At 38.0% G+C, this 72,089-nt stretch overlaps 1 protein-coding gene across 1 annotated transcript; it reads right to left on the bottom strand.

The window, feature by feature from the left end:
- Positions 1–13,094: 13,094 nt before the first annotated feature.
- LOC120309052 (transmembrane protease serine 9-like) lies at positions 13,095–59,882 on the bottom strand. The gene is made up of 13 exons (XM_039345849.1): positions 59,824–59,882; positions 59,484–59,572; positions 56,179–56,346; positions 53,161–53,181; positions 51,544–51,706; positions 49,712–49,986; positions 43,913–44,082; positions 38,331–38,579; positions 29,369–29,489; positions 22,269–22,428; positions 17,167–17,438; positions 16,131–16,300; positions 13,095–14,062 (listed from the first exon to the last, which is right to left on the bottom strand). The coding sequence occupies exons 3-13, from the start codon at positions 56,234–56,236 to the stop codon at positions 13,541–13,543; spliced, it is 2,181 nt and encodes a 726-aa protein (XP_039201783.1). The 5' UTR covers positions 56,237–56,346; positions 59,484–59,572; positions 59,824–59,882; the 3' UTR covers positions 13,095–13,540.
- Between the last annotated feature and the right edge of the window lie 12,207 nt (positions 59,883–72,089).

Raw genomic sequence — 72,089 nt, forward strand, 5'->3', positions numbered from 1 at the left:
TCAAAATGTCCTTTGCTGTAGTTTATAATTATGAAAACAATATCATCTTTCTCCAGAGTTATAAGACTGCTTTATCAACCCCTGCACTCCTGGTTTCCATGTGCAGTTTTGGTGCTTTGGTTCACTATGAGAAATGTGGAGCAACATGGTTGTGTACACACATAAGGGGAGACAGAGGCAGCCCATAACAGAGACATGAAAGGCTAAAGATAAAGTTAATAGCAATAGCAATAGGACCTAGACTTATATACTATTTAATGCTTTAGAGCCTTCTTTAAGTGAGTCAGCCTATTGCCCCCAACAACTTGGGTCCTCATTTTACTGACCTCAGAAGAATGGAAGGCTGGGTCAACCTTGAGCCATTGAGAATCGAATTGCCAAACTGCTGGCAATGAATAATTAGAAAAAAACTTAGTCCAAAATACTTTACTGTAGCTATTTGGATGCATTGGAAATAATTTTAAAACATTTCTTTAATAAATTAAAGAGACAAAAATGTTTGTATTCATTCAATATTATTAAGAATGTATTATAAGATAAAAATTGAATTGAACGAATACTTTATTTGTCCAAGTGTGATTAGACCTGCAAGGAATTTGTACAGAGAAAAACATATAGAAAAATAAAACATATAGAGAAACGTGGGTATGGAAATTCTCAACAATTACATAAATTGCAAAATGAAGAATTTTGAAAAAAAAAAGAATATAAAGCAACTTTATTAGAGCAGAAAAGTACTTTCACTTTTTAGTATTTTCAAGTTTGCTAGTTGTTTTTTCTTTCATGAGTTGATCTTTTACTAGCAAGCATAGTCTAGGAAAGTGTTTGCACATGTTTGTTTCTCTAGATTTGTGATTTTTTCCCCTCAAAATCATTCTGATTACCAGTCCTAATCCTATTTGTCAATCTTGATGTAAAAATAGGTAATTTTCTAGCAAGTAATCATCCCTTTCCACACTGAAGAGATGATAGATGATTGATGGGTAAGACTTAGATCCTCTTATCTTTAATCATCTTGCGCCTTAGATTTAGGATTTGTCAGCTGGCAATAATATTCATTTTGAGACCATTCAGCTTTCCACAAAGGGTAAGGTTTAATAACTCTCATCTATCAATATCTCTCTGTATTTTATTTATATTATATGTTACTAAATGAGTTATATCCTTTGGCATAAGATCTTTAATTGATCTGGTACATATATGGAATTGATATTTCTAAAATGGATGGGTAACTAAATTGCCTTTATTTTTGGTTAATGAACTCATTTATTATTCTTTTTTATTTTTTTATTTAAAAGATTAAAATATAAAATCTGAAGGAAAAAAAGTAACAAAGACAAAACAAAATTAGACAGGAACATTAAAAAATGTGAATTAAAAGGGCAAAAAAACCCTTTGGGTTGAACACTGACAAATATATTGCAACAATAATAGCTTCCTCCTTGCAATACAGATCCAAAATCTATAAAGTTCTGCATCTCTTTGCAACTCAATTTGACCTGTCATACATTATTTATATATTAAGAAAAATAGTTAACGGGTTAATCAACCACAAAGATAACATTCCAGGTCCTCTGTTAACAATATGCTATGTAATTTACTTGTGAGAAGCTTACAAAGCTTTTTATTGACCCCTGGATCACCCAATCATTAGCTCTGAACATTTAATGCAGAGAGAGGGAGGACAATACAATTTAATAGGTGCATTTCTTCAGCAACCAGTTCTTTGAAAAAATTAGCTATCTTCACTGTTGTATAGTTCCAATGAAGGTTAAAGAGAATCTTTATTAATCATAAAATAATTTCATAGAGCATGATCAAGAAAGAAAATCAGAAAGGAATTACACAGAAATGCATTTCTACAGAAATATAATTTCTTTTTACCACAAAATAATAATAATAATAATAATAATAATAATAATAATAATAATAATAATCCCCCAGTGAGGCACTACCTTGACGTGATTGTGGGGCTTGTGTACTCTGAGGAAGATGAGAGCTATGCCAGAGGTTCAACCATACTGGACAGGTCTCATCAGAGGAGTCAGACAAAGAGTGTCTCTCCCATAAAAAATATGGTGAGACGTAAATTTCAGAATGCCATACCGGCTCGGACGTCGCCCGGGTTAACAAGGTCCGCGCTAGATATTGGAGTTCCTGGATATCTGGTGAAAAATGGGTTACAGGACTCAGGACTGTTGGCTGAGCAACCAGGGCCAGCAGCTGCAGAACTACTGGAAGAAAAGATGTTTATCAGTCGTAGATACACAGTGATTGAAAACAAAGAAATAATGATCTGTTACTACAGATCAAGTCCAACAAGAAGAGGATATCTAAAACGATTGCACCAGTTCTGGAAAGAACAACATCCAGAATCAGAAATAACAGAACAGAGACTAGCAGATCAACGCCGATTTATAACACGAAATAAAGTATTCACAGAAACAGAATTGGACGAACTGCAAAGGTTTACCCAGGGCAAAGAAATCAAAGCCTTACCAGAAGTAATTCAGAATGTAGAGGCAAACCAGGGGGAGTTGGCAGTGAAGAATCCAGCAGAGATATACAACTGTTCTCACTTGGAAACCAGGAACCTCTTCCTCAGGAAGAACAAAACCCTCTAACTAAAGAAATAAAAGAATTGAAACAAAGAATAACTGAGCATCTAGAACAGCACAAAAACAACAGAATAAGGCTGCCTGCATTGAAGCTTGTTCCAAAGAAACAGCTAGCACAAGCATTAAAAGATGCAAATACTGCAATATCAAGTATAAGCACCAATTCACTGCAAGAAACAAACCAACTAATGTACAGCACAGCTGCAGTTATAACAGAATACCTGGGATGCAAAATCAACAAAAAAAGAAAAACAAACAAACAGTGCACCAGAAAAATGGAAGGTTAGACTAGAAAATAAGATCAGCAAGTTAAGATCACATGCAAGCAAGCTAGAACAGATGAAAGAAAAGAAGCTGAAGAACAAGAAGACCAAAGAATACCTAATCAAGAAATACCACTTAGAAACAAGGAAGATCAAGGAAGCACTGGAAATAATAAAGCAACAAATAACAGCTATAGCCAGGAAAATCAGTAGATATGAAGCTCGAATTGCAAACTATAGGCAGAACCTCCAATTTCAATCCAATCAGAAACGTTTCTACCAATCCATCAATGGAGAAACTGCAAGGAATCAGTCAGTACCTGACAAGGAAGAAACAGTGCAACCCAAAGAAATACAACAAGGATGCGGCTTGGTTAAAAGAGGTGGATGCAAATAAAACAGAAGTTGAAATGAAAGAACTAGTAATAACAACAAAAATGGTAGAAAAAAGAGCAAAGAAAATCAAAAATTGGTCAGCACCAGGTGAAGATGAACTGCATGGGTTTTGGTTGAAACATCTAACTGTTATACACCCACTCATTGCCAAACAGTTCAACAATATACTACAAGGAGGAGAAATTGAAAAGTGGCTAACAACTGGGAAAACCTACCTAATAATGAAAAATCCAGCAAAAGGGGCAACACCAGGTAACTACAGGCCAATTACCTGCTTACCAACAACTTTCAAATTACTAACTGGTGTAGTAGCTGATGCAGTGCAACAGCATCTAGTTGAAAACAATCTCTTTCCACCTGAGCAGAAAGGAAACCGCCCCAATAGCAGAGGAACAAAAGATCAACTCCTAATAGACAAAATGATCTTGGAAAACTGCAAGAGAAGGAAGACCAACCTGAATGTGGCATGGATTGACTACAAAAAGGCATTTGACTCTCTGCCACATGACTGGATAATCAAGTGCCTAGAAATAACAGGAGTCAGTAGAAACATCAGAAAATTTGTGCAAAGATCGATGGCACAATGGAAGACACAGTTGCAGATCAATGGTGAGAGATTGGGAGAGGTTAATATCAAGAGAGGAATATTTCAAGGAGATTCATTGCCATCATTACTATTTGTTATTGCACTGTTTCCTTTCTCAACAATACTGAATAACTGAGGACATGGCTATCCAACATCAAAAACATCTACCAGACTATCCCATCTCCTTTACATGGATGATCTGAAGCTGTATGGAAAAACATCATCTGAAATAGAATCACTGCTCAACACTGTCCGTATAAATAGCCAAGATATTGTTATGGAGTTTGGCTTTGACAAATGTGCCATACTTACTATCAAACAAGGAAAAGTAATGAAAACTGAAGGAATCAAGGTGCCCCACGAAAATAACATTAAGAGCCTGGATGAGGAAGAGTACTACAAATACTTGGGTATCCTTCAAGCTGACAACATCAAGCACACTGAAGTCAAGAAAAAGATTAGAGGTGAATACATCAAGAGAGTGAAGAAGATCTTAAAGTCCAAACTCAATGGAGGAAATACCATAAAGGCAATCAACACCTGGGCAATTACAGTGATTAGGTACACAGCTGGAATAGTGGACTGGACTCAAGCAGAACTAAAAGCAATGGATAGGAAGACCAGAAAAATAATGACAATGAATCATGCCCTTCATCCACGCAGTGACATTGATAGACTTTACCTACCAAGGCAAATAGGTGGGCGTGGAATGCTACAAGTACATCAGATGGTTGAAGAAGAAAAAATGGCTTTGGAAGAATATCTGAAGAACAATGATGAAGATGCACTGAAATTAGTATATCAGGAAGGCTTACTAACTACTGGAGAGACCAAACTGGCCTCCAAGAAAGACCAAATGAAGAGCAGAATAGAGGCATGGGAAGACAAAGCACTACATGGCCAATACGTGAAAAAAATAGCTGGGAAAGCAGATAATAATAAAACCTGGCAATGGCTAAGAGCAGGAAAATTGAAGAAAGAGACCGAGGGACTAATTCTGGCTGCACAAGACCAAGCCTTAAGGACAAATGCATACAAAGTCAAAATTGAGAAGACAGCAACAGACAGTAAGTGCCGCCTATGCAAAGAAGCTGAAGAAACAGTGGACCACTTGGTAAGCTGTTGCAAGAAGATTGCATAGACTGACTACAAGCAGCGGCATGACAAAGTAGCAACAATGGTGCATTGGAAGATCTGCAAAAAATATCATTTGCCTGTAAGCAAAAACTGGTGGGATCATAAAATAGAGAAAGTCATAGAAAATGATAAAATTAAACTGCTCTGGGACTTCAGAATTCAAACAGACAAGCACCTGCAACATAACACCCCAGACTTAACAATTGTCGATAAGAAAGACAAAAAAGTCTGGATAGTGGACGTGGCAGTGCCTGGAGATAGCAGAATAGAAGAGAAAGAACTGGAGAAGATAACAAAATACAAAGACCTACAAATAGAAATAGAAAGACTGTGGCAAAAGCAAGCAAGGTAGTACCAATAGTAATAGGCTCCTTGGGTGCAATCCCAAAACAACTGGAGCACCACTTGAACACCATTGGCATTGACAAATTCGCTATTAGTCAATTGCAAAAGGCGGCCTTATTAGGAACTGCTTCCATCCTGCGACGATATCTGTAATACCATCAAACATCCACATCTGCCTATCCCAGGTCCTGGGTAAGGACTCGATAGGTAGACAAAATGCCAAATCCAGTCTGAACATCTGGCTGACTGTGCGATGATCGATAATAATAATAATAATAATAATAATAATAATAATAATAATAATAATAATAATAATGCATTGTTTCCTCTGTCAACAATACTGAATAACTCAGGACATGGCTATCAAACATCAAAAACATCTACCAGACTATCCCCCCTCCTTTACATGGATGATCTGAAGCTATATGGAAAAACATCCTCTGAAATAGAATCTCTGCTCAACACTGTCCATATATATAGCCAAGATATTGTAATGGAGTTTGGCTTTGACAGATGTGCCACACTTACTATCAAACAAGGAAAAATAGTGAAAACTTAAGGAATCAAGATGCCCCACGAAAATAACATTAAGAGTCTGGATGAGAAAGAGTACTACAAATACTTGGGTATCCTTCAAGCTGACAACATCAAGCACACTGAAGACAAGAAAAAGATTAGAAGTGAATACATCAAGAGAGTGAAGAAGATCTTAAAGTCCAAACTCAATGGAGGAAATACCATAAAGGCAATCAACACCTGGGCAATCCCAGTCATTAGGTACACAGCTGGAATAGTGGATGGACTCAAGCAGAACTAAAAGCAATGGATAGGAAGACCAGAAAAATAATGACAATGAATCATGCCCTTCATCCACGCAGTGACATTGATAGACTTTATCTACCAAGGCAAATAGGTGGGCGTGGAATGCTACAAGTACATCAGATGGTTGAAGAAGAAAAAATGGCTTTGGAAGAATATCTGAAGAACAATGATGAAGATGCACTGAAATTAGTATATCAGGAAGGCTTACTAACTACTGGAGAGACCAAACTGGCCTCCAAGAAAGACCAAATGAAGAGCAGAATAGAGGCATGGGAAGACAAAGCACTACATGGCCAATACGTGAAAAAAATAGCTGGGAAAGCAGATAATAATAAAACCTGGCAATGGCTAAGAGCAGGAAAATTGAAGAAACAGACCGAGGGACTAATTCTGGCTGCACAAGACCAAGCCTTAAGGACAAATGCATACAAAGTCAAAATTGAGAAGACAGCAACAGACAGTAAGTGCCGCCTATGAAAAGAAGCTGAAGAAACAGTAGACCACTTGGTAAGCTGTTGCCAGAAGATTGCATAGACTGACTACAAGCAGCGGCATGACAAAGTAGCAACAATGGTGCATTGGAGGATCTGCAAAAAATATCATTTGCCTGCAAGCAAAAACTGGTGGGATCATAAAATAGAGAAAGTCATAGAAAATGATAAAATTAAACTGCTCTGGGACTTCAGAATTCAAACAGACAAGCACCTGCAACATAACACCCCAGACTTAACAATTGTCGATAAGAAAGACAAAAAAGTCTGGATAGTGGACGTGGCAGTGCCTGGAGACAGCAGACTAGACAAGAAAGAACTGGAGAAGATAACAAAATACAAAGACCTACAAATAGAAATAGAAAGACTGTGGCAAAAGCAAGCAAGGGTAGTACCAATAGTCATAGGCTCCTTAGGTGCAATCCCAAAACAACTGGCGCACCACTTGAACACCATTGGCATTGACAAATTCGCTATTAGTCAATTGTAAAAGGCGGCCTTATTAGGAACTGCTTCCATCCTGCGACGATATCTGTAATACCATCAAACATCCACATCTGCCTATCCCAGGTCATGGGTAAGGACTCGATAGGTAGACAAAATGCCAAATCCAGTCTGAACATCTGGCTGACTGTGCGATGATCGATAATAATAATAATAATAATAATAATAATAATAATAATAATAATGATAATAATAATAATGTTGGAAGGGACTTTGGAGGTCATCTAGTCCAACCCCCCGCTCAGCAGGAAACCCTATACCATTTCAGAGAAATGGCTGTCCAGTCTCTTCTTAAAAACTTCCAGTGTTGGAGCATTCACAGCTGGAGGCAGGTTGTTCCACTGATTAATTGTTCTAACTGTCAGAAAAATTCTCCTTAGTTCTAGGTTGCTTCTCTCTTTAGTTAGTTTCCATTCATTGCTTCTTGTCCTGCCTGCAGGTGTATTAGAGAATAGCTTGACTCCCACTTCTTTGTGGCAGCCCCTGAAATATTGGAACACTGCTATCATGTCCAGCCTCATCCTTCTCTTCGTTAAACTAGACACCCAATTCCAGCAACCGTTCCTTATATGTTTTAGCCTCCAGTCCCCTAATCATCTTTGTTGCTCTTTGTACTCTTTCTAGAGTCTCAACATCTTTGTTTACATCGTAGTGACCAAAACTGGATGCAGTATTCCAAGTATGGCCTTACCAAGGCATTGTAAAATGGTATTAATACTTCACGTGATCTTGATTCTATCCCTCTTTTAATGCAGCCCAGCACTATGTTGGCCTTTTGGCAGCTGCAGCACACTGTTGGCTCATATTTAAATGATTGTCCACTAGGACTCCAAGATCCCTCTCATAGTTACTACTATTGAGCAAGGTAGCCCCTATACTATACCTGTACATTTGGTTTTTCTTGCCTAAATGTAGAACCTTACTTTCTTTATCACTGAATTTCATTTTATTAGATAGCCCCCAATGTTCAAATCTTTCCAGATCCTCCTATATCCTAAGCCTGTCTTCTGGAGTGTTGGCTGTTCCTGCCAGCTTGGTGTCATCTGCAAATTTGATGATTTCTCCATCTATCCCCTCCTCCAAATAGTTGATGAAGATGTTGAAGAACACTGGGCCCAGAACAGTGTCCTGGGGCACTCCACTACACACCTCGCTCCATGTAGATGTGGTTCCGTTGAGGACCACACGTTGAGTACGGCCAGTCAGCCAGCTACAGATCTGGTGATCCAGCTACGGATCCATCTGGTAGTGATGCTGTCTAAACCACATTTTTCTTTCTTATCAAGTAGTAGGTTGTGATCTACTTTATCAAATGCCTTACTGAAGTCCAAGTAAATTATATCCACAGCATTCCTTTGATCCACTAATTTTGTCATTTGGTCAAAGAATGCAATAAGATTGCATGATCTATTTTTGACAAACCCATCTTGGCTTTTAGTAATGACTTTGTTTGCCTCTAGATGTTCACTGATCTGTTGTTTGATTATCTTTTCCAGAATCTTCCCAGGTATTGAGGTCAGGCTGATAGGTCTGTAATTTCCTGGGTCTATTTTTTTTCCTTTTTTGAAGATGGGAACTACGTCAGTTCTTTTCCAGTCCTCTGGTAGCCCCCCAGTGCTCCAGGATCTTTGAAAAATATAATTCAATGGTTCTGAGATCACATCTGCCAGTTCCTTGAGAACCCTGGGGTGTAATCCATCTGGTCCTGGTGATTTGAACTTGTCTCGGCTGGACAAGTGCTCACTTACCATTTTCTTGCCTATCTTAACTTGTGTTTCTATTCTGTTTTTTATGGCACTATTTTTGGTAGGTTGGTCTGTTTTTTCCCTTTGTGTAAAGACAGATGCAAAAAATGAGTTAAATAGTTCTGCTTTCTCCCTGCTGCTTGTCACCTTCTTGCCATTTTCACCCACTAATGGACCAATCATTTTCTTCACTTTTTTCTTGTTGTTTTACATGTTGAAAGAAGTTTTTTTTTTCTCCCTGTTGCTTGTCACCTTCTTGCCACTTTCACCCACTAATGGACCAATCATTTTCTTCACTTTTTTCTTGTTGTTTTACATGTTGAAATAAGTTTTTTTTTGTTATTTTTGATTTTGGTCGCAAGCCTTAGTTCATTTTGAGCCTTAGCTTTCCTCACTTCATCTTTGCATGCTCGGGCTATTTGTTGATATTCTGACTTAGTTATGTGCCCTTTTTCCACTTTCTATACTTGTCCTTTTTATCTTCCAATTTATCAGAGAGTTCTTTGTGCAGCCATGCTGGTTTCTTTTGAGAACTGTTATTTTTCCTCTTTGTTGGTATTGTGCTGGACTGGGCTTTTATTATCTCACTTTTCAAAATTTTCCAAGCTTCTTGAGTTGTTTTCCCCTTGAGGATTCTCATCCATGGAATCCTTCCCAAGCCCTCTCTAGTTTATTGAAATTAGTTCTAGTTTGATTGTGTTCTATTGCTTGTGCTTCCATAATGTTGAATTCCAATATTGATCACTTTTCCCCAAGGTTCCTGTGGCTTCAATACCTTCTATCATTTCATCTCTGTTAGTGAGAATTAGATCCAAAATGTCCAATCCCCTAGTTCCCTTCTCTACTTTTGGGGAGACAAAATTGTCTGCTAGGTTTGCAAGGAATCTGTTTGATCTTCCACTTGATGCAGTTTGTCTCCCAGTTGATGTCAGGATAGTTAAAGTCCCCCATTACTATTGTGATATGCTTCCTACATACCTTAGTTAGCTGACTAGCAAAAAGTTCATCTATTTCCTCTGTTTGGTTGGGTGGCCTGTAGTATACATCTATGGTAATGTCATTTTCTCCCTTTTATATTTACCCAAATGCATTCAAGACAGTTTTCATCATTGTTGTGCTCTATTTCTGTAGAGATGTAGTTATTTCTTACATATAGAGCAACTCCGCCTCTTCTTTTATTTGGTTTGTTTCTTTTAAATAATTTAAATCCCTCTAGTTGTGTTCCATTTGTGGGTTTCATCCCACCATGTTTCCGTAATGGCAACAATATCATATCTACCCTCATTAACCTGAATTTCTAGTTCACCCTGTTTGCTGTTCATACTCTGTGCATTGGTGTATAGACATTTGAGTCCTTTATGACTGACCCTGTGTTTACTTTCTACGTAACCTGAGTGGTGCCTGAGTTCCCCTATTGTCTTACTACCTATTTGGTTAGTGCATTTTGTGTGACACTTGCTATTAGAAGCTTGATTTTGCTTGACAGCAAGGTTGATATTCTTGTCCACACACACATCTATGTTACATGCACTGATAGCCCTATAGTTTTTAGATTGCTGGTTACAGGGATGTTCTGTAACAATTAACTCACTGCTCCATTGTTTAGTTTAAATATTCCTCCAGAAAATCTGTGAATTTATAGTCGAGTAACTCAGTCCCTTTCTTTGATGGATGCAAACCATTTCTTCTGTACATTTTTTCATTGGACCAGCTACAGACATCGTGACTAATATATCCAAACCCTTCCCCTTTACACTACTCCTTTAGCCATATATTGAATTGTGTTATACGGTGGCCTTTTCCAATTTGCTCCTTATATACTGGTAAAACTTCTGAAAAAGTAAGCCTACAGCCTGTTCTGCTAAGTTCCTGCCTCAAGCTCTGGAAATTGTTCTGCACAGAGAGTACATCTTTTTGAGACAGATCGTTAGTGCCAAGATGTACAATAGCCTCCACATCACAGTCCTTGCTGGCATTCTTGATTATTTTAGAAATATGCTTCTTGTCCCTACTGGCAGTAGCACCTGGAAGACATCTGACCTCTTTTGAAACCTCTTTGTCCTTTCCTAAATTTTCATCCCTTATAATTGAATCACCTACCTCTTTTTGGATGTCTTTTTGTTCTTGCATGACTGATATGTAATACCTGATTCACGCTTCTCCCTGTCAAAAACAAATTCTTCATCTCAGACCACGATCCCCTGCTTATTTGAGTTATTATCACAAATACCTTTACCTGTCTCCTTAATGTCCCTTTTAAGGTCAGCAAGGACACTGTATCTGTTGTGCAGGGACACAGCAAAAGCTTTGTGTTTATGGTTCATAGCTCTCACCCTGCCAGATCCCATGGTTGTACACACTGCCCTTCTCCTGCAGGATCTTTGTGGTGGAGGGGGCTGATAGCGCAGAGGCTCAGTAGAGTAGTGGGACTGAACTGGACACCTTCTTTCTGCCTGAAGAGCACAGATTACAGACCCTAGATAAATAATCTGTTCTTGTAGACTAGTGATTTGTTTACAGATAGGACAGTTACCAAGTTTAAAAAGGGCATTGTGAAAGACAGCTGCAAAGCAAGTGTTGCACTGAACCAAGCCAGACATTCTTAGATATAGGGAATCTCAGACACACTTGCCCTGAATGTACCGCTGTTTTTTATTTTTACTTATATAATTCTAGGCAGCCAAATACAATGGAGATCCAATCAGGGCCCCAGTTACCTTTGTATTTCAGCCTGTCAGGAGTTAAAGTTTGTAAAAGTTTATCAAACACAGGAGCAGATTAGGTTAATGGGACAACAATCTAGAGATATCTCTCCAATACTTTTTCACAAAATGATATTTCTCTTTATATCACAAAGGGGGATATAAAGAAATTGGGGCACTCTTTTTGGAGGCAATAGATAAGGCTTTTTCACTCCCGAAAGAATGAATGCTATCAGGAGTTCAGTCAGGCTGAGCTTTTTGTCTTTGATAGCATCCTTGATTTTGTTAATCAAGACCTGTTCAACTGAATATTTCTGTTATTAGTACACATTCTGGTCACAACCTAAACCTAAACCTCTAAACAGAATAGATCCTTGGCTCCATTTGTTGAGAAAGGTATAGTTTTATTAAAGGTCAAGTGCACTGCAGTATTGCATGGCCAGAACTGAGAATTGCATGCCAAAATCCCTAAGTTCTACTTACCGCTCCCTGCCCCCAAAGTCTCTTGCTGCTCATCCCACTGTAACCAATCAAGTCTATGCAAGATGTTTTCATAATGGTCATTCCAAGCTCTGCTTGGTATATGGTTCCCTCCTTCTTCCAGCTGACCTTGGGGCAGCATCTTGAGAAGGTACAGTCTCTACCTTTGATTCCCCAAACATCCCCCTCCTCATCCCCCCTCCTCACTGTTCATGGCAGTCTGTTACTGCATAACAGTTAAGCACAGCAAGCATAAGATGACAGCTGACAGTATGCTCACTCCAAATGTGTACATTCTACATGTAAAAGACAACATAATTTCTATGTATCTGAAACACCACCAAATAAAATAAATTAAATTCACAATTCTTTAATTTTTACCATTTCATGTTACACTACTACAGATATGAAGGCTTGAAATAATTAAGAAATCTTCCTTCAACCTCCATTTTTCCCTCCCAAGCCTATAACCCCATCCATAAATTTTGGAAAGCATAAAAACAGTCCAATTAGATATTTCCTTTTAAAATAATAAATAATACAAGGTGCTCATATATTATTATCTCTTATTCTCCTGCAGACCCATGATTTCAATTAACTTATAACATCAAAAGGGAATCAGTGGGACTAAATTTCCTTTATACAGAATTCATCACAGTTTCCCAGTAAAAGAAAAAGGAGGCACACCTGTTTTAACTGTGGAAGTACAGATGAATCTGTCTCTTATTTGCCTGTGGGCCTGCCTGATGCTGAATTTCTATCAAGAGACTAGTGTTGTTTACAAGGTCACAAAAGACAGAAGGAATGCAAAGTACCAAGAGAACATTTTAAAAACATTTTAAAAAATTCACCAAAAGAAGTATAATTATTTTCTGATTAAATTGCACTTTTATATTTAATAAATGTCAAACATGATGCTTATGAGAGTAAACCAAGTCAAACATACCATATGGTAGGCTCTTACAATAACAAAGTGAATTTAAATCAATAAAGAGTCCTATAAGGTGAACACCAAAAATGAACTTTATTGTTATCTCAAATATTTCCACTTTTCCCTCCAAAGGGAAAAAGAATGATTTTGTGTAGTATAAAAATTTTCAGAACATTGACATTTGTGCAAACTAATATGCCTTGTTATATATGAGTATTATGACCTTCAAATATTAATTTTAATAGTCATGGAAAAATATACTAATATTCAGAGTAGGACAAAATCTCAGCATTTTCATTACATGGCAGTAATGGCTCTACTGGCACAAATCATTAGTAACACATTTTGAAATAAGCTAAATCAATCAGATGGATTAGGAATGCCCTTAAGCAGAGCCCACCATTCTCTTTCAGTTAACTTAGTATTTCTCTGGCTGAATTCTGGGAGTTGAAGTTCATACCTTGTAAAGTTTCTAAGGTTGGGAAACTCTGTTAATTGATAAGCTGAATGTAAAAAGATATCAAAAAACAGCCAGTACAATGGACAATAAAAGGACTACTAGCCTGGGTATTATTAGGTTGGATGCATTTTGAATGAGTGTGTTTTGAGCGGGTGTTATTAGTTTGGATACATTTTGAGAAGACACTACTAGAGTGGATACATTTTGAATGGGTACCAGTGGAGTGGATACATTTTGAATGGGCACCAGTGGAGTGGATACATTTTGAATGGGTACCAGTGGAGTGGATACATTTTGAATGGGTACCAGTGGAGTGGATACATTTTGAATGGGTACCAGTGGAGTGGATACATTTTGAATGGGTACCAGTGGAGTGGATACATTTTGAATGGGTACATTGCCAGAGTTGGGTTTGTTGTTCATGTTCTCCTCCATTACATCTTTGATCCAGTCAGAATAATAAGGCACTGAAGTATAGACGCCAGGGTATCTTTTACTAGCACATCCAATTCCCCAGCTCACAATCCCAGCTTGAGTCCACCTTCCTTGGAGTTGGCAAACCAAAGGGCCTCCTGAGTCACCCTGGGGAAGAAACATATAAACAGAGGGGGGGGGGGAGGAATCATTGGTATGTATGTCAATGAATTGAAGTGAGGTCTAACTCAGTTCATTCACATCCTCAGCCACTTATTTCTCAGATGAGTCACATTCTCCCTAATTTTAGCCATTACAATTAATTCTTATTTAGTGATTGCTTCACTTAGCGACCATTTGCATTTGCAAGGGTGAGGAAAAAGTAACTTTGGGACTAATGCCCACATTTACAAATCTTGCAGCTTTTCTCTCTCAGTCACATGTTTGCCTTTACAATTAGTTAAATCCCTTTGCCCTGTGCAAATGTGCAAGGACAATTGAGATCACATCATTTTCATTTACAAGTAGTCCTTGACCTATGGCCACAACGGAGCCTAAAATTTATGTTGTTAAGTGAAAATTTTGTTAAGTGAGTTTGCTCCATTTTACAATTTTTCTCGCCCCATTTCTTAAGTGAATCACTGCAGTTGTTAAATTAGTAATATGGTTAAGTGAATATTGTTTCTGTATTGATTTTGCTTGTCAGAGGGCTGCAAAAGGGGATCACATGACTCCAGGACACTGCAGCCGTCATAAATGTGAGTCAGTTGTCAAGCATCCAAATGTAAATCACGTGAACATGGAGATGTTGCAACGATCATAAATGTGAAAAATGGTCATGTCACTTTTTTCAGTGCCATTGTAACTTTGAATGGTCACTAAATGAACTGTTGTAAATTGATGACTACCTGTGGTGACTGCTTTGCTTAACAACTGAATTGTTGGTTCCAATTGCAGTTGCTAAGCAAGGACTACCTGTATCTGCAATATTGGGAAAAATCCTTTACATTTGTTTTATTTAAAGCTATTGTTATTTTGACTGCTGAAGACTCTTGTCAATTTTTACTAACAGTACATGGACATAGACAGCCAGCTTGGTCTAGTGCAGTAGTGGCGAACCTATGTCACGGGTGCCAGAGGCGGCACTTGGAGCCCTCTCTGTGGGCATGCACGCCATTGCCCCAATCCTAGGCCTTCAGCCGGGTTTTATAAAACCTTTTTGCTTTAGGCCTCTGCTGCTGTGTACAAAAAAAAAAAAAAAAAGGTTCAATCATTCAGTCAATTTCAACTTCTCATGGGAAAAAAAAGATCTTGCAAAGTTGGAATTGATTGATTGAACTTTTTAGTCCCACCCAGTCTGCTGTTACCACTGCAGCCATGCCCACCCAATGGGCCACACCCACTCGGCACCCGATGATGCATAAGCGTATTTTGGGTTGCAGTTTGGGCACTCAGTCTTTAAAAGGTTCACCATCACTAGTCTAGTGGGTTAAAGAAATAGGCCAGAAACCAGGAATCTATGAATTCTACTTCCACCTTAGTCATGAAAAACAGGCTGGGTGACCCTGGGCCACTCACTGTCTCTCAGCCCAACCCATTTCATATAATTGTGGGGAAAATAGGAGGAAGAAAGAGGATTCAGTTTGTTTGCTACCTTGAGTTATTTACAAAAAAATAAAGACAGGATATAAATTAAACCAATAAATAGAATTCCATATATTGAATTATATAAGGAATGGACTATCAAAATAATTAATAAATTGCATTATAGTCTGCTAAAGTTGCAGTGTTTTATCATTGGTTTTATTTTTACTTTCTTTTTCTTTCCCCCCAAAAGGAAAAAAAATATAATTGAATGAGTAAATGCTTTGTAACAATCTTAGACTGGAATATAAGTAAACATACATAGCTATAATACTGATAAAACAGTAGCAATGTCAGAAATAAAATAAAAAGGAACCAATTCACTAAAAAGAGAAACTAACAACAATGGTCAGTGAACCTTCTCAAAGATCTTAGTTAGAAAGGGGCAGGCATCATATAGAAAGAATGATCTCTCAGTAGTGTCTATTATTCATAGTGTTAATGACTGTAACCTCTAATCATCATAAAAAGTATAACTGTTTATGCCATGATCGTGTGTTTTCCATACATCCTCATGTTACAGAAGAAAAGAGGTAATTGAATTTAACCCCATGAATGTAAAAATTTCAGAAACCTATATGGAACATCATACCTGGCAGGAATCCTTTCCATCATTTGGATAACCTGCGCAAATCATATCATCCTTGATAGCATCCTCGCCAAGGCCCATAACTGGAAAGTTGTTGTAGATCCCATTGCAGTCATTCTGGTTTATGAGAGACACTTTCACTTCCTGGAGGGTTAGTGGAGGTGGCAAAGGTACTGTGGGAGAGAGGAGGGGGTTACAAAAAAGCATTTTGGAATCATCCTAATTGGACATGTGTCATTTTAGTAATGGATGTACTATATAAATAGATACAGCAGGAAATGTGTATCTGTACAAAATTGTTCCTTAGACAAGACGGGACTAATTTTGCTCAGCAGATTATGGTAAAGACATTTGCATTGCATTTTTTTGAGAACCCAAGCATGTAACGATTGGGTTGCCATTGTTCTACGCCATCATGATCTTTGTTAATTTCTGGTTTAATGCTATGGGTAAACCTACTCAATACAGTTTATAGATCATGAACTGTGACTTACTATTATAGTTATTGTATCTTTCCCAGGACTGCATCTGGGAAGAGACAAAACATCATAACATAAAATAATACCAAGTACAAATTACTTGTACAACAAGTTGGGATGCAAATATGCAAGGGTGGCATTTGAGTTATGATGTCACTATACACATTGACATGAATGTCTGTCATCGTACCACAAAAATGTGGTGATAAGTACCATTTTTTTACATATCTGAAAAACAACAAATGTGCATGAAGTATCTAATATGCTTAACATTTCTATTTTAGCAACTCTTTCTAATCCTGGGCTATATAAGCAAAATATTTTGTTTGAGGGACATCTTGGGACATCTATGACCTACCAATTCACACTCAGGAGATTCACAGAGAAAAATGATGATTTAAAGAGGTTAAACCCTGACCAAAATGAAAAAGAATTAGAAAGAAAGAAAAAGTATACTTCTGTTCCCTATTGTTATAGAGTTTATTTCTTATATTTTTAAATAATTTATTCCAAGCTAGTATTATGCTAATCAGACTGCAGATTCCTTTTATGTGCCTCACCTCCATATTTAATTTTTCCCCATCCAGTGATCCAGCAATCTGCTTCCACAGAGAAATTTTCAGATGTCGGCAAACAGATGGGCATAATGGAGCTGGTGAATTTAACTGGTGTTTTCAGTTGAATTAAAGCAATATCTCCAAGGGAGGCAGCCTTCCCATTGAAGTCTGGGTGGAGGACAATTTTTTCCACCATCGCAAATACTGCATCATGTGAGAGATTGAAGAGCTGATGGGTGCCCAGCAGTGCCATATATATAAAACCAGGTGGACTACTATAAACACAAAAGCAAGACTAATACTTATATTTCTGTAATGGTTCCTTGACTAAGCTTAAGTTGGCTTGGTCTATATATAGCATGATACATCATAAATCATGGATTGAAAATGACTATTTCTGGGTTCTTACATCATGATAAATCTAAGCAAACTATAGTTTAATATTAAATTCAAATTTCAACTTTGTGGAGGAAGGTCATAATGGTGTACTTGTTAAGTTGAAGATATATAATGTTGACATGTAAAAACAAATATCAGCTACTTTTATTTGAGTCTGGATTCATGATTTTAAAATACCTTAGACCAAACAAAGATTTGGCTACTTCAGAACTTATGGTAGTCTTTCCCCTCCTCTTCTATTCTGTGCTCTCCAAAATTCCTTGCTTATCTCAGAGGAGATTCCTGATATAACATGGATGGCCAAGAAAGCAAAGAAATGGATCATCAACTCAGAGTTCTCACTCAAGGCACAAATGCCCAGGCATAAATAATCATACTTTAGACACAGTTTGTTTTATGTGAGATGGTTATTTTTTATTTATTGTTTGTTTACTACTGTATGCCCAGGACCCATATTGTTTGAGCTGAGTATTCCTATAAATCATTAGGACCAGAGAAGATCCTCCCAAAATGGCTACCACAAAAGGGCTCCCTTCTTCATAAGAGAATAACAGAGTTGGAAGGGAATTTGGAGGTCTTCTAGTCCAACCTCCTGCTTAAGCAGGAGATCTCATACCATTTCAGACAAATGATTGTCCAATTTCTTCATAAAAACCTCCAGTGTCAGAGCACCCACAAATTCTGGAGACAAGTCATTCCACTGATTTATTGTTCTCACTGTCAGGAAATTTCTCCTTAGTTCTCTCCTTGATTAGTTTCCATCCATTGCTTCTCATCCTGCCCTCAGGTGCTTTGGAGAATAGGTTGATCCCCACTTCTCTGTGGCAGACTAACAAATATTGGAACACTGCTATCATGTCACCCTTGGTCCTTCTTTTCATTAAATTAAACATACCCAATTCCTGCAACCGTTCCTCATATGTTTTAGCCTTCAGTCCCCTAAATTGCTCTGATTCTGAGACAGGGCAGTCACAAAGCAATACAGATTGGGAAGGACACTCCTTATTGCTCCACTAATTAATGCCACTACTGCAATGTTTTAACATTTCAAGTGACTTTTGGTTGATTGCTTTTTTCCTGGACAGATAGAAACACTGGCCAAGAAATGCTTATCAAACTGGCAGTACCTACATAGCTTTCCTTTTTTAATTTTAGGTTGTGAGATCACCAGAAGCCTGCAGAGCAGCTCTTTGATTTGACAGTTTTTGTATGAATCATTCCCACTGGATTGGTGCTTTTTATCCTGTTGCAATGCATATAATGATTATCCAGAAAGTCCTCTGCTATATAAGGGATTAAGGCAGCATCAGAAGCCAATCACAAGCAAGAAAAAAAATGAAGGGCACATTAATTTAAAGGATGTCAAAGGCTGTGACACAACCTGCATGGCAATGTTACAAGGCAGATTACATTGCCATTGCAACTTGCATGTAATATTCTAACATAAGTACAAAAGAGATGGAATTTACATTATCGTTATCATATGTTTCAGCATTGATTTATTCATTTAGAAAATGTACATGGCCATCACTCTTAAATGATGCTAGGTGGCTAATAACAATCCATAAATATACATGAGAAAAACCTCAAAAGACAAATACAGAAGAAACTTTAAAAAACCCCATAATACATTAATCAAGGCACTATGGCAGTGATGGTGAACCTTTTAATGACCAAGTGCCCCAAAACTGCTCCACCCCGGCCCACCCCTGCTCCACCCCCACCCCACCCACTCCACCCCTGCTCTGCCTATCCCTCATCCACTCACAGGGCCACCCACTGCCTCCACGGCCCACTGCAGATTGCCCAGGCAGCCCTGCAATGCCATGGAGGCCACACCCTCTGCCTGTGCCCCGGAGCATCATCTGTACATGACAGGGCATGAGGGCAGTCTTGTCCCTGCTGCCTGGCTGCCATGTCCTTGGCTGCACTGCTCCACACAGGCCACACCTGGGGATGACTCTCCTCCAGGGGGCTGCTGGTGAGGAGGGGACTGTGGGGGAAGGTGGGGCTGGGGCAATGATGTGTGTGCCCACAGAGAAGGCTCCAAGTGCTGCCTCTGGCACACATGCCATAGGTTCGCCATCAATGCACTATGGCAACTCCAAACACCACTGCACCTATATTGGGCTTAACTAACAACTGGGGGAAGAGCCAGTCTTCAGTTTGACTTCCTTCTTACTCCTCCCAAGGACACCTTGCTAAAGAATCAAATGAATTTGAAACCCCAAAACAATATTTCCTGGTACTGGAGTCTCTCTCCTAACTCTCATTTTTTTTCTTGAGAACATGTACCCAGGTGTTATTTATCAGTTCTCTGTCCTACAGCAGTTGTAATCAGTTCTCAAGTCCTTTCCTGAAAGGGCTTAATGAATCTGTGAAAAATGCCCAATTTTGTGGCAGAAAGAAAGCGAAAGAAAATGAATATTTAAAATGTTAGGGCCACTGTCCTCTATCCGTCACATCTGGGTGGTTATTAGACAGCAGCAAAGATGTAGTTTGGGATTTTGGCAGTCTTCTGGATGTTTGCAGCCTAGATCTGGTAGCCATAAAAGGGTGATTTTTCTTTGCAGAAAATTATGTGGTCTAAACAGAATGGGTGGATAGTGATGGTGGGAAAGCTCTTTGGCTTCTTATTCCTTTTTGAAGCCATCTGTGACTTATACAAAAGCTTGCCCTCCAAATTAAGGAACTGTTCACAAAAGTCACACTGCACTCAAATGGAGAAGCCAGCTAATCAAGGGCCAGCTCCTTACTTTTTGCCAAGGGTCAATCATAGTCATCCTATCTAAATCTCATGTGAAAGCCCAGGGTTGCATCTAAAAACTTAGTTGCAGCCCCTACAAACCTCAAAAAAAGTTAACAAACTTTAAATGTGAGATGGGTTATCTTAACACTATCAAATTTAACTGAACTGAACTGAAGAAGCCTCTTGGATGAGAAGTGAAACATGTTCAAGGAAAAACCCAAAGAAGGTCTACTTGTCTTTTGAAAAGGCACCTTTGGGACAACCATGACTTGGATGACTGAGAATCTCCATAGAAATTTATCAAATTTAAACTAAGTTTGAATATATTTTTTTTACTCGTTATCATACTATCTCTTTTGAATCTGGTCTGATCTTTGCATGCCATAGCAAATAATAACATTTGGCTGACTTTGTTTGAGCTTGATGATTAAGCCGGCTAAAGCCTGGTTAATACTTGAATGAGAAACATCAGAGAGCCCCAAGGTTATTATTTATTTATTTATAAAATTTATTGGCCATCCATTTTACCACAGGGTAGCTCTGGGTGGCTTGCAATCATAAAAGATACAAATTGTATACACTAAAAACATAAATAAGTTAATCCAAAATCAAATACTATGGTATGCGAACTTATTAACTGAGCTGTCAAAAAATATCATGCCTCAAGGTTGTATATTGCTAGGATGGCTTATAGGTTATGTAATCTTTTACCCCTAGTAATTCTTTAAAGGGTTTTTTTACCACCTTTGGGAGTAGAAGACCTCACAATCCTCACTTTTTGCAGTCATGCCTTAGGTGTAAAAGCCAACTGGGTGACTGGCAGTCACTCTCTCTTAGCTCAACTCACCTAGATACATTCATTCCCTTGAGCTATGTACTGTATAAATATAATAAAAGTGATGTATAAATAAATAAATGCTTGTATTTGACTTTAAGACTTTACATTATCAGCAACAAAATCATCAAGCATTCCTTCTAGTCTTATAAAAATATTATATATGGGTGGTCCTCATTGTCTATGGAGATTCTCAATCATCCAGGTGATGGTTATCCCAAAGGTGCTTTTTCAAAAGGCAACAGGACTTTGTTTCCCCCCCTAAAGATGTTTCGCTTCTCATCTAAGACACTTCTGAAGAAAGAAACATCTTCAAGAAAAAACAAAGTCCAGTTGTCTTTTGAAAAAGCATTTTTGGGGTAGTCTTGAACTTGCAACCATTCCTTTAGCACTGTAAAAATAAGTTATGGCTGGTCTTGACACAATTACCAGTTCCTAAGTTGGGTGTTTGCACCCAGCAAATATTTCCAATAGTTGCAGCTGCTGAAACTGCAGCTCACTGGTGGGCAGTTTTAGTTCAATTTAGCAATTTAACTGAAGCTTTTTTTGAAGAATCCTAGCAACATATTGTGGGAAGTCATCCCCCCCCCCAGAAGGAAATATTAAAAGGGCAGAATATTATATTTCTTCAAAGAGGCAGAAAAGCATGCCCAGTTTTTCTTAATAGCCCCAAGTCTCCCTACCCCAAGCAGAAACCAGCTCTGTAGAAATGCAGATGTGATAATCCATTCAGGAAGGTTGGGGCCCCCCAGCTAGAAGTTTAGGAAGACAAAGACCATTAAAATCTACATACCCCACCCAAACTCTAAGATATGACATAATAGGATTAACCCACAGATGCCAAAGGGGCACACTCAAACTCAGGTCAAAGTACTTGACACAGGACATACAAAGCCTTGAACAGGAACAGGAATCAATCTCAAGAGCCCCAGAGGGTATAAAAACCCATTCCCTACATGTTCTCTGCCTCCTTTTTCTTCCAGAGCCATCTTTTTGTCTGGCTCTCCTCCTCAATAAACTACAACCTTCTCTCTAAAGCAGTCTCCATGTTGTTTATTCCCGGCTTCCACTGGACCCTGATGAAGACTTTTCCTTCAACAACATACAGTATCTGATACATACTTATAGAAGCAATGAGCTGCTGATAGTATCCATTGTTCATTTATAATTGAGGCTCCACAAATGGGTTGCAGATTCCGGAGAATGCTCACTTGCCAGGGCCATTTCCCTGGGGTGGCATCCTGGCCTCCAACAATTCGTGCGTTTCTAGGCTGTCCACATTCTGTACAGGGAAGAGAAGAAACATGAGGCTTCTTAGTGACCCCTTGCAATGTTCAGCAAAATGGATCTCATAATCTTGAGTCACATAACTCATGAAACATCCATCATCTGAACCAGATTGATGTAATATAAAAGTTTTGTTTAGATAATATGCCTTGTTAAAGTAATTAAACAAACATGTTATTGCTTATTGTAAAATCTTGGTTAACACAAGCACCATAAATGATTTCCCACACCAAACAGATTGATAAGCATTTGATCCTAGTTTAGCAGTGCATCAGAAATCAACATTTAAAATTGTTGTTAATATACTGTATGTGCACAAACGTCTGACACTTTAAATAGTCATCCCTCCTGCATTTAGGACGGGATGGAAAACCTCAAACCCATGAGCTTATTTAGGACTCTAGTGAGCTTGTTCTTCTGAACTTTCTTTCCATCTTACCAGTCTTTCTGTCTGACAAGTTTCTCAGTTAATATATCTGCCAACATTATTTTTTCAGCTTCCTCAACTTTCCCCAAAGAAAAATGATATATAGTAATCAGGATCCCTAGAGCTTCCCTGCAGGTATTCCAGTTAAAATAATAATAATAATAATAATAATAATAATAATAATAATAATAATAATAATGATGATGATGATGATGATGATGATGATGATGATAATGATGTTGGAAGGGACTTTGGAGGTCATCTAGTCCAACCCCCTGCTCAGCAGGAAACCCTATACCATTTCAGACAAATGGCTGTCCAGTCTCTTCTTAAAAACTTCCAGTGTTGGAGCATTCACAGCTGGAGGCAGGTTGTTCCACTGATTAATTGTTCTAACTATCAGAAAAATTCTCTTTAGTTCTAAGTTGCTTGTCTCTTTGGTTGGTTTCCATTCATTGCTTCTTGTCCTGCCTGCAGGTGTATTAGAGAATAGCTTGACTCCCTCTTCTTTGTGGCAGCCCCTGAGATATTGGAACACTGCTATCATGTCCAGCCTCATCCTTCTCTTCGTTAAACTAGACATACCCAATTCCAGCAACCATTCCTTATATGTTTTAGCCTCCAGTCCCCTAATCATCTTTGTTGCTCTTTGTACTCTTTCTAGAGTCTCAACATCTTTTTTTACGTCGTTGTGACCAAAACTGGATGCAGTATTCCAGGTATGGCCTTACCAAGGCATTGTAAAGTGGTATTAATACTTCACGTGATCTTGATTCTATCCCTCTTTTAATGAGCCCAGCACTATGTTGGCCTTTTGGCAGCTGCAGCACACTGCTGGCTCATATTTAATGATTGTCCACTAGGACTCCAAGGTCCATCTCATAGTTGCTACTATTGAGCAAGGTACCACCTATACTATATCTGTGCATTTGGTTTTTCTTGCCTAAATGTAGAACCTTATTTTTTTCATCACTGAATTTCATTTTATTAGATAGTGCCCAGTGTTCAAGTCTTTCCAGATCCTTCTGTATCTTAAGCCTGTCTTCTGGAGTGTTGGCTATTCCTGCCAGCTTGGTGTCATCTGCAAATTTGATGAGTTCCCCATCTATCCCTTCGTCCAAATTGTTGATGAAGATGTTGAAGAGCACTGGGCCCAGAACAGAGCCCTGGGGCACCCCACTATACACTTCCCTCCATTTAGATGCGGTTCCATTGATGACTACATGCTGAGTACGGCTGGTCAGCCAGCTACAAATCCATCTGGTGGTGATGCTGTCTAACCCACATTTTTCTATTTTATCAAGTAGTAGGTTGTGGTCTACTTTATAAAATGCCTTACTGAAGTCCAAGTAAATTATATCCACAGCATTCCTCTGGTCCACTAATTTTGTCATCTGGTCAAAGAATGCAATAAGATTTGTCTGGCATGATCTGTTTTTGACAAATCCATGTTGGCTTTTGGTAATGACTTTGTTTGCCTCTAGGTATTTGCTGATTCATTGCTTGATTGTCTTTTCCAAGATCTTCCCAGGTATTGAGGTCAGGCTGATTGGTCTGTAATTTCCTGGATCCATTTTTTTTCTGGTTTTGAATATGGGAACTACATCACCTCTTTTTCAGTCCTCTGGTAGTTGCCCAGTGCTCCAGGATCTTTGAAATATATAGTTCAGTGGTTCTGAGATCACATCTGCCAGTTCCTTCAGAACCTTGGGGTGTAGTCCATCGGGTCCTGGTGATTTGAACTCAGCTAGAACGGACAGGTGCTCACTTACCATTTTCTTGCCTATCTTAACTTGTGTTTCTAATCTGTTTTTCACAGTACTGTTTTTTGATAGGTTGGACTGTTTTTTCCCTTTGTGTAAATATGGAATGAAAAAACGAGTTGAGTAGTTCTACTTTCTCTCTGTTTCTTCTTGCCACTTTCTCCCACTAATGGACCAATCATTTCCTTAACTTTTTTCTTGTTTTTTTACATGTTGAAAGAAGCTTTTTCTGTTATTTTTGACTTTTGTTGCAAGCCTTAGTTCATTTATTTACTATATTGTTTTTACTCAGCTGATTTATGCCTTCCCCAAAGGAGAAAAATGGGGCAATTGAGATAATTTAGAACATTTTGACAGGCAGTGCAACTGGAATGAGTCAATCAAAGTGAGTCAATCAAACTTTTATTAAGTGAAATACAAACTATTAGTAATTTTAAAAGCTAAAACTGTAAAATACACAAGGTTAAATACATAAAAATATAAAAGTTAGTATATGGCTAACTAATCTATCACTTTAACTAAGAAGTAAAATGCTCATTAAGGCAGGCTTGAGGCTTCCTTGGGAATATTGTTTATTAGATAGGTTTAGAGCAGGGGGGTGAAACTGCTGGCCCACAGGCTGGATGTGTCATGCTGAAACTGCACCCACCCCATTGCTGGCAATGAAAAAAGTCACGCTACGTCACGACACGTCATGTGATGTTGCAAGTTTGATACCCCTGCTCTAGAGACATCATCTCAAGTGAAGATTGGACAGTGCTTTTGGAATAATTGGGCTGATTGCATGTTACACTTAGTTTGACATGGAAATAGATCTTACGTCTATATAAATTAATATTTGAACTTGATTCCCAATAGCTATTATTTTCTGGCTTTTGGACAACTTTGTCCTTCTCTTGTGAGATCTTAGAAGATTTTTGCATTCTCATGTAGGATCTTAAGAGATTTTCTATAAAATTCCTGATTGTCTATATTGTGAAATTCCATGCATGATCACTGAAGATCTCAAGAGGTGTTGCGGTCTCATCAACTTTTGTTAATTTTGATATCTTAAATTATAGGGTGACTGTGCACACTATATTTAGTGAATTTCTGTTTTTTGGGCTGGTAGGACATGCTATGAGGGGAGAGATAGGGCAATGCACTCCAGGATCATATTTTGGTTTTAGTTGGGACTAGGCAATTTGTGATCCATTGAGTCATTATTTCAGTGATATTTCTTTCCCAGATTCCTTAATGCCTTCAACAATAGCACAGCTACTAATATACTGAAAAGGTTCTTGAAAATTCAGGGCGATACTCAGAGATGTAGCTGCCTTGAAAGTAGCCTATGTTAAACTGTATAAGCCAGTCAAAGTTCAGGAAACAAGAAATGTTTGATTACATTTTTATTACGTCATAAAAAGTTTAATAATAATTTTTATGTCATTCAAATGTTTTACAGAATTTGCCAAATTTCAATTCTGCAGAAATCATGGGTCTCAGATTTTGGACATGGTTCAAAAACTGTTGCCCTACCATGTACTGTTTTGCCTAGTGAAAAGTTTCACACAGACAAACAGGAGCATTTTTTCATTGTATAGATCAGTGTTTCCCAAACTTGACAATTTTAAGGCATGTGGACTTCAACTCTGGCTGTGGAATTCTGGGAGTTGAAGTCCACATGCCTTAAAATTGTCAAGTTTGGGAAACACTGGTATAGATAGCCACAATTTTTCAGCTTGTACAAGGAAGTTTTTGAGCTACAAGCTATTGTAGCAAGGTGTCTGATGCAAATATATACCATAAGCCTGCCACAACTAGGACTAATAGTTCAACTGCCATCACATCTTTGGAATCTGAATGGGACAGGGAGAAAACCCTTCCTTCTCTCTCTCTCCCAAACTGGGAGTTTAGGTAAATGGCTGCAATTTCCCTTTTATCGAGGGCATGGATGTCAAACCTGCTGCGTCATGTGATGTGTTGCAACGTATCACAACTTTTTTTTGCATTGCCGAGCTGGGGTGGGTGCAGCCTCCATATGATGCAACCGGCCCATGGGCCGGCAGTTTGACACCGCTGATCTAGGGTAACCACACCCATGTGGCTCTGGAATGCTTTTAGTTTGTATAAATCAACACTGGTATAAGAAAATAGAATTTTCTCTTCATTTCAGTAAAGAGAAGAATGTGGATGCTACAGAATAGGATAACTGAAAAAAAATCAGAGGAGACCTGTGAAGCTGGCAGGAGAAAAATGCCTTACTGAAGTCCAAGTAAATTATATCCACAGCATTCCTCTGGTCCACTAATTTGTCAAGCTGGCAGGAGATTTCAAATGGAGACTTCATGATGCTGTTGCTTAATGACAGCATGGGATTGACAATGATGGCCATTAAGAAGTGCCAGAACTGTTATCACAAAGCAATGCAGTCATATGATATTGCATTTTATGACCTCATTAGTTATGATGGAAATTCTAATCCCAACTGAAGTAATTAAGAGAGGACTACTTGTATTTTATTTAATACAATCCTTTTTGCAATAAAATTGCCCTGGCACTAACCTATCATCCTTAGATCTCCGAATCTTTTGGGATCTATCTAGTGGCGGGTTACTAGTGCCAATACAGAGCATTCCTAGATTGTGCTAGCTGCCTCTTGTGGGTTGGGTTTCACACTCTGGAAAAACCAACTGGCTTCACCAAAGTTGGTCCAGAGCAAAGGAGCAATACACTAGTGACTATCCTCTGAACTGGTTTGACTTGTCAGCGTTAGAATGGTTGTTTCAGGAAGGACAACATTTTCCTGAGCAAAACAGGAAGATGAATAGTGTCAGTAAGAAGCTAATGGTGGGGATCTCTGCCTTCCTTTCTATCATTTCATGAACTTCAGGAGGTTCTGTCTACCACCAATTCCACCCAGCAGACTGGATGGAAAGTTACAACATTCTTCATTCCTCCCTACCTGATACCTTTTAGATAAAGGCTGGGTTGTTAATCCCTTTCTCTTTTCCTTCTTTCTCCTTCTCCTTTTCTTCCTTCCCCTGCCTGATCGTACAAATTATGATTGTACAAATGCTGGATTTTCAGGCCGCTTTTTTGTTCTCCCTCCTTTTATTGAACTCCCAACTCCACAAAAGTGGACCTGCCAGTATCCCCCACATGGTTTACCCAAAGCATATATTATCTCAGATTATTGGTAGGATTTATGCAGAGCATATATTAAACTTGTTCTTACCCCAAAAGATCACAGCGTGCATGCTATCCTATCCCTATCCTCCAAAGGGTGTCCAGGATATTCCTCCAATACTGCTCAAATACTATTTCCCATTGAATACCAGTTCTACAGTGATTGCTGCTTCTCCTTTAGTGCTATTACCTTCATTGAGAGCTTTGCATTTTTTCCTTTTTGTTGCTCTTCTGTCCATGCTGATTATTAGTTGAAAAACGATTTCTTCTTTAAATGCTTCCCCCCCAGTTGTGACAATGCATAAATTTAGAGATCATGGTCTCCCAGTTTCTAGACTGGTGCCTTAACCACTACTGGCTCTTTTCATTTTATAATCCATTAATAATATACAGCCATTCTCTTTGACATGTCCGGTAAGTGATCATCATTTTTGATATCTATGTTTGCAGTGAGAAATAGAATTTCTAATGATACTTTTGGCAAAAGATCGCTTGCAGAATCCTTTCTGAATGGCCCCTGTCCAACAGTCTATTTCTACTGCATTCCCAAAATCTACTAAGGAACTTATCCAATTAAAAAAAAGAGGTTAGTTTAATAAGACTTATTTTTGACAAACTCCTGCCGGTATCCAGTAATCACTGGATTGGAAATAAAATATTTTGTGAACTGGTTCAGGTATTAATGTCAGTCTGATGTTAGGTGCTTCATGGACCCTGTTCTCCCCACAATTTTGAACATAGGGACAATATTTGCCTTTCTCTTGATTTCCAGGATAATATTAAAGAAGATAATAATCTTCTTTAATACCTATTTATAATACTTTGCAGTTATCTGGCCTGAGAGATTTTAAACTCAGTCAAACTGAAAACATAGGGGTTGGCGTTCTCCAAAGCACCTGAAAGCAAGTGCACCTGCTTATGGATGGAAATTAATCAAGGAGAGAAGCAACCTAGAACTAAGGAGAAATTTCCTGACTGTTAGAACAATTAATCATTTGAATGACTTGCCTGTGGAAGTTGTGGATGCTCCTAAAAACACTGGAGGTTTTTAAGAAGAGATTGGACAATCATTTGTCTGAAATAGTCTAAGGTTTCCTGTCTGAGCAGGGGGTTGGACTAGAAGACCTCCATGATCCCTTCCAACCCTAATATTCTGTTATATATTGCTTGCCTGTGTGTCTACATATCTCAACCTCATGTTTTCTTCTTTATGATATTGGCCTGATGGAATGCACAATCTCTTTTCAGAGAAGGCAAAAGCAAGCAGTGGAGAACATGCAATCCAAAAAGATGAGAGCCCCCCCAACAATCTAGAAACTTACAAGATGAAGGGAATATTTAATTAACAAGCTTGAAGGCTGCAGACCAACAGCATTCCTAAAGTGCCAGATTAAAATAATAAGAGATTTCTTTGCTCACCTTAGTTTGTAACACCATTTGTAAAGATCTCAATGATAGGCCCATTCAGCTTGTGGAACTGATTTCCAGCTTTCATGGGAGCTACCAAGAAGACATACCAGAAGAATTTGGAAGAAGAGAGGTTAAACATTGTACACCCAGCCCTCCCCATCATTCACCTTGTGCTGCAGACAAGTACAGTAGACCGAGTCCCAGCAAGATGGAGGGAAAGCCCATGGTTGCCATTCTTTGCAACTTTTCTTTCAATATGTTGCTTGAGTAGTTGTGCTCCAGGCAGTTTCAGATCAAGCTGCTTCACTCCAGTCTTGGTATCTGTGCCACAAACTTTAATACCAAAGGTGAAAGGGAGGGGCATAGGACATTTTCTCCTTCCTGAATTGGAAAATGCAACCAAGAAGTTCTCATTCCCGGAAGTCTCTCGGCTTTAGAAATTCCCAAACCAACACATTTGCCCACCCTCCTTTGTGATCTCCCCTATCTCCTCCCAACTGCCCCAATCCTAGTATTACCAGCAGTCATTCTGGCAGAGTTCCCTTTTCTTCTGCTTTTTCCAGATTTTGGTATCTTGGTAGTTTCCTGTTGCTAAGAGTTTTTGAGGATGCTAAATGAGAACTCTATGTTGTTGTTAATTGCGAAGTCATGTCCGACCCATCACAACCCCATGGACAACATTCCTCCAGGTCTTCCTGTCCTCTACCATCTTCTGGAGTCCATTTAGGTTCACGCCTACTGCTTCAGTGACTCCATCCAGCCACCTCATTCTCTGTCATCCCCTTCTTCTATTGCCCTCAATCTTTCCCAGCATCAGGCCCTTCTCCAGTGAGTCCTTCCTTCTCATTAGGTGGCCAAAGTATTTGAGTTTCAACTTCAGGATCTGGCCTTCTAAAGAGCAGTTGGGATTGATCTCTTCTAGGACTGACCGGTTTGAATGCCTTGCAGTCCAAGGGATTCGTGGGAGTCTTCAAAGGCCTCAATTCTTTGGCGCTCAGCCTTTCTTATGGTCCAACTTTCACATCCATGAGAACTCTGTATCTTAAGATTAATTCAGTATTTCTTCTTTAGAAGTTGGCCAGCTGCCAGTAAAATACCACACCTGAATGAAAGTGTAAAATGATTATTTTTCTGGGGAAAATCCATTTGATGGCTCTGCTTAGATGTTTTACCATGTAAAAATAGCACTTCCATAAAAGATGGGTAAATATCAATCACAGCCACTATTAATATTTTATTGTGAGCAACCAACAGTTTATGTTACATGTTGGTCTATATATCCTCCTTTTTCATTGTTTGCAGTGTCTTTTGTATGACTCAACTTTGGTGGTGGTGGGGTGTGTACTTCACTTGAAACTAATGCATCTCTCTGGTCACCAGGTTCAATGAATGATGTTGGTGGTAGCTCAAGGATTTAGCTCTCAGATCTGTTGTCTCCACTCTGTTGTCTTTTCCTTTCTATTTGGCACTGATGATGATGATGATGTACCATTAAGTCAGTGATCACAAAGATAGATTCTCTCTATTAGTTGCTTCCTTGGTCTTGTCAAATACACATGGCTTCCAGTTCTGCTGGAATTTCAGTTATTAAACTATCATAAACCTGTGAAATCATATTGATCTGACTAACAAATGGCCCAGGAAGAGTTCATGGCTCTGAGAACATGACTTTATGCAGATATTGCTTTGTGAGTTGAAGGAGATGTTTCCCAATCTTCATTTAGAAAAGTCACCCTTAGACTGAATCGGATGATTTTGGATATATAAGATGTTGTGATAAACTTTCTAAGATGTTGTGTTTAAAAAATTTGGGAGAGCTTGTTTCGCATGGGGTGGGAACTAATGTCATAATGTATTAATCAGTATTCAACTAGGGTCCATAATATGTATACATGCGTTGCTCTTTTTTTTGATCCACCTTTTTAATGTTTTGATTGTTTTGTGTTTTTGTTCTTTTTGGGATTTTTTTGGGAGTTTTGTATTTTATATTTTAACTTTGTCTTGAATAAAATTAAAATACATGTTAAAAAAGTCATCCTTTTTAAAATATAATTTTTATTCCCAAACTCTTAGAGTACTCAGAATCAAGGAAGACTTATTGCAGGTACACTGTTTTTCTTCAAACTGGGGTCCTTTTCTTTATGAGACAGGCCTATTAACTTCTCTCCCTCCAGGTACATAACACCAATAACTTTATAATAGAGAGAAAATGTTCCCTCTAACAGTGTTTCTGAGGTGATGACTTGACCTGATTTTAAGAGCACAATTAGGGGGAGCAGAAATCAGTTGCAAGTGTTCAGTTGCAAGTAACCTGTTAATTTCTGGTTGAAAATACCAAATTAGAGATAGAGATTTATTTAGCACTCCTCTATTCCTGCACTGTCTTGCAGGTTTGAGTAAAACAATGAAATGTGAGGTCAAAATAAGTTCAAATATCCAAACGACAATAATGAGAATCTGAGTGGACAATCTGGTTAAACACTCTGGTCGAAGGAGAAATGTTTCATAGATCAATGAGTTAAAAGAACTTTTGGGGCTACATGGATATAATTATTTCTCACAAAAAAGGTGAATATACTTGTCCCAGGATAATGTTGTAGGATCCAATCTGGGTTGATCACCAGGATCAGAGCTTTATTCTTCTGAGTTCCCAGACTTGTACTGGAGCCCATCTTTAGGGATCTTCTCTCTAGCAGAGTTTGTGCTGTTCTGTTTGTGATATTTATAGTGCCTGTTTTAAGTAGCTTTTTAGATGTTGATTGGGGTGTGTTAATGGCTGGTTTTCAAATCATGCTTCATCAAAAATAAGGATTTCTGAGGAAAACTGCAGTGCACTGCACCGTATTCTAAGAACCTACAAGAGAAGACATGAAGAGGAATAAAGTCAATGTTTTAGAATGACCAGTTCAAGGGCAAACCTCAGTGCTATAGAAATGTGACAGGACTTGAATCAACTAGTTCATGCTAGAAAATCCTTGAATGTTAGTGAGTTGAAGCAGGTTGTCATGGAGGAATAGACAACATTTCTTAAGGGATGAGAGAGACTGGTCACCAGCTTCACTGGGTTTGACTGCAGATAATGTAATCACTTGGAGGTAATTATTATTTTTTTCATATGGGTATATGAAAAAAGCTTGGGCGAGCTTCTTATTGGAGGTGATTGACTAATTAAAATTTAATGCTTTAATGTTTTTATGCTGTAAGCCTCCCAAAATTGTTGGATATGAGATGGACAGCAAATAAATTTCATAAATAAAAAAATAAATATATCACATACTGGATGAAACAAGCATTAAACCTGGATGGTATAGCTAGTCCTCATTTAACAACCACAATTGGGACCAGCAACATGGTGATTAAGCAAAATGGTTGCTAAGCCAAGAGACACATAACTGTGACTGTGCTTAGGATTTTACTTCAGCTTTCCTTTGATTTGCAGAATCAGAATTATGTGGCCTCAAATTTTTGGGTGAGCACAAACAGCAGAGACATTTTCTAGAATGTAACTCATATGGAAGTCGGCTAAAAAATCAAATCTTGTAGCCTTTTCCCCATCTCACTCCCTTTGGAATGCTCATGCAAATCTTGGGATAACTAGTAAGAAGTGAATTGATTTTTTAAATTTACATTCATTGGTGAGGAATGGGTTATAATAGAGTAAGCAGGTATACAATTAGGAATACACATAGAAAGGAATGTGCTAGCACCAGCTGTTTGTCTAGTGCATCTGCTACAAGCTGCTTAGAAAGCAAGCAAAAATTGATTGTCAGCTGGCTAATTAAGATTGAATTACTGAGCTTGTTAACATGCAGTTAGCACTTTTTAGGGAGCTGCTATGCTGTGGAGCAAAGCAACTCAGGAAGACATTTTTTGTTCAAGACTATTTTTCCTCTGTGAGGGATAGAAAAAGAAAAGAAGTGGGTTGGACAACATGTATTAACTGTATGTAATGGTGAACATGTGACAGAGAGAGATGCTGAAAAGGTCATAAATGTAGACATCGATCACAAGTTACTTTTTCATCACTGTTGTAACTGCAAACAATCACTGTCCAAGGCAGTAATTAAATTAGGAATACCTGTAGTTGTTTGCTCATGCTTTTTTATGTATTATTGGTACAAATAATAGTCTGTTATAACATTCAGCAACAAAATCAGTAAAACTAAAAATCAACATCCCCCCCCCCCCGAACTATGTTATGAACATTATGGGACAGAAGTACATTGTTGCTTATCCTTCTTTATCTAGCCTGGGTCCCTCCCCCATATGATGGTTGATGTAACTAAGGAATATGAGTCCTTGAATTATGAGAAAAAAGCAGCAAAGGTGAAGCCTGTAATTTCTGGTTACCAGCCCAGCAGGGTGAAGAGGGAAGACACTCAAACCTCTGATTTACACCCACTGATTTATCATATAATTGTATTGATAGGCACCCAAGATAAAAAGAACAGCAGGAGTAAAGATTTAATTAATACAAATAAGCCTAATGCCTAGTTCTATGTCCTTTTCATGGCATCCAGGCACAGGTTAAAATTTTCCTCACAATCTCTGGCTTGGCTTGGGATGGAAATATATAATCAAGTATCATCATGTACTGATGATAGCTCCAGACCTTTGGATATCTGTCCCAGTGTTTTCCTAATACATATTAAATGGGAGAGATGACCAAATCTTGTGGAACACCACAGTGGAGCAACCAATTGTTCTCATTCATTGTTCTCATAATTGGTTTAGCTTCAGCTTTTGGCCATTGTTACCAAGCAGGAAGCAGACTATTTGCTCATATTAAACCAGTTTTCTTAGAAATTCCTGCTACTTCATTATATAACCTGCACAAGAAAGTGCAACATTTGTTCATTCAATAGGAAATGTAAGCAATGTATATACTGAAGAACATTAACTTTCATTTCCTAATAGCTGACTGGAACAAAGACATAGAATCATAGGGCTGGAAGGGGGCCCTGGAAATCTTCTGGTCCAATCCCCTGCCTTGTCTGAGGAAGGAGACCTTGTCTGAGATGATATAAGATCTCCTGCCTTGGGAAGGAGGTTGGATTAGAAAACCTCCAAGTTCCCATCCATTCCTTTGATTCCATTTCTATGTTTATGAATAAAAGCTTTTTTAAACTTTTATTTGAAAAAAAAATTAAAATACAAAACACCAAGAATAAAAAAAACAAAGATAAACATAAAGCAAACAAGGCATTGAAAAAAGTGCATTGAAAAAAGTGCATCCAATTGGTTTAGCTTCAGCTTTTGGCCATTGTTACCAAGCAGGAACACATATTAACCTCCATCAGCAGACTACAAGAATCATAGGGCTGTAAGGGGGCCCTGGAATGGGTATGTCTAGTCTCGTGAAAAAAAGAACTAGGGGAGACATGATAGCAATGCTCCAATATTTGAGGGGATGTCAGAAAGAAGAGGGGAGTCAATTTATTTTCTAAAACACCAGAAGGCAAGAAACAATGATGGAAAATAATCAAGGAGAAAAGCAACCTAGAACTAAGGAGAAATTTCCTAATGGTGAGAACAATTAACCATTGGAATGGCTTGCCTTCAGAAGTTGTGGGTGCTCCATGATTGGAGGTTTTTACGAAGAGACTGGACAGCCGTTCATCTGAAATGGTATAGGGTCTCCTGCTCAAGCAGGGAGTAGGACTAGAATACCTCCAAGGTCCCTTCCAACTTTATTATTATTATTATTATGGATCATCGCACAGTCAGCCAGATGTTCAGACTAGATTTGGCATTTTGTCTACCTATCGAGTCCTTACTCAGGACCTGGGCAGATGTGGATGTTTGATGGTATTACAGATATCGTCACAGGATGGAAGCAGTTCCTAGTAAGGCCGCCTTTTGCAATTGACTAATAGCGAATTTGTCAATGCCAATGGTGTTCAAGTGGTGCACCAGTTGTTTTGGGATTGCACCCAAGGAGCCTATTACTATTGGTACTACCCTTGCTTGCTTTTGCCACAGTCTTTCTATTTCTATTTGTAGGTCTTTGTATTTTGTTATCTTCTCCAGTTCTTTCTCTTCTATTCTGCTATCTCCAGGCACTGCCACATCCACTATCCAGACTTTTTTGTCTTTCTTATCGACAATTGTTAAGTCTGGGGTGTTATGTTGCAAATGCTTGTCTGTTTGAATTCTGAAGTCCCAGAGCAGTTTAATTTTATCATTTTCTATGACTTTCTCTATTTTATGATCCCACCAGTTTTTGCTTACAGGCAAATGATATTTTTTGCAAATCTTCCAATGCACCATTTCAGTGCATCTTCATCATTGTTCTTCAGATATTCTTCCAAAGCCATTTTTTCTTCTTCAACCATCTGATGTACTTGTAGCATTCCATGCCCACCTATTTGGCTTGGTAGATAAAGTCTGTCAATGTCACTGCATGGATGAAGGGCATGATTCATTGTCATTATTTTTCTGGTCTTCCTATCCATTGCTTTTAGTTCTGCTTGAGTCCAGTCCACTATTCCAGCTGTGTATCTAATGGCTGGAATTGCCCAGGTGTTGATTGCCTTTATGGTATTTCCTCCATTGAGTTTGGACTTTAAGATCTTCTTCACTCTCTTGATGTATTCACCTCTAATCTTTTTCTTGACTACAGTGTGCTTGATGTTGTCAGCTTGAAGGATACCCAAGTATTTGTAGTAATCTTCCTCATCCAGACTCTTAATGTTATTTTCGTGGGGCATCTTGATTCCTTAAGTTTTCACTACTTTTCCTTGTTTGATAGTAAGTGTGGCACATTTGTCCAAGCCAAACTCCATAACAATATCTTGGCTATATATACGGACAGTGTTGAGCAGCGATTCTATTTCAGATGATGTTTTCCCATATAGCGTCAGATCATCCATGTAAAGGAGATGGGATAGTCTGGTAGATGTTTTTGATGTTTGATAGCCATGTCCTGAGTTATTCAGTATTGTTGAGAAAGGAAACAGTGCAATAACGAATAGTAATGGTGACAATGAATCTCCTTGAAATATTTCTCTCTTGATATTAACCTCTCCCAGTCTCTCACCATTGATCTGCAACTGTGTCTTTCATTGTGCCATCGATCTTTGCACAATTTTCTGATGTTTCTACTGATTCCTGTTATTTCTAGGCACTTGATTATCCAGTCATGTGGCAGAGAGTCAAATGCCTTTTTGTAGTCAATCCATGCCACATTCAGGTTGGTCTTCCTTCTCTTGCAGTTTTCCAAGATCATTTTGTCTATTAGTAGTTGATCTTTTGTTCCTCTGCTATTGGGGCGGTTTCCTTTCTGCTCAGGTGGAAAGAGATTGTTTTCAACTAGATGCTGTTGTACTGCATCAGCTACCACACCAGTTAGTAATTTGAAAGTTATTGGTAAGCAGGTAATTGGCCTATAGTTGCCTGGTGGATTTTTGGCCTATAGTTGCCTTTTGCTGGATTTTTCATTATTAGGTAGGTTTTCCCAGTTGTTAGCCACTTTTCAATTTCTCCTCCTTGTAGTATATTGTTGAACTGCTTGGCAATGAGTGGGTGTATAACAGTTAGATGTTTCAACCAAAACCCATGCAGTTCATCTTCACCTGGTGCTGACCAATTTTTGATTTTCCTTGCTCTTTTTTCTATCATTTTTGTTGTTATTACTAGTTCTTTCATTTCAACTTCTGTTTTATTTGCATTCATCTCTTTTAACCAAGTCGCATCCTTGTTGTTGTTGTTGATGATGATTATTATTTCCTGATCTAAGAGAGCTTTTGGCTTGATCCAGCAACCATTCTGATAAGATAAATTCACAGATGTCTGCAGCCTAAGCCATAATTTAGGTTCTTGAAAACTATTTGGAAAATAGAACTGTTTTAACTGCTTTCCTTTTCATGGGCAATCTCTTCTTTATAACTTCTTTATAATGCAGAATTTACATTTTGCATCTAAATACCAAGGAACAATGAATAATTTCCCCAAATAAAGTATTTATTCAAGAGATACTAAAACCCCTGAATAACAATGCCAATTAGACTTCCAATAAAAATAAGTGCATGCTCAAACCTAAAAAGTCCTGAGTATGTTTGGGCATCTTTTAACAATTTTAGATATTTATTCAATACCATGTGTGATTGCACAGTCATAGAAAAAAAATGTGAACGTTAGACCATAAAATTATAAATAGCAGTGAAAATATAGTGCTCTGTTTTTGCAAAAACCAAACAAATAGCAATGGATGTAAGAAAGAACAGAATAATTATTTCAGTTGCCACATCCAATATATTGATGGGAATTAAACAGCTGCTCATTATAAAGTACCCTACATGCTGAATTTATTAATTGGTCTGGTCACAGACCTTTTAATCATTTGAATTAAATCTCTCAAAGGGTTTATAAATAGTAAACATTGCTTTTATTGTTATGATACATCAGAGTGAAATTTTACAAAGATAGATTTATTCTGTACCACCAGCAGCATAAAATAACATATAAGGAAAAATTTCCAGTAGTAATACAATAACAAACAAAATCACCTATTAAAATAAGTTAAAGGAAAGAAAGGGATGGAAATTAAGTACTATAATTAAAGAAAATTATAGATTACAAATTTTACAGTAAGTTGATTCCGGTTAAATCCAGTGGCTTCTGACAGCAGTAGCTCTAGCACAATCATTCCTTTCCGAAAACTTCACTTAGTAAAAGAACAGTTGGAGATTTTAATTTTTAGTTGAGTGATAGAATAATTCTGCACTTTGGTCTCTTCAACAGGGCCAGGAAGCATCCTTCTGGAGACTTCATAAATCTTCTTCCAACCAGGAAGTCAGTGCCAAGTTGGATGGTACAGTTGGACAAAGGTTCTCACTCTAGCAGCCAATCAGATATTGAGATGATGTCCAAAATCAGGACACGAAGTAGGAATGCCTTCTTCTTTTATGAATTTTTATTGACAGTGGTGCCTCCTGTAGATCAGTGATGTCAAACAAGGTTCAAATTGGAACCCGAGCATATAAGTGGCCATCAAAGTTTTTGGAAAGGTCTCAAACTACCTCTGAATTTGGTAGTATGCAATTCCTATCAGCAGTATTTTGTGTAAAAAGAACTCATACCAGGGACATTGATAGGCTGAAGGAGGGATGTCTAAGTGTCTCAAAAGACAGTCAATCCCATGGATATCAGAAAAAGCATGACAAGGGTGTTATGCCCTATACTATTACTTCCATTTGAGCACTCTGAAAATTTTATGTGGGGTAAGTGCAACTGGATCCAATCAGAATAGTGTGCTACTGAAGTGTAGACACCAGGCACATTGGCTACGCCACAGCCTAATCCCCAGCTCACAATCCCAGTCAAGAGCCAATTTTCACTTCCATTACACTTGCAAACCATAGGTCCTCCAGAATCACCCTAGAAAGAGAAAGATGTATGTTATCAGATGTTTATAGGAAGGCTGCTTCATTCAGATTTGAGAAATTGAAATGCAAATTTCCTTGCAGCAAAGTATTCCTTTAACTAAACATCTCAACTTTAGCCTGAGAATCGTCAGTAATTGCTTGTTCATCAAATACAGTTTTGGGGTTAATGCAATATATTGATTGATAACACAGTAAAATGGGACTGGATTTGCATCATACACTAAGTCCCCCTCTCCTCAAAAGCTAATCATATTTAACATTAACAAATAACAGGATGTTAACTGTCCTGCAAAACATAAGCACATCCATGCAAGATAACAATATTTCCTTTGCTGCCTCAAAAAACCAATCAATGGTATCGCTGTGCCATTGTGGGGGAAACTACTATTGATACTCATTACTTTACTACTGACTACTTGTAATTGTTTCTAATCACATCCTCTTGCACAAAAAATGATCAAATATCATCTGAAGAACCATAAAGGTGACCCAATATTTTAATTAAAAAATGTAAATGAGATTTGATGCATTGTTGGAGAAAGAAAAATACTGCTTCTAAGATGGTAAATACAGCTGCATCTATGTTGATCATTTTTTAAAACTATGTATGTTCTACATTCTATGTTTACTATTGTCTTCTAAATGAACCCTATTCTTTCCTTAACTGGATGACAGCTAGGGTTGGCCAACAGTTTGAACTCAGTCTCCCAAAAGCAGCTTTGGGGCATTCAGGAGTATGAATTTAGTCCCTATTCACAACATCTTAAAGCAGTCACATCTTTTCCCAGAATCACCTGGCTATTCTAGGTCCTCTGAAACTCCTATTCAAAATGAAATCCAAAGTGTTACACAGTTGTATTGAAAGCCATATAAATTTATTACTATTCCTCCTCTTCAGAACTAGTCAAAGGAAGCCCTCTGAAGTGTCTTGGATTTTAAATCTGGTTAGGGATTCATATTCATAGGAATTCCTGTCAAAAATATTTGGACAACAGCAATTTGAGCCAGTAATGCATTTTAAAGATTTGATCTCTTAATACATAGCTGAGCAAGTTTGATCTTATGCAGGGCAGTGCGATATGTTATGTTGTCCTATGTTCTTTATAATTACTGGAGATGGCAGATCTGAAAATGTTTGGCTAATTTTTAGATAAGATAACCCTTATTGTCATCTTGTTGTTGTGTTGAGGTTCTGTTGAAGCTTTAATAAAGTAACAACTGTTATTACTCCTGCCTTTACTCAATGCCTTACCAATGCACAGAACAGAACATTGGCGACGAGAATGGGATCATGCTGCAGAGAAAAGTAGGCTGACTCACCACAGAAGGCCGAAGGGCTGGGAAGTTCGGCGTTCCGACTTGTGCGACTCTGCCTGCCAGTACGAAAATGCTGGAAGAGAGATCGGCAAGATTCGTTCTGGAACCCGTTCTCAAGCCAGAGCAGCATGAAGCGTTGATGAGGCCACCAAGGAGGAGTGATGGCTAAGATTGGGCGTCTGTCCAAATTCGATACAGCGCACCCTGAATGTTGGAGTTCATATGTTGCCCGAGTAGAAAACTACTTTCGGGTAAACCAAGTTCGGGAGGACAGGCTCAAAGTCAAAATGTTACTATGTGTCTGTGGGCAAGAGACATTTGATATTGCTGAGAACCTGGTCACCCCAGCACCATTGGAATTTATCGCTTATACGGAACTTAAGAAAATGTTAAGAGAGGATTTTGAACCAAAGCTTTCGGTGATTGCATGGCATCAAGCATTTGAGCAGTGGGACCAACATCCAGGAGAGTCTGCTGTGGACTTTATTGCTGCTCTATGGCAAGCTGCAAGGCCCTGTAAATTCAAAGACTTAGAAGAATGGCTGCATGATCGGCTAGTTTGTGGAGCCGAGAGCTGCAACAAAAGATTTTTGCGAAGGAAGACGTTTCCTTCCAAGATGCACTAAGGGAGATCACAGCTGATGAAGCAGTGGGAGGAACTGTTAAGGCCTTGCAGCTTTCCAAGAACCCTACAAGTTCAGGCTCCATCCATCAAGAGGTTGCTCGAGAGGTATTCGAACTGGATTCCGAAAATGAGGTCGACCATCTGCAGCAGCCAGCAGAGAGAAGGCTCCAAGAGCAAGCTAACAAGAGGTCTGACAAGGCAGTTCTATTCCCTCAGTGTTTCGGATGTGGAGGATGCCACAGGTGCTCTGACTGCCATTTTTGGTCTGCTACTTACAGGGCGTGTGGCCGGCAAGGCCACATAGCCACCATCTGTTTGGGTTGCAAGAAAAACTGTCCATCAGAAGAATTGCTTCGGACAGGTATCAGGGTCCCTAGCCAAAACAGGGTGGGCTTCTGCGCGTCCCACAGGAGCATTTTGAGAACAGGGGCTCACCAGCCATTAAAAAAGAAGCTGCGTCTTGATGTCAAATGCATGGGGTCCCCTTGATGATGGAGCTGGACACGGGTTCAGCTCTGTCAATCATTTCCCAGGAAACCCTCAAGCAGATGTGCTATAGGAGCGGCCAGAGAATTAAACTCAGGCTGTCGGATCTTATCTTAACTGACTTTCAGAATTCCTGAGTCAGTGTGAAAGGGGAGGCCATGGTCATAGTGCAGCGTGAGCATTTCAAGGGGTTTTTGGACATCATCATGGCTGAGGGTGACCACATAAGTCTAATCAACTGGTTCGAGGCACTTGGGATTCAAGTGACTGGACTACACAGCTTGCAAATGGCAGGCCTTGCGGAAGTTTGCAAGGAGTTTGCTGATGTGTTCAGCCCAGAGCTTGGGTTGTACAAGGGGCCTCCCATTGCTTTGCAGTTAGATCCCTCCATTGCACCGATTAGGATTAAGCCTCATCGGGTGCCTTTTGCGCTTAAGCAAAAGATTAATGCCGAGCTGGATAAACTGCTACAGCAAGGTATTTTGGAACCTGTGGATAGCAGTCCATGGGAAACACCCATAGTCACGCCACTCAAGGCCAACGGGAAAGTCCGCATTTGTGCCGACTATAAATGCATGCTAAACAAAGTGTTACAGCAGCACTCTTATCCAGCGCCGGTGGTGAGCCACATTTTGGACTCACTTAAAGGAGGCTGAGTTTTCGTCAAACTTGATTTAGCTCAGGCCTATCAACAGCTACTGGTGGATGATGCAACGGCTGAGGCTCAGACCATCATAATGCACCGGGGAGCTTTCAAAGTCAGAAGACTGCAGTTCGGGGTTAATGTAACCCCTGGCATTTTTCAAAGCGTGATGGAGCATACGTGTCATAACATTCAGGGAGTTTGCCCTTACTTCGATGATGTCCTCATCACAGGGGAATCACCCGAAAACTTGGTTTAGAGGCTTTGGTCCATTTTGTTGAGGTTCCACGAAGCAGGGCTAAAGCTTAAGCAGGAAAAATGCAAAATTGGAGTAACTTCCACTGAATTCCTGGGGTTTTGCATAGATGCAAAGGCATCCATCCTGCTGAATCTAAGCTCAAAGTGACTCAGCAGGCCCCAAGCCCCAAGTCGAAGAGCGAGCTTCAAGCCTTCCTTTGGCTTCTAAATTTTTACCATTCCTCCCACCCTCACAAGGCTGCAGTGGCAGAGCCGTTACACCGGCTCTTGGACAAACTGGATCCATGGAAGTCATTGACCACCTTTCTGCTCCTGACTCTGCTCTCAGGGGGGAGGAGGACCACGATCATGATTATGGATCTCAGTTTCTCTGTGAAAGCGGGTGTTTGCACTCTGCAAATAGGGGTTTTGCCAATGAGGCAGCTCCTGACTCCGGCACTGGGTCCATGGGACATTGCACGCAACCAGCTTTTCATGCCACTTCTATTGCAGGCCTTGTGCCTATGGGACAGTGCTCCCAACAGGGGTCTATTGTGGACCTGGGGAATTCCATCCCACCAAGGAAGTCTGGTTTGGGCTTACCGGAAAGAGCCAGCCAAAGTCAGATGGACAAAGGGTTGGGTCTACCAGGCCAGGCCAGTCAGCAAGATGCAGGTTCGTCTGTATCAACTGGGCCTCAAAGTCCCAATCTACCGAACCTGGCAGGCGAGCTTGCAGACTGGGCACTTGTAGCAGCTCTGAGACGGTTGGAATGGGCCAGAGGCCCTCCAAAGGTTATGTAGAGCTGAGGTGGCGCAGCAGTTAGAGTGCAGTACTGCAGGCCATTTTAGCTGACTGCGTTCAGCAGGTCAGCGGTTCAAATCTCACCAGCTCAAGGTTGACTCAGCCTTCCATCCTTCCGGGGTAGGTAAAATGAGGACCCAGATTGTTAGGGGTATTGCTTACTGCTGTACACCGCTTAGAGAGTGCTTGCACTTAAAGCGGTATATAAGTCTCATAAATAAATAAATAAATAAATGTAAGGTTACATAACAAGATTATGTAAGATTCCTGTCTGTAAGCCGACAGTCCTAGTATTTCTCTAGAAATAAGAACATGGTCAAAGGAATAACTTTGGAGTAGTTAAAAAAATAGTGGTGTGTGTTTTTGAACTAAGAGGGGAGGAGTGTTATGTCCTTGGCCTATGATTAACAGAGCAGATGCAGGAAGCTGCAGAGAGACCCAGGCAGACTACATGGCTGCCCGGGCCAGATAGGCTGTCTCCAGCTTATTGGGCATGTTCAAAGCAGGAAAATACATTGCATTTTTTGGCTGATGCTGTCCCTGCAAAAGGGTATAAAAGAGATCCACGCCATCTTGTTGTTCTGTTGAGGTTCTGTTGAAGCTTTAATAAAGTAACAACTGTTATTACTCCTGCCTTGTCTCAATGCCTTATCATCACACAGAACAGAACAGTTTCATTAAGTTTCTCAGAGGCTTAGCTTCTCTGTTTTCTGTCTTAGTAAAATACAGCAAGAATCATCTCACTGATTGAAAATCTTTGTGAAGCTTACCATCAAATTTCAGGAGCCCAATCTTGAGGAGCTTTTCTGGACATTATATAAGGCCTCTTGCTGATGATTTCCCATACCTATTTTGGGATTTTGAAGAGCACTGAACCCATACTTCTCCCAGTGAAGGAGGCTCTTGAGAACATATGGAGAACTCTGAATCCTTTATGAGAAGGTTCATAAGTTTTCCATGTCAGCATTGACAAGATTGGTACAACAAAGTTAATTTCTTTACTTACTTACTTACTTACTTAATACTCATTGCCCAATACATGGAACCGTAAAGTAACATTAAGGATTAATGTCATGTACCTCATCAGGTCCTTAGCAACCCTACCACGCAACCAAGATTAAAACTAATCCAATTTAATACATTACCCAAGTTCAATCACTATAAATTTAACTCTTATGTCACGCAATCTTAGTTAAGCTTTTGAACATCTTACCTGACAAGAATCTTTGCCCCCTTCTAAATTACCTGCACAGATCATACCGGGCCTGACAGGGGAGTGGGGCAATATTGTAATATTGAGCTCATTGTAGAGAGAGTTGCATATGTCTGTATTGATGATAGACACCTCCACTTCTTGAAGGGTTTGGGGAGGCTCCAGGTCCACTGCAAAGAAAGGAAAGAGTTGCATTATAAAATGCAGAGAACAAGTAACTGAGTTTATGCTCACTGTAACTTTTGTGCCAAACCTTCAACATTCCTCAACTTCATTTTGAAGAACAAATTTAGTTTTTCTTGTTGAGATTTATCAGAAGACAGAATTGCTATTCAGTTTAATGATCTTAGGGAGGTAAATATTAGTGTTGTGTCAGACCTGCCCTAATCCAATCCTTTAGGAAAGAAAGACATCAACTCCATTTGGTTGAAGTGATAGATTATTTTACTAAAAGATGCTGGCTGCAGTAAAGTCAGGCTAGAACTAATTTTCCCATGTTCAAAAGATACAGAAATTTTCCCCACATCCCAGCCCTCCCCCCCATGACCAGTCCATCTTCAGCCAACAAGAATCCACCTAGATATTTTGAGAATTCTGAGGTGTTTAGGGTAATATTCTTTCTCAGGGTGCACGGCCTTGGGTGGTAGCACAGACTGGTTCCGAGCTCTCCTGCTCTTCATCAAGATGTCATTACCCCCTGCCTTCTTGCTAACAGAACCAGTGATAAGTGCAATGACAACTGCAGAAGCTATACACATTGTAACTTCACAAGTGAAGTATCTCCTGGGAATGAAAATCCCTTGTATCTCAGGACCACTGGGATTCCAAAAATGTGCCTACATTTTTGAAAACATCAGATCCATTCAGCTGGAAACTGTGCTATTGTCTATATCTAATATTATCATACTTGTTGTTGTTGTTAACTGCGAAGTCATGTCTGACCCATTGCGACCCCATGGACAATGTTCCTCCAGGTCTTCCTGTCCTCTACCATCTTCTGGAGTCCATTTAAGTTCACACCTACTGCTTCAGTGACTCCATCCAGCCATCTCATTCTCTGTCGTCCCCTTCTTCTATTGCCCTCAATCTTTCCCAGCATTAGGCCCTTCTCCAGTGAGTCCTTCCTTCTCATTAGGTGGCCAAAGTATTTGAGTTTCAACGGGGTTGATCTCTTCTAGGACTGACAGTTTGAACGCCTTGCAGTCCAAGGGACTCACAAGAGTCTTCTCCAGCACCATAGTTCAAAGGCCTCAATTCTTTGGTGCTCAGCCTTTCTTATGGTCCAACTTTCACAGTCATACATTGCAACTGGGAAAACCATGGCCTGGACTATACGCACTTTTGTTGGCAGGGTGATGTCTCTGCTTTTTAGTATGCTGTCTAGATTCGCCATAGCTTTCCTCCCCAGGAGCAAGCGTCTTTTAATTTCTTGGCTGCAATCCCCACCTGAGGTGATCTTGGAGCCCAGAAAAATAAAATCTGTCACTACCTCTATTTCTTCCCCATCTATTTGCCAGGAATTGAGAGGGCCGGATGCCATGATTTTGGTTTTCTTAATGTTGAGTTTCAAGCCAACTTTTGCACTCTCCTTCTTCACCCGCATCAAGAGGCTCTTTAGTTCCTCTTCACTTTCTGCCATTAGCGTGGTATCATCTGCATATCTTAGGTTGTTGATATTTCTCCTGGCAATCTAAATTCCAACTTTTGTTTCATCTAGCCCTGCCTTTCTCATGATGTGCTCTGTATATAAGTTAAATAGGCAGGGCGACAGTATACAGCCTTGCCGGACTCCTTTCCCAATTTTGAACTAATCAGTGGTTCCGTGTCCAGTTGTCACTGTTTCTTCTTGACCCGCATATAGATTTCTCAAGAGACAAATAAGATGGTCTGATATTCCCATCTCTTTAAGAATTTGCCACAATTTGTTGTGATCCACACAATCAAAGGCTTTAGCATAGTCAATGAAGCAGAAGTAGATGTTTTTCTGGAACTCCCTAGCTTTCTCCATGATCCAGCGTATGTTGGCAATTTGATCTCTAGTTCCTCTGCCTCTTCGAAATCCTGCCTGTACTTCTGGTAGTTCTCGATCCACATACTGCTGGAGTCTAGCTTGTAGGATTTTAAGCATAACTTTACTAGCATGTGAAATGAGTGCAATGGTGCGATAGTTTGAACATTCTTTGGCATTGCCTTTCTTTGGAATTGGAATGTAAACTGACCTTTTCCAATCCTGTGGCCACTGTTGAGTTTTCCAAATTTGCTGGCAAATTGAGTGTAGCACTTTTACTGCATCGTCTTTTAAGATTTTGAATAGCTCAGCTGGAATACTGTCACCTCCACTAGCTTTGTTGTTGCTCAGATTTTCTAAGGCCCATTTCACTTCACATTCTAGGATGTCTGGTTCGAGGTCAGTGACCATCTCATTGTGGTTATCTGGGATGTTAAGCTCATTCTTGTATAGTTCTTCTGTGTAGTTTTGCCATCTCTTCTTAATCTCTTCTGCCTCTGTTAGGTCCTGCCATTTTGGTCCTTTATCATGCCCATCTTTGCATGAAACGTTCCCTTCATATCTCCAATTTTCTTGAAGAGATCTCTGGTCCTCCCTATTCTGTTGTTTTCTTCTATTTCTTTGCACTGTTCATTTAAGAAGGCATTCTTATCTCTTCTAGCTATTCTCTGGAATTCTGCATTCAATTGGGTGTATCTTTCTCTTTCTCCTTTGCCTTTCGCTTCCCTTCTTTCCTCAGCTATTTGCAAAGCTTCCTCAGACAGCCATTTTGCTTTCTTGCATTTCTTTTTCTTTGGGATGGTTTTAGTTGCTACCTCTTGTACAATGTTGCGAACTTCCATCCATAGTTCTTCAGGCACTCTGTCTATCAGATCTAATTCCTTAAATCTATTTGTCACCTCTACTGTATATTCATCAGGAATATGATTTAGTTCATACCTGAGTGGCCTAGTGCTTTTCCCTACTTTTTTCAATTTAAGCCTAAATTTTGCAACGAGAAGCTCATGATCTGAGCCACAGTCAGCTCCTGGTCTTGTTTTTACTGACTGTATAGAGCTTCTCCATCTTTGGCTGCAGAGCACATAGTCAATCTGATTTCTATGTTGACCGTCTGGTGATGTCCATGTGTAGAGCCGTCTCTTGGGTTGTTGGAAAAGAGTGTTTGTTATGACCATTATATCTCTTGACAAAATTCTATTAGCCTGTGCCCTGCTTCATTTTGTACTCCAAGGCCAAACTTGCCTGTTATTCCGGTTATCTTTTGGCTTCCTACCTTAGCATTCCAATCCCCCATGATGATAAGGACATCATTTTTGGTGTTAATTCTATAAGGTGCTGTAGGGCTTCATAGAACCGGTCAATTTCATCCTCTTCAGCACCAGTGGTTGGGGCATAGATTTGGACTACTGTGATATTGAATGGTTTGCCTTGAATTCGAATTGAGATCATTCTGTCATTTTGGGGATTGTAACCCAGTATTGCTTTTCCTATTCTTTTATTGACTATGAATGCTACTCCATTTCTTCTGAGGGATTCTTGCCCACAGTAGTATACCTGATGGTCATCTGAGTTAAATTCACCCATTCCTGTCTGTTTTAGTTTGCTGATTCCTAAGATGTCAATTTTCAGTCTTGTCATCTCTTTTTTGACTACGTCTAGCTTGCCTTGATTCATGGATCTTACATTCCAGGTTCCTATGGAGAAAAAATCTTTACAGCATCGGACTTTCCTTTCACCACCAGATATATCCACAGCTGAGTGTCCTTTCGGATTTGGCCCAGTCGCTTCATTTTTTCTGGCGCTACTAGTGCTAGCACTCTGCTCTTCCCCAGTAGCATATTAGACACATTCTGACCTGAGGGGCTCATCTTCCAGTGTCATATCTTTTTGCCTTTTAGTACTGTCCATGGGGTTTTCATGGCAAAGATACTGGAGTGGTTTGCCATTTCCTTCTCCAGTGGATCACATTTTGTCAGAACTCTCTGCTATGACCTGTCCATCTTGTGTGGCCCTGCATGGCATAGCTTATAGCTTCATTGAGTTACCCAAGCCCCTTCGCCATGACAAGGCAATAATCCATAAAGGGGATTGTCATACTAGTTTTTGTTAAATAACTAAATGTACACATGCAGGTTGATTGTCCATTTATTCCCCCCATGTCCCCCTCATCCCTCCTATGCTTTGATGGCAGGATGCCAGCAAGGTGCCAAGCCGAAGATGGCAGACCTGACAGTGTTATTTCTTTCTCATAAATTTTACTGCTCTTTTCTTCCAAAACATGACAGGAGAGGACAAGAAATACAGGCACATTAGTTTTCTGATGAAAGTAAATTATGATGGAACAAGGAAGACTAAAATTTTCCAACCACTCTGTTCTACACATATCATTATTACATATACAATGATATGAGATCACAGCTGCCAGTTATTTAGCCAAAGTGCTAGAAGTTTGACTAAGGGATGTGTAAGACACAGTCTTGTGATTATATCTGCTCTCCAAGCTGTCTGGTTGATGGAAACCAACATAAACTATTTTGAACTGGAGAACACATGACATATAAAGGGTAGTCCCTAAAATAGGCATGCCACAGTCCTCTTTTAAAGCAGCCTAACCATTGCATGATGTGATTTAATCTGCTTTGTGGTCCTCCATCCCACCCCATCCCCTATATTATGTGTAGATGTTTAGGATGAAAAGAATGCCAACTGAGAACCCAAAGGGATTATATCTTTACTTGCTCCCTGTTGTTCTGCAGTTACTGGTGTGTGTATAAAATCAGAGAAACTTCAAGTCAATCAATTGATTCCAGTTTGTGACCTAATTCAGACTTCCAGTTTGCTTTGATTGTGATTTGATTTCAAAACCAAACCTGTTTAAAGATAATCAGGCCTCTGTGAATAAGCCTGAATTAATTAATTAGATTTGAGATTTGGTGTGATCCATTTCAAATTTGCAAATTAAAGTTTGGGAGCAAACTGATTCAGTTTGTACCTCTGGAAAGATTAAAGAGCACTTGGAAGCCATCTAATTTGCTTTGCTGCTTCCAGTTGGGTCCCAGATTTCTTTTCCAATTCTGCTTTGATGTGGTGACTCAACTCATTTTTGTGAAATCAAAACAGCCCTTCAGATATTTTAGTGCTTTTTTCTGCCATTGGAAATAAGGGCCCCATTTGATGTCTGGAACACAACTCAAATTAAGCTTTGCTGGTGCTATTAGTATGGGTTTTAGTGGCCAGAGGTTCCACTAGCTACTGTCACTATCTTGAGTTTACTGCTGATTCTTGAACCTTAAAAAGAACCTTAAGAAAAAGAAGAACCTACTACTTTTAAGTAAGCCAAAGTGATTTTTAAACCCACTCAATGCTCTGCTTTGCTTCAATCCTGCCCCTAACCTGGCTTCATCCAATTTAAATCCTACATAATTTTTGATTATTCCATGCATCTAATGAAAGTTCATGCCATTTAATAACATTTACTACATTAAAAGGGTCCTATCATATTCCTTCTGATTTATAAGTCTACTGTGTAACTTTACACAGTAATTCATGCAAAACTCTAGTTTGGTCTCAGTATCAATGCAAAGTAATGGTCTTGTTCTCTCAGGTTTGTATCTGGAACACTCTCCAGCATCTTCATGAATTAAAGTATGTCCTGTTGTTCCTTAAAGTAACTTCAAGTTACTTTAGTGTCATAAGCAAATAAATTAATCTTTAAACATACAAGTTCCACAGATGAAAGATGTGAAAGGATGAAAAGGTATCACATAAAACACACTTCCCACTTTCCTCACCCTTAGATTGTGTTCTTCCCCATCCAGTGACCCAGCAGTTGGTATTGTCAGGGAACTCCACAGAAGACTTTGGGAGACACATAGGCAAGATATAATTGGTGAAATCCACAGTGTCATTTAGCTTCACTAAAGCGATGTCATACACAGTGTCATTAGCTGTGTAGTTAGGATGAACAACGATCTGTTGGATGGCAAATTTCTCTGAGTTATTTGAAGGGTTCATGAGTTGGTGGCCACCTAGCCCCACAAAAATTCCGTCAAAGCCTTCAGGGACCCTGTAAGTATTAATAATTAAAAAAAATGTCAGTAGCAATCTATGGATGCAGACCTATTAAGACTATTGCAGGATTTTAACATTTGCTGAAAAAATTCCTGACATCTGCATTGCCAGAGGCACCACATCTTGTCTGCATTTAATTTCACCATGTTTCCTCATATCCAACTCAGCCACATTTAAAGATGCCAACAGCCTTGTTGGAGTTTGGCAGGAAAGAACAATATTTACTCGTTTGTATACTATTTCCATCAGTGCTGACTCAGGGGTACATGGTATCCCTAGCCCACATTGACTGATAGCTTCACTTCTTGCCAGTGTGGAGATTTGAATTTATAGAATGATTTGGAACTATTGGCATTGGTACCCCTAAGTTTTGGCTTTCCCAAGCCAGTGCCTATTTACTCTTAATCTGAAGCCAGCTCTGATTTCCACATACAGTATCAAAAAGTGTACATTAAATAGTATGCAACAGGAAAGTACCATCCAGTGACACTGTGTACAGCAGGGGTCCCCAACTGATGGGCCGTGGCCCACTACCAGGCTGTGGCCTGTTTGAAACTGGGGCATGGGAGAAATGGGCACACTCCACATGTATGAGCAGCAGGCAAATGTGTACACATGCATGAAGCTGAACTCATGCCAAGCACAAGCATCCTTCACTCAAGCACTCTCCATTTGCAGGAGTAGAGCTTCACACATGAGTGCAAGTGCCTGCTGCTCCCACCTGAAGCTCCATTTGCATGAGTGGAGAGTGTGTGTGCATGCATGCCACTCGCACAAATGAAGTTGTGCATGCATGTGTGCACCTGCCACTCACCCCCCCCTGTGCTGGGCCGCCAAGCTGGAAAGGTTGGGGACTGCTGCTGGTGTACAGTAATACACTCTTTTATTGATGTATAACCGAGGCAGGATCTGAAGATTTGGTAAAAAATGACAAAAGCATTGGTGGGGTCTTTTTATATATGTATCCCTAATTGTAATGCAAGCACAAAAAGATTGGCAGTAGGATAGCCCTGACACAATGCTATTGTCTTCATTTGACTCTTCTGTGAACATTTCTGAAAGACAAAAAAGTCCGGATAGTGGATGTGGTAGTATCTGTAGGCAGCAGAATAGAAGAGAAAGAACTGGAGATCACTAAATCACTAAATACAAAGACCTGCCAACAGAAATAGAATGACTGGCAAAAGAAAGTGAAGGTAGTACCAATAGTAATAGCCACCTTGTGTGCAATCTCAAAGCATCTGGAGGACCATTTGAATACCACTGGCATTGACAAAATCACCATTAGTCAATTGCAAAAGGCAGCTTTACTTGGAACAGATTATATCTTGCAACAATACCTTTAACATCATCGAGCAACATCTGCCTATTCCATGTCTTTGGGAAGCACTTGATAGATGGACACAAATGCCAAAGCCAGTGTAAATATCTGGCTATGTAACAAACCATAATAAAGCTGTTTCCTGGAAACTCTAGTTTATTAAAAAGATCAGCATCATAACAATAGAATCTATCTATTTTTCTCACTTAACTTTACGGTTCAGTAACTTACCAAATGAAACAATGAGCGGCTGTGAGCACCCACTGCTTGTCTATGAGAGTGCCACCACAAAAAGTTATGTTGAGTACTGAAAGGCCCGCTTGCCAGGGCCATGACCCCTCAGAGGCTGGTTGGCCTCCAACAATTCTCGGAGAGATTAGTGACCTCTTACAACCTGCCAAGAAAGAGCAGAATAGAAGAGACAAGGGAAACAAAGAAGGAGAGGGAGAAGGAGTTTGGTATAATGGTTAAGGCATCAGGCTAGAAACTAGGAGATTGTGAGTTCTAGTTGTATCTTATACATGAAGCGTCTGGATCACTTTGGCCAGTCACTGTCTTTCAACCACTTTCTAAATATTGCCTGAACATTACAGGGAACAAAAAAAAAATGTTTTAGATTTTGGATTATAATAAGAACAAAAGGGAACTTTCCCCCAAACCCCTGAAGTTCAACAGATGAAACCCTGAAAGAAACAAATTATCTCTTTTTGAATGATTTTGTATGACTTTTGGAAGAATATTTTCAATGATTGTGTCTCCTGAGGAACAAGTTAATACTTAATATGCATATCTATATACTTTTTTGACTCAGTATGTGATCCACTCTGTGTTTAGATCAGCAATAGACTTAATTCATACATGGATTTTGATCCAATCCCAAGAAAAAGCCTGGTTTCTTCTTTAACATGAAAGAGGATAACTCAGTCATGGTCGAAGAATGAATTACTTGTCAAAGAACAAAACATTGTAAGATATTATAATATAACCTTTGTTGTCACTTTTTCTATGTATATACTGACACACATTAAAAATGAAATTCTGATGCCTGCTCTCAAAAGAACACACACACACACACACACACACACAAACACACACACATGCACACACACATACATATACACAAAACACATACATACATACAAATGCGTGCACACACACACACACACATATCCATTTTGAATACATAGCAGAAAAAAGAGTCTTGAAACTTAAAAAGGTTGATGCTATACGGTATAAAGCTATTATAGAATCTAGTTGTTCTGCTTCAGATACCATGAAGCCTTTTCCCAAAAGGTAACAAAGAAAACTCGTCATGAAGAGGATGGGTAGTGTCCCTAACAATATTGCAGACCCTGGTCAAGCACTGTTTACATGTCATGTCCTGGATAGAAGGAAGTAATCTTTTCTGCTGTCCTTACCACTCTCTGCACAGTCTTCCTGTCCAAAACAGTAATACTTCCAAACCAAACAGTAATACAATACAGTACAACAGGATGCTTTCAATCGTCCCTCTGTAGAAAGTGGTAAGGACAGGGGAAGGAAGATATGCTCTTCTCATATGACACAGAAAATGCAGGCACTGCTGTGCCACTTCACCAGTGTCTCACTGTTGAGCAACCTAGCTAACCTACTCCTTATTTCATATTATGTCTTATTTATAACATTTATTTGTCTAACCTGTTAATTGACAAGCTGCAACTGGAATTATAGCAATGGTTCTGAAGATTATATTGTGTTAGAAGCAACATAATAACATATCTAAGATTTTGTAAAAGGCAAGCAGGTTTCATTTTCACCACCCAGTGCCAATTTGTACAGAAAGTTTCTAGGGCACATAGAAATTCCTACCTATTTCTGGGTCAGCAGCACCTGTTGGAAAAAGAAAAGACAGATAAGATAAAAAACACAAGGGATTTTAAAAGGGGTATTAAGAGATTCTGGTTACAGTCCATTCTTGGGGTATTGAAACATTGATACCTCTGACAAGTTATTGCAGATTGCCAATAGCTAAAAGGTGACTGGCTAATGAGGACAAATGGGCTAAAATGGACTGTAGTCCTACCTAGTTTATATTGCCCATTTCAGTATCTTTTCTTCTAACTTCAAGAAGCACTTCAAAACCAGGGGAAGAGCTGACCCTGCAGCTACTAAAGTACAAGTACTCCTCAACTTATGTCTACAATTGGGATCAGAATTTCTGTTGCTAAGCAAGGGGATTATTATGTGACTCATGTCTGATTTTACCACCTTTCTTGCCATGATTGTTAAGTGAATCACTGCAGATGTTAAGTGGGTCACATGGTCATTAAGCAAATCCAACTCTCCCACTGATTTTGATTGTCAGAATCTGTTTCAGAAGATCACAAATGGTGATCACATGACCCTGATATGCAGTGACCATCATACATACATGCCAGTTGCCAAGTGGCCCAATTTTGATCGTCTGACTGTGAGGATGCTGTAACAGTTGTAAGGACTGGTTGTAGGTCACTTTTTAAAATGTGGTTGTAACTTTAGTCAGTCACTAAACAATTATAAGTCAAAGACTACTTGTACGTTTTCTCATTTTATTATTTTTACTTGAAGAGAGCTGTTATAATTTTTTGTTTGTTGATGGCTTTCCACTCTGGGTCAAGGGAGTCTCTGTATGGTTCGGCTTTACAGTATAGTGTTTCACGTTTTGTTAGATGTCAAAGTGTGGACTTCCATATGCTGGAAAATTACTGTGAATAATTTCCAGTTCAGTTTGCACCCGGTACACTCTCACTTACTTCCTACCTCCTTATATGAGAAAGCACACCTGCCATTCAGATCAGCTAGCAAAAACATAGCTTAATGTTTATTAAAATATCAGCAAAAGTAAAACAAAATGGTTTAGGAAAATGGGACAGAAGGCAGGCTAACACACCCAGAGAAACAAACATTATCTATATATTTATATAAAGGGCACAGAACTTTCTCAAAGCCACCCAGACCAATGCTGTGGATGATTAACATAAACAGTCCCCAAAGGAGCGGCTTTGATTATTCTAAATTTAACCCTTTTACTGCAATAGATGCAGGATTGAGATGGAAAGAGGACACCAAGTGATCCTTTCTCTATTTTGCACCATGAAAGAAACAATGTGGTGGATGGAGAGGCCTGTGCTCAGTAATACCCACAAGAGGAGGGCCCTATAGGGGACGGGAGGGCAGAATGATCAAAGCAGCACTGTGGTCTTGTAACACAAGCACTGCCCCTTTTTGTATATGCATTGTGATATCACACAAATATACCAAAGGGCACAGCAGTATGAAACTGCTTCCAGAACATCCCTCACCTTCTAGCTTGAGAGGGTCCTAGCCAAAATAAGTAAACATAACAATACTCTCCAATTAATGAAGAATGAGATATAATTTGATTCTTTTTCGTTTACTATTTTCTTTTATTGTTAATTGCTGACAAACACACGGGAGTCCCTCAGAAATTTATTTAATTCAATTCTGAATTAAATAAAAAAATATATTCATTTTTATATGTAGTTTTATTTAATTTTATATATAAATATTAATTTATAAAATTATATATATAATGTTTATATATTTGTTTTATATGTATTATGTATATTTGTTTTCTATGTATTATGTATATATAATATATATAATGGTCAAAAGTGCTACAACAGTCAGAATAAATTGTGTTCAACATTGGAAGACTGATACAATTCTGAAAATATCTGATTGGTAACTTAAACTTGGAGAATACAAAACAATCAAAAATTTAACAGCCCATAACTAGTGGCTTACTGATTAAAGTTGCTGAGCTTGTCAGCTGGAAAGTTAACAGTCTGGGTTTGAGACTCAAGTGTGAGCTCCCATTAATTTTCCCTGCTCCTGCCCACCTAACAGTTAGAAAACATGCAAGTGTGAGTAGATAAATAGGTACCACTTCTGTGGGAAGGTAACATCGTTCTGTGTGCCTCAGCATGTAGAGTTTGATGACCACATGACCACAGAAATGTCTTCAGACAATGCTGGCTCCGTCAGCTAAGAAATGGAGATGAGCACTGCTCCCTAGAGTCAGACACAACTGGACAGGGAAACCTTTACCTTTAGTCTCATAAAAAGTTATTGAGAATGGAAATGGGTGGTGCATTTATATGTGACTTTGTTGGCTTAATAATTGACTATCCAAATATTTATCATTCTCTCTTTCCCAGTGCAATTAAATCAAAACCATCCATCTTCATTCCTTTTTTCCTTGCCTGGGAAACAGTAATGGGTTTTCCACATTTCTGTTTACAATAGATATTGTCATGACCCAGTAACATTTCCTAACTATGGTTTAAGAGCATATGATATGTCAGTTTGGTTGAAGGTATTCAGGTCTAGATTTGGTGGATGCATAGAGGAATTTCTAGGGAGACATGCTGTGATGAAATTGTAATGTTATTATTTTATGCATTATTAAATTTATATCCTGGTCTTTTGTTTGTAGAAGAGTTATTTATGTACAACAATAAAAGAACATGAATAAAAAATATTATAACAATGAAGCAATTAAAATGAAGCCCCTAAATTAAAATCAAGATCATGAAAATATTTAAGAATTAAAATTGTTAAAAGAGCAGGAGTGTCTGAGGTTGGGGAATCAATATAGTCAAGATTATAGGCATGGCAATATAATCAAAGGCCCATTCAGTTTTTTTAAAAAATACTCATAAAGATGTGCTTTCAATTACATAGTTGCAGTTACCAACTTGACTTTGTGATTTTTCCTCTGTGAATTTATTACTTATCTCACACACATTTTTATTTCCTTTGAAAGCTATGGAGATATTAAAAGGGGGGATTTACATAGCCTTAAATATGCCTTCCCCCACATACCTTGCAATCTAGTCAGTTGAAGAAACCAGACAATGAGTAAAATGGATGAAAAAATCATAGCTGCCTTCTGTTCTGATCTGAAAGGCCTCCAAACCAGTTCAGCTCCAGTCAGTTTGGGACAACAGTTGTACTGCTTCAATCTCAATCTTTTGGTATTGGTTTAGTAAACTGTAACACAGAGAGTAAAGATATAAAAAACTAGAAATGTCAGTTCTTTACAGCCTCTAGATCAAGGCATGGGCTCTAAGAGGCAATCTGGTGATATCTGCGTGACAGCAGTGGATACAATACAACCAAAATGAGTAGTCTGTCAGGTGTGAAAGACCAGGTTCACATATGAAGATTCAATTAAATTGATTTATTGCTAAAAGCCTAGGCACAGAAATCTTCTCAATTAATGGTCAGCACCTGATTAGAGTTAAATAAGAGACAGTGGCACTCAAGGGGATGGTAGTGGACTTTGTGGCTATGTAGGGATTCTAGGTTAATAACTATTTTCACTCCTCCCCCAGGCTCCATCATTCCCTCTCCTACATAATTAGAATCAATTATGGTGAAGTTTGCAAAATGGCTTTACATTTATATGGACCTAGGCTTGCAGGCCATTTGAATGGCAAATCCCAAATCAGTTTTTACATTCAAGTGCAAAACCAAGAAAATAATTATTTGGTCAGCAAATAATTAGATGAAATAAATTTGAAGACAGCTATTTGAAATGAAAAACAGAGCTTTATAAAAAGAAGGACATATGGTCCCTGTATTTATATCCTACTTTTTCTCTAAGAGCTTAAGTGACAGAACTTGCCATCCTTAAATCAATTTCTTTCCATAAAAATTTAGGAAAGCTGTTGCTTTCAGATTAATCTGGCTTTCTCCAGAGCTACTATATCACACAGGATCTCAAATAGATGTCCTTTACTTTAATTTTAATGATATGATAAGGCTGGTAGTAGTTACCACAACTATTCAGTGCTCTTCCAATTTTGCTTTTTGCATCTCACTGATGGTTAATCATCTTTGCTTAAATGAATCAAACTAAAAACAGCTCCTGATTCCTGAGGCTGTCTTAGCATTGAACAGCTCAGCCATTAAAACCTTTTCCCAAGATATAGCTGAAAATCTAATTTCTTATCGTTTTTATCTGCTGGTTCCAAATTCTATCCCCTGGAGCAATAGCAAACAACTTTGTCCCACTTCCTTCTATGTGAAAACTTTCCAGTTATTTGATGACCACTTCCATGGACCCCGTTCATTTTGTCCTTTCAATATCCAGGCCTTTTGATTTTTCTCATCAATCATTGGTGCCTCAGGATAAAGCTTATATTATCTAATTCCCTGACTTGTTAACTAAATGGCTGTGTTGGAACAAAATATATAGCTGAATTACTGAATTAACTCATTTTCAGGATTCTCACAACACCTTGTTTGTATATTGGCAAGACGTATTTCATTAGATTAGTAAAGGGTCTAAGTCTGCTGGTTGAAATTAGCCAACAACCAATTTTTGGGGAAAAAGGGGAGTATATTTTCAGAAGATGACCTCTTTCTTTTGTAACCTACGTCATTTTTCACATGATTTATTCTTCCTTTATTTTATTTTTTTGGGAATCAGAAACATGTACTATACATCCTCATACACAAAAATAGAATGATGGTCAAATATAGTCTTTCTGGAAGACGTTTTCTACCCCTTTGTTTAGATAGTCCCTCTTGAACTGATGTCACTGGGAAGGATTAGATTCACATGCTAAAGCTATTTCTAAAAGAAGAAAATCAAAGGTCTCCCATCTAATGACCATTTTGCTTCTTTGGACCTCTCACTATTCTCTAGCATTGTCACTCTCCAAATATATCAATGCCCCCTCTTACCTGCTTCTTACAGGATCTGGTGGAAATGAATATTTCCAGCGATTTGCCCTGGGTTATAAAGACCCAGTATCGTCAGTACATACCAGAACTTACGATAGCGTTACATGTTACTCATCCCAAAACACTACCTTCTTGTTTTGAACAATGAGATAACATACTTTGATATTGTTCAACTGGCTCAACATTAGAGATTACTTCTTCACAGCTGAATTAATGTGCTATCCACCATTTCTTGACTTGACAGAAAAATATGCAGGCATAAACTATGCTGCCATGATGGTCGAAACCTATTCTGCTTTAGAACTATGACAAATTAAGGAAAATCCTGTGGACGGAACAGCTAAAGATCTTTTGAAAAGACGAAAGTCATAACTACTGAAAGAAGCCATCTTTTTCTTCACACTAACCCTGACTTTAATATATGGTAACACAATATCTGTAGAACTTTGACCCGGGAAGGATAATGAAATAAGGGTTTATTAAAATTATAGCTTCCTCCTTTAGCTTTCCCTCACTTTGAGAAGGGAAATAAAGTTAATATAGTTAATTGACATAAGAAATTATATAAGTTGAAAATATTTGCTCATTAATGTTTTTTAAACATTTGATATGACTATAAATAAATGTTAGATTAGGATTAGGAAGAATATAAAAGAAGTCTTGTTGAAGCCAGTTTAGCTCTCTGAAATGGACAACTTTTGCTTATGATTCAGATGGTTTAAACAGATATTTCTTTCCTGCTTAAGATTCAGAAAATCCTATTAAACAAATAATGTGCAAGCCTTTACATGAAAACTTATGTGAATTCTTTGCCATGCTAAACTAACATTAGAATCTTTGGATATTATTTCTGTCTGTAAAAGAAAAACATACTTTTTCTCTCAGAGACTGATTTAAAGAAAAATGCTGTGTATTTAAGATTCCAGAGAGTCATGTTCTCAGGGAAGATAACATGCTTTAAACATTAAGTATTTTGTTGAATTAATTGCCAAAGTAAAACAAAAACACATAAGCAGAATTTTTAATACAGAGGGATCACTCATAGGACCTGGTTACTCTAGACTGGAAAGTAAAGAAGAAATGAATTTCAGAAGAAGGGAGTGACAAACCAGTTGTCTATAGTTTCCGAGAAAACTACACTCAGATCTGTCTATAAAATCACAAAGTTTACACTCAACTTAAAGGACATTTTACTTTGTTCACATGAATTAAAATTAAACAGAGAATAGTGAACTGGCTTGAATTCAATTCACACATTGCTACTTGAAGAAATGCCTTTTCTCATTTGTATCTACTGTGACCTCCTCCATATTTCCCCAACCCAAAGGCAGATGAAGTAGGTCTCTACTAGGGAGAGAGGTTTTTCTATGGTTACACTCTAATTATGGAATTTCCAAAGAGGATCAATCAACCCATTTTAGAATTTTTAAACAAACCTCTTTATTTCCTTTTTATTTCCCCATATTTTCTTGTAGAGAAGCTGGAACAGATTGCATGGTATTTGGTGGGAATCAGAGCCAGGATCCTGGAAGGAGAAGTTTAGTAAGGTTATAATTTTGCAGTATGCTTTATATGAATCCCCTGGCAAGAGAGAGAGAGTTTCCAATAAATGTGAAATGAAGATGTAGTTCTCTGAAGAAGACTCTAATGTCATGGAAAAAAACCAATGAAAAAGATAAGAGACAGCAACACAAAGTAATAATTCTTACTTTAAGATTCAGAGGTTTATTTTGCTAATAATTTGGAACATAGCAAACATAACAACACATCACTCACATTATTAACTCATTGCAATAATGAGGTCCAGTGACATAGCAGGTCCAGCAAGGACAGCTATAGGTCAGTGGCCATGAGCTGATTTTGAGCTCTATCTTTTATACCCTTTTCCTGATGGCCACCCACAGATGGACATTATCTTGCAACATTTACAAAATCAGTTCCTTGTTCTTTCTTGCTGACCATTACTTTCCACATAAATCCGTGTACATCTGAAACTTTCATCCATCTGCTACTTTCAGTTCCCTATTTCCCACGATTACAACATTCTTGTTCAAATATACTTATAAAACTATCTATTTTGCAAAATCATATTATGCAAATTACAACAGCTCAGCAGATTACAAATAGTTCTCTTGTATTATGAAACCATCCTAGTTAGAGACTTTGATTCAGGTCTTTGTGGGGCCTTTTTATGTTACTTAGGCCTTATCAAATCTAATGAATTGATGGGCTATATTTTCTGTCTCCTACACTAATGATGGGAAAAATAGAAGGAAAGAGAAGAAGAGGATAACTAGTAGTAAGGTGATGCATTTAGTTACAATGGTAATGGGTGTTGATAGACATGGAAGATCAGATTAGGGATAGATTGCTATGGAGAAAATCTTTGTATATAGTTGCTAAGAATTTACAATGACTTAGTGGCACATAATCAATAAGATATAGGATTCCTAAATACACTGGAGTAGGCCCTTAGTATTTAAAAATGGGACATTGAGAAATCTTTATGTTGCTCGGTATACTACAACAAGAATACTAGAACCTCTGAGCTCCTTCCTTGGGAGTCAATCCTGATTTTTATCTGCCTTTAGGTAAAGTCAGTTTCTTGGATTTGTCCGTGACCTTAGATGCCTTTCTACTGTATATGTAATTGATCCTTTTTAATGACTGGAATTTTTGTATGTTAATGAAGAGACTGGGCTCATGGCCAGGAAAGGAATTGTTTCTTCTGATGTCAACTCCAAAGAACTGTGAGTATGAGTGATGCTTCAGGCATGTGTTGTGCTGATTTTGTTTCTCTATGGTTGATCATTGCACAATTCTTCCCATATCTTTAAATAAAACATGAAACAAAACTCAAATGAAGTAAAACATATTTATAAAAAAAATCAGGTGATCTTTTTTTTTATTGAAAATTTTTTAAATTTTACAAAAACAAATCCCCTTCCCATACCCCCCCCCAACCCTACCTCACCCCCCCCTTCCCAACCTCCCAAACCCTCCCCTGGACTTCCCAGAGCTGAGTACAGGCTTAATTAAAAAAAAAAAAAAAAACTTAAAACACTTTTAAAACCTAAACAAATTTAAATACAATCATCATTCTATATAAACTCCCTCCAAAAACACAAATTTAAACATTACTTTCTTTGAATATCTATATCTATAGTGTAAAATCTAATTTCTCCCTCTTTCTTTATCCTAAAACGAAAAAATAAACATATAAACCTTTGTTATACCATTAAAACTAAATACTCTTAAAAAACTTAAAGTAAATACATATTTAAAAATCAGGTGATCTTGAGAGCAATTTTAAAAGTTTTAATCATTTGCACCTGATCTGATGCACCTGTTTCTAATTTTAGTTATTTGCGTGAGTGGTATATGTAGGAGTGTACTTACTTTTAAATATTTGCATTTGCAAATTTGCAATTTGCATTTTTATTATATAAAAATTATACAATGGATTACATACAGTGTTTCTCAACCTTGACAATTTTAAGGCATGTGGACTTCAACTCCCAGAATTCCACAGCCAGCAATGCTGGCTGTGGAATTCTGGGAGTTGAAATCCACATGCCTTAAAATTGTCAAGGTTGAGAAACACTGGATTACAATAATGAAAACAGTGCATCATATGTGTTATATTTCCCTTATCTGTTTTTATTGTTAAAATGAAAATCAATATCTTTTGTGTTGAAATATTTTGAAAAAGTTAAAAAAATCATTGAAGGGAATGGGAACCAATGTGTCTAGATGTACAGAAGATTGATGGATGGATAGATGATGGATAGATGATGAGATGGACAGATGATGGCTCTCCAGATAGATTAATGGAAGTTTGGGCCTTTCAGAGTTTTAACTTTTATGCAGTTTGTATCGTTGGGTAATCTTGAATTTTTAATTCAGAAATTCTGTGATGTTACATAAATCGTCTTTAAATATATCATCCCGGCAACAGCACTAATGAAACCCTTCTTCTGCACCTTCATGCCTGTACCATTCTATATTTTAAATTAACTGACTGACTGACTGACTGACTGACTGACTAACTAACTAACTAACTAACTAACTAACAAGCTAACCAACCAACCAACCAGCCAACTAACTAACTAACTAACTAATCAACCAACTATCACAAATTGTGATGTTTAACATGGGAAAGTCTATTCCTCTCACCCCTCCATTTTGTTTAAACATCATTTGCTCTGAATTGCTATACTGTATTCATTTTCTGTTAAAAATTTCCATTGGCACCAATTGAGTTTTTAAAAATCTTTTTTGTATGGATTGTTCCTGGATTTTTTGACATAAGGGCTTGGATTCTGCCCATTGTAAATGCATAGTAGTCTCTGTTTGGACAAGGTCATCATGCGCTTCCCATGTAGCAATAATAATAATAATAATAATAATAATAATAATAATAATAATAATAATAAAGTTGGAAGGGACCTTGGAGGTCATTGAGTCCAACCCCCTACTCAGGCAGGAAACCCTATACCATTTCGGACAAATGGCTGTCCAGTCTCTTCTTAAAAACTTCCAGTGTTTGAGCATTCACTGCTTCTGGAGGCAGGTTGTTCCATTGGTTAATTGTTCTAACTGTCAGGAAGTTTCTCCTTAGTTCTAGGTTGCTTCTCTCCTTGATTAGTTTCCACTCGTTGCTTTTTGTCCTGCCTTCAGGGGCTTTGGAAAATAGCTTGATTCCCTCTTCTTTGTGGCAGTCCCTAAGATATTGGAACACTGCTATCATGTCCCCTCTCGTCCTTCTCTTCATTAAGCTAGACATACCCAATTCCAGCAACCGTTCCTTATATGTTTTTATTTTTAATTTCAAATAATTTTATTACATTTTACAAAGCATACACATAAAAAACATGAACTAATAATCAAAAGAAGCAATAAAGAGTAAAAATTTCTTTTTCCGTGGATATACAGAACACTTATCCTTAGTTTAAGACTGTAATAAAACATCCATTTCATCCTCCCCAAAAGGGATAATAAAATTCTTTTTTCTTTTTAAATGTTAACATTCGTCAAACCCATATATTCAAATTTGATTTTTCTCTATTTGCTGCAAAAAGTCTGTAAAGGGCTTCCAATTATGGATGAATTTTTCAATGATTTTTCTCTCCCAAGAGCCATTAACTTAGGCATCATTGCCAGTTCTGTCATCTTTATTAACCATTCCTCTATTTTGGGTATCTGAGCGTATAAAAGTCATGCTGTTGTTATCATATATAACAATAAAACAAATGATTTTTCCCACTGTTTTATCCATAAATCCTAACAAAAAAGTTTCTGATCTAAATTAATTTTTTTAATTTTTTTAATTACATTACTAATTTCCCTCTAATATATTTTAATTATTTTAGAAGTCTGCCAAAGGTAGACTAAAAGATAATTTGATAATTGAGTCTTACATTTCAAGCAATTATTTGGAGATCTTTATACATTTTAGCCAATTTATCTGGGGATAAATACCATCTATACCTCATTTTATAGAAATTATCTTTGAGGTTAAAGCATAAAGAAAATTTCAGTCCCTTTACCAATTGATATGTTATATTGAAATTTTTTGCCCAGTTTACCAGACCATTTTTAACTAGTTCATCTTCTGTTTCCAAATTTAACAAAAAATTATACCTTTTAGTGATAAGGTATTCATCATTTCTACACAGTTCTGTTTCAAAAATAGTTTTGTTATGTTTGAAACCATATAGTTTCTTATCAACTTCTTTGCAACTTGTAGGTTGCAAATAGGAAAAACATTAACAATTGAATCTTTCTAATGCCAGGTGTTCTCTGGACTTCAATATCTTCTGTCGAGTGATCCAATAAATCTGCATACCTTAACCTTTTTTGTCAAACCCTCATTTCCTTTCTATAATATGCTTTGTGGGGAAAAAGCCATAAGAGTATTTTTAGGCATAATCTCATTTTATATTTATAAATAATTACATTTATACATATCTATTCCAAATTCTCAAAATGGCTCGCCTTATAAAGTGGTTTCTAAAATCAACACTAACTTTAACTTTATCATACCATGGTATGCATGCCATCCAAATCTCAAGTCATGGTGTTCTAGATCTAGTAACCTTGTATCCCTTAACATTATCCATTCTTTTAACCAAACAAGGCGAGGGGCTACAATCTGGCAATCTGAAACCTTCCCACTCTAGCATCACACAAGATCTTAGGTTTAAGTCTTAATTTTTACCCGTTGCCAGATAAATCTGGATATATCTATCTGCCATTGTTTGAAGGGTAAAATCCAAAGTCAAAACTGGTATTGTCTGAAATAGAAATAAAATTCTTGGTAATACATTCATTTTTATTACAGATATTCTCCCCATAAAAACAGTTGTAACTGATTCCATCTTTAGACAATATTATTGTCTAAAGGACATATTTTATTGGGCAAAGGGCTGATTTATAATGTGCCATCAAGTTGTTTTTTATTTTCAGTGACCATGTAGATAGATTTTTTTCCATAATGATCTATCACAAGAGCTGTGGTGGTGCAATGATTAGAATGCAGTATTGCAGGCTAATTCTGCTGAATGCCAGCAGTTCAGTGCTGACTGGTTCAAGGCTGACTTAGCCTTCCTTCCTTTCGAGGTTGATAAAATGGGGACTCAGATTGTTAAGGGTAATATGCTGACTCTGTAAACAGCTTAGAGAGGGCTATAAAGCACTATTAAGACTAATGCTGTTGCTATAGCTATCCCTACCTGGTCCTTCAAGTCTTCCAATGGTTTACACATCATCACTCTGAGTCCATCCATTTTGCTGCTTCTCATCTTCCTCTTTCTTTCCACCTTCTCTAGTATTATAGTCTTCTTTAAAGAGCTAGGTGTTCACATAATGTGCCTGATGTTGGATAGTTAGATTTGGTCATTGACATGTCAAATGATGATCCATTTGTTTGTTTTCTTGGCTATCCACGATATTCCAACATCAAAGTTCAACATCAACTACAACTCCCAACCCTTCCTAACCATTAGTCATGCTGGGTGTTTTAGTTCAGCAATGTCTGGTGGCCCCCAGTTTCTTTCTTTTTTTAATTGAAAAGTTTTATACAAATACAGAATACAATATCCCTTCCTCCCTCCCCCCCACCCCAACCCTCCTCCCTCACTTCCCAGAGCTGATTACAGCGTTAAAAATAAAACAAATTCTAACTAAGCTTATCCAACTATACCAATAATCAAATCCCTAAAATACTTTAACTCAAATACAAAAGAAAAATTTCAAAAAAAACATAAATAACAACACAAACAAATCCAATTCCCAGTTTAAATTATGAGTTAATCAAAAACTAAATGATACTTTCTTTTTTTTATTGAAAAGTTTTATACAAGTTTTAAACAATATCCCCCCCTAAAATAACCCCCTCCCTCCCTCCCCCCTCACTTCCCAGAGCCGGTTACAGGGTTACAAATAAACAAACAAATTCTAAATAAACTTATCCAACTATACAAATAATAAAATCAATAATATACTTTAACTCAAATACAAAAAAGGAAAAAAAAATAACAATATAAGCATTTCCAAATTAAAAACTATAAATAATTCATAATCTGCATAATGCATTTTAAACCCATATCATAACCCATATTTACTCTACATATAATTTATCCATCTTCAACTCGCTGAGTGTATATTTCTTTTAAACAACCATTCATCCATAATAAACACAAAATTTTCCCTCCAATATAACCTAACCAACAAACTTACGTTCGATAAAATTGGCTCTTTGCTTTTTACCCTAAGAAAGTCTATTAATACCCTCCTACTTAAAAAAATTCAGCAAACCATTCATCTTCTAAAATTCTCACCAACAGAGATCATTAAAATTTTGAATTCTTTTACACATTTACCCATAATATCTCATAATTATTTTTCACTTTAAATTAAGAATTTATAATATATATACTCCCAAATATTTAAATTTTCCACTAAATCAACACCTTCTATTATTCTTTTACTTTACATCTACATACTACACAAATCATTCACTGTTCCTTTAAAACATACTAAATACAAATCATTCACTTTTCCTTTAAAACATCTTCTATCTCAAAAAACTACTACAAAAGTTCATCATTTCCTTTTCTTTATTCCAACATCCATCTTCTTTTAATTTACGTCTATAGGCTGCACGAGTCATTCTCGGTTCCTTTAAAAAATCTTCTGTCTCAAAAGACTGCTGCAAAGGTTCAGCCTGTTTGTCTCCCACATCCAATAGCATAGCACTTTCAATCGGCTGCTCTTCCAACTTTTTTTCTATTATCTCAGGTCGTAAAGATAACGGAGAACCCACCTTCAAAACCGAAATGTAAAAATCTTTCGCCTTTGACATTGTATTAAGTCTATAATATATCCCTGCATAATTCAGGACTATTCCAACTGGTGTATCCCATCTGAATCGAACCTGGCATTTTTTGAGCTCATCAACCAAAAAAGCAAAATCCTTTCTTTTTCTAAGAATTTTTGAAGGTATTTCTTTTAAAATTATAAAATCTTGAGCTGCAATTTGAAATATCTGCTTATAAAAAGCCTGTAAAATTTCATTACGAAGTGATATCCTAGAAAAATAAACAATCACATCTCATGGCAAATTCTTTTGTCTCACAACCCTAGAATTAACCCTAAAAACTTTTTCCATCTCTCTCAATATTTCTTCAGGCTCAGCTCCCAAAATAAGAGCTATATCTTTTACCACCACTTGTCTCAGATCCTCTTGAATATTTTCCTTCATTCCCCTTATTCTTAAAGCAAATTCCATGTTTTTGTATTGTAACATAGTAACTTCATCCTGTATTATTTCCACATTATTTTCCACTTTGTCAATTCGATCTTCCAGTTTTTCAAAATTTTCCACAACATCATCAGTATGCTCATCCAGAAGATCTATGTGACCAACAAAGTTTTGAAACGCAAACGCTATGTCCTCTGTCAACTTCATGAATTTATTTTCAATAAAAACCTCCATGTCTTCTTTAATCTGTCGTGCCTTTTTTTCCAAGGCATCCTGTAAATCTTTAAGTATACATGCTGGAGACAATAGAGAAGGTGATGGAAACTTAGACTTAGCTTGCTGAGCTGTCTGCATTACCGGGAAGATCAAGGCTTTAGAAGCAACAGAAGCTCCGAGACGCTTTGAAGCCATTTTATTTTTAAGGCCACTTATAAAAAGTCTGCTAAAATCTTATAAAATCAACAAATACCCCCCCCCCAAAAGAAAAAAGGAGAAGGGGAAAAAAGACAAAAGCCCCCTTAAAAGAAAAAAAAGAAGATTCTTGCAATTTATACAAATACAAAATCTGTTACATTGTTCCAAGTAGAAGTTCTGGTCCTTTCACTCAATGAATCAACATCTCAGCGCCATTTTTCACCACTCTTAATTAAAAGAAGGAGAAGATAAGTTCTTTTCCAGAGTTAAAGTCTGAAATAATCCCCATTTTAATCTCTCCTGGTCAGCTCTGTCTGCTTTAAAATTTACTCACAAGTTCATTGTAAGCGCAGATGTGGAAGCAATGTCTAGCGTTGCCCTGGAAAAATCAGGGCAAAGGCATCCTGGAATGTGGAGAACACCCCAGACTTCATGGGAGCTCACTCTCTGACCACCAAAAAAGAAAACTTTGGGGCCTCAGGGAGCTCTACCACTATCTGAGGAAAGCTCACCTCCTCCCCTTCGCCCGGGGAGAGAGATTCCAAGCCGCGAGACAGCTGTTGCTCGCTGTCTCAGCTGGCTTTGACACATCCCAGGGCGGACGGCTGAAGAAAGCCGCCATCGCCACGGCCATCACCACCGGAAGTCCTCACTAAATGATACTTTCTAATTCCATATTTATTCTGTACAAAATTTATCCATCTTCTCCACACCGAGATGTATCTTTCTTGTGAATGGTCCTTCAAATAAGCAGAAATTTTTGCCATTTCTGCTAAACTGGAAATTTTAAGCAACCATTCTTCTATAGTATGCAAAGAATCTTTCCTCCAATATTGCCCAATCAATAACCTTGCCGCCGTAATAAGATTCAACATTAAAATAGTTTCTTTAACATCACAATCTTCAATAATACCTAACAAAAACAATTGTGGTGAAAACTTTATCTTTCTGTTAAAAATCTTCCACCAAATCTTAATCCAAAAAGCTTTTATGTTTCTTCATGTCCACCAAATATGATAATAGATTGCATCCAAGCAACCACACCTCCAACACTTAGGTTGTAAATTAGGATACATGCGAGACAATTTTTGTGGATCCAGATGCCACCTATAAAACATTTATAGAAATTTTCTCGTAAATTTTGAGCCTGAGTAAACTTCACATTCCTAACCCAAATTGCCTCCCATGTATCTAATAAAATTGGCTCTTGAAAATTTTGGGCCCATTTTATCATACAATCTTTGACTAATTCTGTCTCTGAATCCAATTCCACTAATACATTATAAACTCTCTTTATATGAGCTCGACTTTGATCTCTAATTTGTTTTATTAAAATCTCATCTTCTAAAGTAATACCAATCTTTTGGTCTAAACTCCATCTATCTAACAATTGTCTATACTGAAACCAAGAGTAAACAATGTTTTCTTGCCTTAATTCATCTAACGATTTTAGCTGCCAATCTTTCCCTTCCAATTTAAGCAATTGATTGTAAGAAATCCTATCCAATTTCACACCTCTCAATATCCCCTCTACTGCATGTCCAGGAATCCCCCAAATTGGCATTTTATAATTTAATCTATAATAATATTTCTTCCAGACACGCAATAAGGCAATTCTTAAAATATGAGATTTAAAAGCCCTATCTAGTTTTTTGTTATAAATTAAATATGCATGCCATCCGTATAATAAATCCCATCTCTTGACCTCCTGTGGTTGCGTCAGTGCCGATGGCCGCTGTTTGACAGCTGCCCGTCCCTGGGAAATCGTAAATGCTGGCAAAACAGCAACGATCAGCTGTTTTGCGGCTTGAAACTTCCCTCCCGGGCGAAGGGAGGGAGGTGAGCTTTTGCCTGGATAGAAGTAAAGCCTCGCAGCTTTCCCAGTTTTTTTTTCTGGGAGGTGAAGTGAGAGCTTCCTCTGAGTCTGGATGTTGCTCCGTTTCCTTGGATGCCTTTGTTCTCCGGAGAGAACGAAGCTAGATGCTGCCTCCACTGCTGCTATCTGATGGGAACAGTAAGTTAATTCAAAAGCAGACAGAGCTGTCAGGAAGAGAAGAATTGATAATTTTACTTTAAACCTAACTCAGTTTGAATTAACATCTACTCCTGTTACTATTCTAACTGGAGTGAAGAAATATGGTGGAGGAATCCTCCTTCTTTGTCACTTTCTTTGTTTGAGAACTTTCACTTTCTATTTTTTAGTTTCTATTTTTAAACTGGTAACAAAGTTTTAATAATGTAATAGATTTGGTTTATTTTAAAGGGGAAAAATTCTTATTCCCCCTTTTTTTAAGGGGGAATTGTTTTTTTCTTCTCCTTTGTTTTTATATTATTATTTTTTGAAAAAGGGAAGGGGGGGAAAATCCCTCCCTTTTTTTTAAAATGGCTTCAAAACGTCCTGGACTTCCTTCTCTTTCTAAAACTTCAACTGCCTCTCCAGTAAGTCAGACTGTACAACAACCCAAACCTAAACCTTCTCCACCTTTGCCCCCACCTCGGGTACTTACACTTCAGGACTTACAAGATGCCTTAGATAAGACTTTGGAAAAATCACTAGAAAAAACAGCAGAGCTTTTGGCTCAAGAAAGTAATGAGCTCAGGAAAGATATTGCTTTGGCACTCCAAGGGCTTGCTGGCCTTGTGGAAAAGATTGACGACAGGATGGATGAAGTGGTTGGTAATGTTGAAATATTACAAGATAGATTAAAAAAAATAGAAGAAAATGTGGATGCCACACAGAATGATATTATAATGTCACAATACAGAGAAATGGAACTTGCTTTGAGAATAAGGGGCCTGAAGGAAAATATTAAGGAGAATTTGAGAGAAGAAATTGCAGCAGAACTGGCCTCTATTTTGGAAATTGATCCCGAAGAAATGTTGAAAGATATTGAAAAGATTTTTAGAGTTAATTCATGGGTTGCAAAACAGAGGAAATTACCAAGAGATGTGGTGGTCTATTTTGTGAGAAAATCACTTCATAATGAAATTATACAGGCCTTCTATAAACAAAGATTTCAGATTGCAGCTCAGGATGTGATAGTTTTAAAGGAAATACCTTCTAAAATTCTTAGAAAAAGAAAAGACTTTGCTTTTTTGGCTGAAGAACTTAAGAAGTGACAAATTCAATTTAGATGGGACATACCTGTGGGGATAGTGGTGACTTACAGTGGTACACGATACCATCTTAATACAGTTTCAAAAGCAAGAGATGTTTATGTTACTATTTTAAAAGCAAGTTCACCACCATCTCCAAGATCAAAGAAAGATGAGAGCAAGGCAGAAGCACAGTTGTCTGTAGGTTCAATGCCATCTTTGGGAGAAGAATTGTTGGTTGAAGTTATGCAACAGAATTTGCAAATAACAGAAGACCCAAGGGAACAGAGAATTACACGCACTGCTTATAAACGTAGAGAAAGACAACAACAACAACAACAACAACAGCAACAACAACAAAAGGCAGATGATGGAAGTTTACCACAGTCTATTTCGGAGCCCGTGGGAGGAGCAAGGCCAAAGAGATCATCGACTGTAAATCTAGAGGCTTTGTTCCAAAGGCTTCATCCTGCCATGGATGGCAAAGCTTCTAACCTGGAATGTTAATGGGCTCAACTCACCACAGAAGAGAAAGAAAATCTTTCATTATTTGAAACAACACAGAAATGATATTATTTGTCTACAAGAGACTCATATTATTTCTAAAGATCAAAAATATTTGTTTAATCCCCGGCTGGGGATACATTTTATAGCTCCTGCTTTGCAGAAAAAAGGAGGAGTAGTTATCTATGTGAGAAAGGAGATTTCACCAAGGTTAATTGATTTTGACTTACAAGGAAGATATGTTATTATTGATTTACTAATAAATGATAAGAGAACTCTTTTGATTAGTTTATATGCTCCCAATCAACAACAAAAACATTTTTATAAGTTGATTCACCAGAAATTAACTTCTTTGGATTATAAATCAGTTATTATGATGGGAGATTGGAATGGTGTTTTAGACTCAAGTAAAGATAAGAAGGGTTCCTTTAAAGTTTCTAACCATGCAAGACTTCCTAAAGTTTTTTTTTGACTTAAAGGATGATTTGGAACTTAGAGATATTTGGAGAGAACGGAATACTGAGGAAAAAGACTTTACTTTTTTTTCGGATAGACACCAATCTTATCTAGAATTGATTTTTTCTTGGTTACTAGTGATTTCCTTTCTAGGATGAAGAATATCAAGATATTTCCTAGAATAATTTCAGACCACAGTCCGGTATGGTTGGAAATTTCATCGGAAGAAATAATTAGAAGGACTTGGAGGTTGAATGAGAATTTATTTAGATATGAAGAGAATATACAGCAATGTAAAGGTTATTTAAAGGATTTTTTTGCTTGGAATATGAATAAGGGTACTTCGATGCCAATGGTATGGGATTCTTGTAAAGCATATATAAGAGGGGTTTTGATTTCTATGAACAATGCTCACAGAAGTAAACAGACCCAGAAATGTAAAGATCTTGAAGATGAGATTAAATGTAAGGAAAAGATTTTAATATCAAATCCAATGGACAATAAGTTAAAAGTTTCTATTACTTTGTTGAAGGAGCAATTTAATATGTTATTAGCAGATCAAATGGCAACTAATTTGAGATATGTGAGACATAATACATTTTGTAATGCAAATAAATCTGGTAGATGGTTGGCTTATCAATTACGTAAGAAACAGAAATTGAGGATTATAGATAAAATAATTTATAAAGGTAAAGAAGTCTACTAACAAAATTTGATTAAAAAGTCTTTTTTAGATTTTTATTCTAAATTATATACTAGTGAAAGTATACAAACTTCAGATATAGAAAAATATTTACATTTTCCTAGA

The sequence above is a fragment of the Crotalus tigris genome, unplaced genomic scaffold, assembly GCF_016545835.1.
Source record: "Crotalus tigris isolate CLP2741 ecotype Arizona unplaced genomic scaffold, ASM1654583v1 scf7180000017977.1317863, whole genome shotgun sequence".
NCBI lineage: Eukaryota > Metazoa > Chordata > Lepidosauria > Squamata > Viperidae > Crotalus > Crotalus tigris.

What these genes read in the sequence shown, in the direction of transcription:
- LOC120309052 (XM_039345849.1), bottom strand. Translation starts at nt 56,236, where the DNA reads ATGATTTTTTCATCCATTTTACTCATTGTCTGGTTTCTTCAACTGACT. An exon ending in GGGAAGAACACAATCTAAGG is followed by an intron (nt 44,083 to 49,711) that starts GTGAGGAAAGTG and finishes CTTTCTTTGCAG; the next exon opens with TGGACCTGGAGCCTCCCCAA. An exon ending in ATGGAAAGGATTCCTGCCAG is followed by an intron (nt 14,063 to 16,130) that starts GTATGATGTTCC and finishes TTTCTTCCCCAG; the next exon opens with GGTGACTCAGGAGGCCCTTT.